We start from the raw sequence: 72,089 nt of genomic DNA, 5'->3' as shown, positions 1-72,089 counted from the left end.
GGGGCTTAATTACTTTATGCGAGTGTAAGGAAGTGTTTTTTGGCATTTTTTAGAAAATATATTTTTTATCGGTATATAGCAATATATCATTGGCATCTTCTTCTTTTATGTTTTTCGCTATATCTGGGAAGGAGAGTCAGTGTGAAATCGAATAAAGAGTTATATCATTGCTGAGGACACCACACCCCACCTGCAGGCTTGTCTTTTTTGCATCTTGAAGCCATACCAGTTTGGGAATTCACAGCATTTGGTGAGTGTGGATCTACAAAATGCTTTTCACAGAAGATGTGAGCAAGCTGGAACATTTATAAAGTTTGAGTAAATAATAATTTTTTCAAATTTTTTGGGACATTGGACTTTAATTTGGGACTTTTTCTTTGGACTTTCACATATAAGTGATTATTATTTGATTATTTTATTATATTATTTGCGCTATATTATTTTTATTAAAACAAACATATGCATGCAGATTCCCAGGAAATCCATACCAGTCCCTTCTGGGACTCCATGCAAAAAAATGCATGAGGCACCCCTAAAAATCCATACCAGACCCCTAATCCAAGCATGCAGCTTGGTTGGTCAGGAAAGGGGGTTGAAGGAGTGTGCACCCCTCTCCCTGAGCAGTACCAGACCATGTGCCCTCAACAAGGGGGGGGGGTAAACACTCTTGGGTTAATTTACTAAAACTGGAGAGTACAAAATCTGATTCAACTCTGCAACAAAACCAATCAGCTTCCAGGTTTTATTATCAAAGCTTAATTGAACAGGCTGAAGTTGGAAGATGATTGGCTGCCATGCAGAGCTGCACCAGGTTTTGCACTTTCCAGTTTTATTAAATCAACCCCTTTATCTCCATATTAATGAGGACAAGGGCCTTTTCCCTACAACCCTGGCTGGTGGGAGTCTGTGGACTAGAGGTTTATTAGAATATGGAATCCCCTTTTAACAATAAGTGGAATAAGGGAACAAAGGGAAAAGAGTTGTAATCTAGAAATAAAGACACCCAAACATTTGACAAATCATTTAGTAAAATAAGAATGCTAAAAGAAATCCCCTGTTGTAAACCCATCATCAAATGCAATTCTTGCTGGCCCCTGACTCGCCAATAAAAAAAGAAAACACGACTGGGCACATGACCGATCCCAGTGGTAGTCCGGCTGAAGGCAGTTCAATGAGCTGTCAACAACTAAATAAGAAAAGGGGCATTGACATCCTTGACCAAATATAGCCACGGACATACTTGGGTAGTTATGCCACTGCTGTCCCCACCCCTTTTCTTATTTGGTGCGAATGCATGCACCCTTAAGATCCCATGACAGTGGGAAGCTGTCATGTATAGAAGCAGTAGAAATACCACTTTTTATCTAATGTTTGGCTTCCACATAATGGGCAAAGTTTGGGCATTCATCCAAACATCTAAAGTTTGGTCAAAACCTAGGTTAGGACTTAGCCATCGTCTCATCCCTACTGGTGAACTAATAAGAGAATCCCTTCAATAGTTCCAACAATAGAAGACAGATTACAGATATCCACCCAGGAAAACCAATGTCAGCACTCAATCCATTTGAATCCCAAACAGAACAAATTTGCTGATATCTCCTTATCACTACCCATAGCAATAAATTGTACCATACAGCAGCTGTTTCATTTCTGCTCTATAGCCATTTTCCAAAATTTAGCATTACATAAAAAATTAATGTCAATGCTCAGAATAGTTTTTCTCCTGGATACAAAAAGTGCTCTTGAGAAGTACAGATGGGATAAAGGGCTTCCAGATAATTTACACACAGCTGTCTGTCTGCAAACAGACGGCTCTTTGAGATTCTGGAGTTCTGCAGACATTTTGTGTCTATAGAAAGATCATTTTTTAAGACACAGCAAAGAATTATGCAGCCTATTTTGGTAGCAATAAATATGCACCTGAGACTCAGTCATTTGTACTGTAAATGTTTCAGCACAGAGGAGGATATAATTACGTAGCATTTAGAAGCCAGTCAGACATTCTACAAGACAAAGATACCCAATACTTCATTACTGTATTTCAAATGCATCTGGTATTTGGAAGCAATATTATTTTGCATATTTTACAGATTCCTAGGTACACTTTGTCAAATCCATATGTTACAATCCATGTTAGCAAAGTGCTTGGTACATTTACGTTGTAGTACTTCTGGGCTTAGTTCTACCAATTAATCCTTTTTTGTACCAGTGTTAGTGTTGCTAAACCCAGGCCCCTGCATTCACTATATCTGGTCTCCCACAGTACACACAACACAGAAATGAAATTATGTTAGTAAATATAAACTGATAAATACCTTTTCTCATCAGCAGTTAGAGCAGTCTTTTGACTTCTATCAGTGTCCAGCCCAGCACATGTTAAAGCATGTAGGAGGAATTTTCATTTTGCTATAGGAGGATGCAGGACCCCTGACTTCCATCTGGATAGTGCTGATTGGCCCTGTGCTGATCACATGCACTCTCCCAAGAAAAAAAAAGCAAAACATACCAAACTGAGCACGTGCAGAGTGACTCTATATGATATGTCTTGTCAGGAGATAAGAGGGGGACCTTGGAAGAAGGGGAGGATCAGATAAGTCAGGATCAAATAGCATTTTTACATGATGCAGAGGATTAACCTCTTAGGTTCCACAGTGCATATAACAAGCATGCTTTACTGCATATACAGACTGATTTTACTGCTGTGGGTTTGGTAATAATTTAATATGGGTTTCTTCCCACATTCTAAAAGCATACTGGTAAGCCAACTGGCTTGTAGCCAGTGGTCTGTGTATTTGACATTAGATTTTAACCCCTTCCCGCCGATGCCTCCCGGCCCTTTAAGAGATTCAGACACCGGGAGGCGGGGCGTGGTTTAGGAATCCTGTGACTGCCGTGATGACGCGTCACGGCGGTCACATGATCGGGAAAGGTCCCATTCGAAAGAGCGGACCGGGACCTTTCCGTGAGTACCACACATGTGTGCTGGGAGCGCGCAGGGCGCGCGCTCTCAGCACATATGTATTTAGTTACATGGACGCAAATGTGCGGCCGCTCGGCGTCTAGGCCCAGACGCCGGGAGGCCGCACATTTGTGTGCGGCCGGTGCAAAAGGGTTAAGTTCTACAAATCAAATGTGCACTTTGCAGGGCAAAGCAACAGATTTCATTAAATGTCCCCTTTCCTAACAACACATACTCATCTTTTGTTCAATTGTTTACTGTTCTGTTCATCAAGGAAATAAAGCTATAGGATGCTGTAGCTCACCCAATAACAAAGTACTCACACTGTCACCTGAGAAGAAGGGAAGTGAGTCACATGCTTCCCCATTCATTTGCTACTCTGCTACTCTGTTCAGGGGAAAAGTACTTCCAGGTATGGGGGACCATGTGATTCACTCCTCTTCCTCTCTGGTGACAGTTCTGGAGCTTAAAGTGGAATTCCAACATACACCTAACTAGCCTTAAAATGTCCTCACACCCATGCTAACTAATCTGTGTAAGAAAGATGCATATACTTACCTATTTTCAGGCCATTACGGTCCACTCACATGATCTTCCCCATGTGAGCCGGGAGGCCTTCAGAGGAGAGGAGGGAGTGCTGACAACAAGCTGGCCATTGAAGCCTATGGATAATGTCACTGCTTCAGGCTTTACTAGCAATTGTTGAAAGTGCTCTTTCCTCTCCCCTGCATGCAGGGGAGGACTGACCATTTGGAAACTCGGGCACTGCCCGAGGGCCCGGGGTCAGTAGGGGGTCCCATGAGATGCCCCTGGTACCTTTTTCATAGTCTTTTTTGAGTTTGGGAAAGGACACAGGGGCCCCATGATCCCCTATTGCCCGGGGGCCCCAAGAGTTGTCAGTCCGCCTCTGCCTGCATCTGCTTCTGGCTGATACAGGGGAGAGAATGAGACCAGACCAGAGAGGCCTCAAAATAGGTAGACATATATATGTTTTTACATAGATTATTTATCAAAAGTGTTAGGAGGGGGGAGGAGATGGTATTAAGCCTTCCCTTTCTCTATGAAGAGAGTGTGAAGGAGTAGAAAAAAGTGAGAAAGTGCATCTGAGCAAGCACACCCATTAGCTTGATCTACAAGTTCAAAGCTCAGGTTTGCTTTAAGAGTAGGAGACTAATATGAAAAGTCTGATGTTGTAGCAGTGCAATACTCAGCCTCCATAAAAAAATGTAAAAAAGGCCAAAACCACTGTTTTGAGGCATTCTACTATATTTTAGCTCGTTTTTCAGCGTTAGAGCGTTTTTACAGCTAAAAAACTCCTCTAGAATCCTGTTTTTTTTTCAAGCCAAAAAACGTCCCAGCCAAAAGATTACAGTCTATGTGTGCATGGACACATAAGATAACATGCTGGGGGTTTACTGGCTATAGAAAAAAATGTCAAAAGCCAAAAACAGCAACTGTAAAAACATCCAGTGTGAATGAGGACTTAAACTGAGCATTCTGTATTAAAAGCCCAGGGAATCCCAAGTCATGTTGAAAGTCATGTGACTGGGACCCAGGGGTGCATCCATCATTGGATCTTAACCATTTCCATATCGGGCACTTTTACCCCTTTCTGCCCAGGCCATTTTTCAGGTTTCAGCGCTCTCACACTTTGAATGACAATTGCGCGGTCATACAACATTGTACCCAAACTAAAATTTTATAATTTTCTTCACACAACTAGAGCTTTCTTTTGGTGGTATTTAATCACCGCCGGGGTTTTTATTTTTTGCTAAATTAACAAAAAGAGACCGAAAAATTTGAAAAAAAAACACGTTTTTCTTTGTTTCTGTTATAAAGGTTTGCAAATAAATAATTTTTCTTCATAAATTTAGGTCAAGATGTATTCTGCTACATGTCTTTGGTGAAAATAACCCAAATTAGGATGTATTTTTTAGTTTGTAGGAAAGTTATAGAGTTCACAAACTATGGTATAGATCTGAATATTGATCAATCCTGAAGTACTGACAGCCAATCTAATTTCTTGAGGTCCAAGAATGTCAGATCAGTACAGATATCCCCCAAATGACCCCTTTTTGCAAAGTAGACAGTCCGACATACTTCATAAGAGGCATGGCGAGTTTTTTTGAAGTTGTATTTTTTAGTCATAATTTTTCAGAAAATGAAAAAATAAAAAAAATTATTTTCACTATTTTTTTTTACATACTGTCACCAGTGCAGTACAGCATCATCATATAACTGGCATGGCGGTGACACTGACTGGTGACAGTATGAAAAAAAAAAAAAATATATATATTTTTTTATTATTTTTAATTTTTTATTACATTTTCTTTCTTTTTTTTAAGATTTTATTTTCATATTTCACTATGACCAAAGTAGTACAATGTTACCATAGTATCATTGTGCTACTTTGGGGAAGTTATCAGTATTTTTTTTTTTTTTTTTTACACAATTTGCTTATAGCAAAGAATTACTTTTCTATAAGCAAGCATTCACCTGAATGACATTGATTCATTCAGGGTTTTTTTTTTTTGTGCTTAGCTGTGATTTGGCCACAGCTAATCACATGACATGTGCATGTGATCGCTGTGACCATTCACAGCTAGACACTAGTATACAATGGATGGCATGAATGAAGCCATCCATTGTATACAACTGTCAAGTGACCTGCTGTGATTGGTCACAGCAGGTCACATGGTACCGGCAACGGGGGCTGGTACTCAGATCTGTCATTGGCCGTGTCCGAGGTACACAGCCGGTGACAGATCGCGCTGCTGCACGGCTCTGCAAGCACGCAAACTGCGCATGGCTGGGAGTACGCCATATGGCATCCACCTGGAAATCTAGTGCATTTTTCCGGCCGCCAAATTGCTATTGGCCGGGCGGCTAATGGTTAACACCAGTAGAAGAACTGCTGTTCCCACTGTGGCAATTACTTATGCTGATAATAAAACATGTCAGCACATGTGCAGTTAAAATATTTCTATTTGCACTGCAGTGACATAAAACATTGCACTGCTTTGCTATAGAAAAAAACTAATTAAAGAATATGTTATCTCAACATTTCATATTTCTGATACATGTCTGTTGTATCATGCACTTGTGTTAAAAAGTATCCTGTCCTCTTTGTATTGCTTCCTTTGTGTGAAATACCTGCTAATCCTGCCAGTCCCCCTGTGTTCCTATTGCAAACTTACCATGTTAAGCATTTGTGCACATCCTTCCCAGCATGGTCAGTTTTCTGGCTGTGTTGAGAGCTTCCAGTCCTCCATTGGTCAGACTTGTGCTGACACCCCCCGCACAGCCATTCAGTGGGAAGATCAGCACACTGTTGTTTCTCCACCCCTACCTTTCTAAATCCCATAGGTGTGTACAGCCCAAAGCTCATATACACCCACACAGACACACACACACTCTTATGAATAAATGTGAACAAACATTTTAAAATGAAGGAAATGTATTTTTAAATTAAATATACACTTACTGCGCATGCACATTGAGCCTGGGTTCACCTATATGCGGTGCGGTATATCGCATGTAATTCGCACAGGAACCGCACCACATTCCTGTGCAGGTTCTGGTCTCCTGACAGCAGTGTGGGTGCTGCTCGTACAGCTGATGCTATGCTGCAACAGACATTCACATCTCGCTCTAGCAGGATTCACATCTCTCTAGCAGGCCTATGGTGAACAGGAACCAGGGAACACAGGTTCTCTCCCTTCCAGATTATGGGTGCAAAAAGCCCTGAGCTTGGTAGTTTAAAGGCTAAGTTCACCTTTCTGAACATGTTACACCTGTATTTAGGGTACAACATGTAATATGTTTAGCATGCACCCTCTCTCTGCGACTGCGAGCAGAATATCCTCTCCCTGCTGTCACAATTGGAAAACAGCCCAACCATGCGAGGCTCCACACACATGGCCCCTAATTCATTCACAGTTTCAGACTTGTGGCATTCCTGGCCGCAGGATTGCGGACAGCCTAGCGCTTGTCCGAGACACGGTCCAATACATCAAGGACCGCCGTGTGCACGCGGCCCTGGTCAGTCTTGATCAGGAAAAGGCCTTTGACCGTGTCTCCCATGGGTTTATGTGCAGAGCCCTGCGCAGGTTTGGTCTCGGGGAAATGTTTTGTTCATATGTTGACATCATGTATAATGACATTTGTAGTTCCGTGCAGGTGAACGGCTGGAAGACTGACCCCTTCCCGGGTCAGACAAGGCTGTCCTCTCTCACCTCTGCTTTTTGTTTGCTGTATAGAGCTCTTCGCCGAATGCATCAGACGGAATCCAGAGATCGGGGGAATCACCGCACCGGGACCAGACAGACGGGAAGTGAAGTGCTCGCTCTACATGGACGACGTGACGGTGTTCTGTGCCAACCAGCGCTCCATCGACCTGCTCGTCCAGACCTGCGAGGACTTCGGCCAAGCTTCGGGGGCAAAGGTCAACTGCGGGAAGTCGGAAGTCATGCTCTTCGGAAAGTGGTTCCTGCCTTCTTCTGCATCCATGCCCTTTGGCATCAAGACAGACTTCATGAAGGTTTTGGGAGTTTGGTTTGGTGCCGAGGGCGCAGCCCTGAAGTCTTGGGAGGAGAGACTGGCCAAGATGCGCCAAAAGTTTGGACTCTGCAGCCTCAGAGACCTCACCATCGAAGGGAAGACACTGGTACTCCGCAGCGAGATTCTCCCTGTGTTGCAGTACCTCGCCCAGGCCTGGCCCCCTCGGGTCAACACCTGCAAGGCCATCACCAGGGCGGTGTTTCACTTCATCTGGGGCTCCAAGATGGACAGAGTGAAGTGGGCAGTCATGTTCAAGGAACCCCTCAAGGGCGGTAAGGGCGTGCCCAACATCGCCACCCAGCTGAGGGTGTTCTTTGCTTGCAACTGCATCCGTAGAACTTTGCCAAGACGGACTATGGACTCTGGCGGGAACGCAATGTCTCGCTTCTTCCTGTTGCCTCTCTGGAGGTCCCTGGGGTGGGACACCTGGGATAGTTCCATCCCCTACAACTGGGACACTCCTTGGTACTACTTGGACACCTTCAAGTTCATCAGGGAGCAAGGGCTGCAGGGAGTCAAGCCTGACTTGTGGAAGCCAAAGACAATCTACAAGCTCATCCGAGCCAGCGACATTTTGGAGTCGGTTCCAGGCCTGCCTTCAGACACCTGCAAGGTGGTCTGGAGGAATGTTTCTTCCAACATTCTTACCAACAGGCACAAAGACCTGGCATGGATGGCAATCCAAGGGGGGTTGCCTCTCAGGACATTTATGCATGCCAGGAACCTGAGCAGATACAGACACTGCCCCTTCTGCATCATCCACGAGGAAACGTCTTACCACGTTTTCTGGGAGTGCTCATTTGCTCAGGCCCTGTTGGGGGCCCTGGAACCTGAACTCAAGGACTTTGTGCCACAGACAGCCATCACTCACTTTGGGGTGTTGAATGGACTGTTCTGTGGAACTTTCTCTCTGGAGGACATTGACAGCGCCTGGAGGGTGCTGTGTTGCTTTAAGGACGCTTTATGGTGCGCCAGGAAGCGCCTCATCCACCAGCGGGAGAGGATGTCCATTGAGGACTGCCTGTCAGGGCAGGAGCTGAGGAACGGACAGGCAGACCTAACAATGTAACGCACTGGCTGACGACAACCACCACCCACAGACCGAAGTCCCTCAGGGCGCGGAGTCTAAGTCCCAGGCTGCCCTTCACCAGGGCCCCTGATGGTGGGGATGGACTTGACGCAGCCAGGAACCAGGTCGCGGCCCCCGAGACACCTCAGCTGCGGTAATGGCCGCCGCCAATGGCGTGTAGCTGGTGGAAGAGACAAAAGAGTAGTCAGACAAGCCGGGGTCAACAACAACAGAACAGAACAGTACAGGACAGCAGACGAGAATCACAGGTCACGAGCCGGGTTCAGCAACAGAGGGTCAGATCAAAGGAGAATACAAAGAATAGTCAAGACAAGCCGAATCAGATACCAGGAGAGTCACGAGAGTCAGAACAGAGTAACAGCAACACAAAGACACAAGACACAAGTGCAAAGAGCATGTGCGGGCCACAGGCTTATATGTCATCAGCCACACCCCTCTGGAGGATGGACCACAGAAACCTGAAGGCATAAAAGGGCTCCCATCATGCACAGCAGAATCCAAGATGGACACCAGCACATGAAGTAACATAACCACAGGGAAAAGGTAGGACCTTGACAGTACCTCCCCCTCAAGGGCCCCTCCCCCTCCGCGGCTCAACAAAAGGTTTCTGAGGAAAGCGGGTATGAAAAGCGCGGAGGAGGGCAGGAGCATGGACATCCGCGGAAGGAACCCAGGAACGCTCCTCGGGACCATAACCGCGCCAATGAACCAGGAACTGTAATTGACCGCGCACCAATCGAGAGTCCAGGATCCGGCTCACCTCATACTCCTCATGACCGTCAACCCGGACAGGACGGGGCCGAGGAAGAGAGGTAGTGAAGCGATTGCAGACCAGAGGTTTCAACAGGGAAACATGAAAGATATTGGAGATCCGCATCCCAGACGGAAGGGCAAGTGCATAGGCCACCGGATTCACTTTGCGGAGAATGCGGAAAGGACCGACAAAACGGGGAGCCAGTTTGGGTGTGGGCACCCGAAGATTGAGGTTGCGAGTAGACAACCACACCCGATCGCCGACCTGGTATGAAGGAGCGGGCAACCGTCTGCGATCAGCCTGGAACTTCTGGCGCTGAGCTGAGTCCCTCAAGGCCCTCTGGATCTGCCCCCAAGAAGAACGCAGGGCAGCAAGATGGTTCTCCACAGCCGGAATGTCCTGTGGTGAGAACCTCTCAGGTAATACCGCGGGTTGAAACCCATAGTTGGCCATGAAGGGAGACATCCCGGTGGAGGAGTTGACCGCCGAGTTCCTGGCAAACTCTGCCCACGGCAGGAGATCGGCCCAATCATCCTGATGGTCTGAAATATAACACCGAAGGAATTGTTCTAAGGCCTGATTGGAACGCTCCGCAGCCCCATTGGACTGCGGGTGGTAGGCTGATGAAAAGGAGAGACTAATACCCAACTGGGAGCAGAAGGCACGCCAGAATCTGGACACGAACTGACTCCCGCGGTCTGAGACAATCACCTTAGGTAACCCATGCAGGCGAAAAATCTCCCTGGAAAAGACCGTGGCCAGTTCCTGCGCTGTGGGTAATTTCCTGAGTGGAATGCAATGGCACATCTTGGAAAACCGATCGACGATCATGAGGATGACCGTATGACCCCGAGACACCGGGAGGTCTACAATAAAGTCCATCCCTAGATGTGACCAAGGACGCTCCCCATTGGGAATGGGTTGCAGAAGACCCAAAGGGAGATGCCGTGGAGACTTATTCTGGGCACAGATCGAACATGCCGCTACATAAGAGGCAATGTCGGCACGGAGGGTTGGCCACCAGAATAAGCGAGAGACGACCCAACACAGCTGGTTCTTCCCTGGATGCCCGGCAGTTTTGGCGTTATGGTAGGTATGCAGCAGGCGGGTGCGCAATCCCTCGGGTACGAAACATCTACCCTCCGGCCTCCCGGGAGGAGCATCAGTTTGAGCCGCCAAAATCTGCTCCCCAAGGGGAGAGGTCAGACTGGTGCGAATGGCAGCCAGGATCTGATCTGGAGGTATAAGTGAGATTGGCTCAGAGTCCTCCCTGGACAACTCAGAGTATTGCCGTGATAACGCATCAGCCCTGACATTCTTGGAACCAGGCAAATATGAAACCACATAGTTGAAGCGTGACAAGAACAGAGCCCATCTGGCCTGGCGGGGTGTCAATCTCTTGGCCTCTGAAAGATAAGTCAGGTTCTTGTGATCGGTAAGAATGAGGACCGGAACCGCGGAACCCTCGAGCAGGTGCCTCCATTCCTTGAGAGCCAGAATGATGACCAACAACTCCCGATCTCCAATCTGGTAGTTGCACTCAGCCGAGGAAAGCTTCCTGGAGTAGAACCCGCAGGGAAGTAGGGGTCCATCGGGTGACCGACGCTGAGACAGGAGAGCCCCTACTCCCGTCTCGGAAGCATCAACTTCGAGGACGAAGGGCAACCCAGGATTGGGATGCGAAAGAATCGGAGCCGAAGCAAAGGCAGCTTTCAGAGCCTCGAAAGCTCTGATGGCCTCGGATGGCCACTCGTGAGGGTTACTCCCCTTCTTGGTTAGGTCAGAGAGAGGCTTTGCCAATGTGGAGAAGTTCCTGATGAACTTCCGATAGTAGTTGGCAAAACCCAGAAAGCGCTGAATGGGCCGAAGACCATTGGGACGAGGCCACTGCAGAACTGCCGCAACCTTCTGAGGGTCCATGGAAAATCCCTCCGCGGAAATTATGTAGCCCAAAAAGGCAACCTGGGATCGATGGAACTCGCACTTCTCGAGTTTACAAAAGAGTCCGTTCTCACGCAATCGTTGCAGCACCTGCTTAACATCCTGGACATGGGACTCCATGGAGATAGAGTAAACCAAGATGTCATCCAGGTAAACCACTACGCATTGCTGCAACAAATCACGAAGGACATCGTTTATGAATTCCTGAAAGACCGCGGGCGCGTTACACAATCCGAAGGGCATCACCAGGTATTCGTAGTGCCCAGTTCTGGTGTTAAACGCGGTCTTCCACTCATCCCCCTGTCTGATCCGTACGAGGTTGTACGCCGCCCTAAGGTCGAGTTTGGTAAAGACCGTTGCTCCCTTAAGGCGGTCGAATAACTCAGAAATCAAAGGAATTGGATATGCATTTTTAATGGTAATCCGATTGAGACCCCTATAATCGATGCAGGGCCTCAATTACCCACCTTTCTTCTTTACGAAAAAAAACCCCGCTCCTGCTGGGGAAGTAGACTTAAGAATGTGCCCCCGGGAAAGCGCATCCACCACGTACTCCTCCATGGCCTTATTCTCCGCAACCGAGAGAGGGTACACCCTGCCACGTGGAGGAGTGGCCCCGGGTTGCAGGGATATGGCGCAGTCGTAAGGACGATGCGGTGGTAAGGTACCAGCGCGTACCTTATCGAACACGTCCCGGTATTCCCCATAGTCGGTGGGCAACGCAGAGTCCGAGGAGGCACACAATACCTTAACCGGCCCCCGGATGCACCCGGCCCCACACTGTGGAGACCATGAGAGAATCTCGGCTGTTTGCCAATTGAAGGTTGGATTGTGCCTCTGGAGCCAGGGATACCCCAAAACCACCGAATAGTGTGGGGAAGAAATCACCTGAAAACAGGCCAACTCCCTGTGAACAGCCCCAATGGCCACCTCTATTGGCAGGGTCTCGTGGGTAACCTGCGGCGGCTGCAGGGGCCTGCCATCTATTGCTTCGAGAACCAATGGGGCAGCACGAGCCTGCAGGGGAATGGAGTGCTGCGCAGCAAACGAGCTGTCCAAGAACAACCCACCGGCCCCAGAGTCTACCAACGCCTGGGCCGTCACCGAGCCCCCTGTCCAAGAAAGGACCACGGTGATCAGTGGCTTATCCTTGCGGAACGCCGGGGACGAGGAAACTCCACCCAAGATCTGTCCCCGACATGATCTCAGGTGCGAGCGTTTCCCGGATGGACCGGACAAGACTGCCGAAAGTGCCCACCGAGGCCACAGTACAGGCAGCGACCCTCCCGACGCCGAGCGGCCCGCTCCCCCTCGGAAAGGCGAGCAAACCCCAGCTGCATGGGTTCCCCACCAGACAAGCTATCCCCAGGAGGCGTGGGAGGAGAGGGAGGAACGGGTGGGACAGAAAACGCAGGTGCCAGTCGATTGGAAGGCCTCCGCAGGCGTTCCTTGAGTGAAGGCCTCTCCCTGAGCCTGGTGTCAATCAGGATCAGGAAAGAGATGAGCTCCTCCAACACCACAGGCAGTTCCTTAGCTGCAATCTCGTCCTTCAATGAGTCAGAAAGACCATGGGAAAACGCAGCCACCAGAGCCTCATTGTTCCAACCGACCTCTGCCGCCAGGGTACGAAACTCTATAGCGTACTCGGCCACGGTCCGTGAACCCTGATGCATGGTCATGAGCAGCTTGGCCGCCGAGGCGGAACGAGCCGGTACGTCGAATACCCTACGGAAGGCATCGACAAAACCAGAAAAATCTTGAATCACCGGGTCGTTCCTCTCCCATAAGGGATTTGCCCAGGCCAAGGCCTTGTCTGAGAGTAGTGAGATGAGGAACCCCACCTTTGACCTCTCAGACGGAAAGGCGTGGGGTATTAATTCAAAATAAATACCCACCTGGTTGAGGAACCCACGACACTGACTCGGCTCACCCCCAAAGCGCTGTGGAAGAGGGGCTGAACCGGTCATACCTCTGGACACCGCGGGTGCCGCATCAGCCGCGGCGGTAGGCACAGCAAGCGGAACAGCAGCGGAAGCGACCACCGGAGCGACAACCGGCCTAATAACACCAGGAGTAAGGTGCGCGGTGCGTGCAAGCAGAGTTTGCAACGCCTGAGCGAACTGATCCAACAGGTGATCCTGTTGATCGAGTCTGGCGACTAGCATTGGGAGCGAAGGCGTGCCTGCACCGTCAGGGTTCATGGCACTTGTGTAATGTCAGGGCAGGAGCTGAGGAACGGACAGGCAGACCTAACAATGTAACGCACTGGCTGACGACAACCACCACCCACAGACCGAAGTCCCTCAGGGCGTGGAGTCTAAGTCCCAGGCTGCCCTTCACCAGGGCCCCTGATGGTGGGGATGGACTTGACGCAGCCAGGAACCAGGTCGCGGCCCCCGAGACACCTCAGCTGCGGTAATGGCCGCCGCCAATGGCGTGTAGCTGGTGGAAGAGACAAAAGAGTAGTCAGACAAGCCGGGGTCAACAACAACAGAACAGAACAGTACAGGACAGCAGACGAGAATCACAGGTCACGAGCCGGGTTCAGCAACAGAGGGTCAGATCAAAGGAGAATACAAAGAATAGTCAAGACAAGCCGAATCAGATACCAGGAGAGTCACGAGAGTCAGAACAGAGTAACAGCAACACAAAGACACAAGACACAAGTGCAAAGAGCATGTGCGGGCCACAGGCTTATATGTCATCAGCCACACCCCTCTGGAGGATGGACCACAGAAACCTGAAGGCATAAAAGGGCTCCCATCATGCACAGCAGAATCCAAGATGGACACCAGCACATGAAGTAACATAACCACAGGGAAAAGGTAGGACCTTGACACTGCCGCAGACTGATCCTCAGTCTGCTCAGAGACTATTCCTTGATGGACTTTAAGGAGGAAGAGGACGTCTGAAGATTTCCCCCTTCCCCCTACTCCCCCTTGCGTGTCTTTGTCTTTTCAATAAAGCTTCGGGCCTGTGGTTTTCCCCCCCCCCCTCCCCCTTCCCACACATACCTGATGCCTATTGATTGATTGCAATATCCAGTTCTTCGTTTTTGTGCATGCACTAGTATTGTTAGGTAACGTAACGTGTAGTAGAATGTTACAGTTTTTGGGGTAAGCGGCGTTATGCATGACGTGGTGGTCTGGGGATTCATCCTCGGCACATCACGTCAGGCATCATACCGCTGAGCGAATGTATTTATTTCTGAATGTATTTATTGTATGCTTGGAACTGTATTGCCATGTGGTGCGCTGCGTCGCAGTACAGGGTGAGATGTACCCCGATTACACGTATCATGTTGTTTTTGATGCTTCTGCAATAAAAGTTTCCTGTGAATGAAATGACCCTTGTAGTTCTCAATGAACTGCAAGGGTGCTGGTGAGCACTCTCTTAGTTCATTGACCTTCCTACTCTCAAGAAACTGCCTGTCTGTACGGAAGGTACGGGCAGACAGTTAGATTGTGAAACTCCAGGAGCCTGGCATTGCACCTACAATCTACTGATTGTAGGTGCAATGCTCTGCAGGTTCCATAGGAAAAAATAATAAATGCACATTTTTTTTACCTGCAAAAAATGTGCATTTTTTTCATGAGAAAAAAGAGAACTTATCCTTTAACAAATATCCTCCCTTGCTTCTCCTGAGTCCTATAGTTTTCTGGTGCTTGTAGTTTTTCAGCTATCCTTGTGCAATGCAGCAGTTCTATCCCTGAACTACACCTCCCAGTGTCCCTTGCTGCAGTCTCATGTCTTCCTCCTGCTGCTGATTGGCTGACTGGCTGGAGGGAGTGCGTGATCCCTCACACAGACACACTGTCCCCTGCTGCTGCACTCTGTCCCTCTCTGCAGCAGTGGTGGTGGGGTGGGGTGGGGTGGGAGGAAGTGCAGCTGAGAACAGAGGTTTTATGATCACTTAAAAAAAACATTAAAAAGGTATTTCTAAAATGTGTATATATATATATATATATATATATATATATACTGTATATTTATATACTTGTATTTTTCTATTTTAAAAGGAATGGATTGTCTTACAAGGTAATCATTTAACCAGTAGGTAGGATGTAGTTATAACGTTATGCTTTCAGTGGACATGCAGAATTTCTTTAGACTTCATCTCAGCATTCCAGCTTGTTAGAGAAATTTCTGTTTTGACAGTTTTTGTCATATTCAGAATGCTTTTTGATAATGAAGTTTGAAAGTGCTGTAACACACTGCACTGTTGCTGTTGCATTATGTTTATTGACCACAAGATGGCGATGTTTTGCAGTTTAGCTATTACAGACTTGAGTATAGGAAAGCATTGTTGAACTGGTATGCTGAAAGCAGACTACATTTTCCAGAAGAGCTGACAAAGGGGTGGGAGCCTATATAATAAAAAGCTCTGGAATTTCCTGGAGGGAGGAGAGAGACTTGTGAGGGCGAGAGCGGGTGCTGGATACTGGAGTGGGATGCAGAAGACCCAGGCCAGACCAGGTCACTTCGGAGAGCTGGAAAGAAGGACTACAGACCGTTGGTATTGCTGATGAGCAGGAGAGTCGAGCCTGCAGGCAGGTGGATCATGGAATCATGACCAGAGGTATCGAGAGGACAAGGGACCCCCCAACCTGAGAGACCATTCTTCACTCTGCTAAGGCTACAGATTGAGAGGGCTCCACAACCCAAATTGTCTTCAGTTGTCAGAGAACCTGCTGTTTTCTCAGTTATTTCAGTTCAGTACACTTGCATCCGAGTCTACAACTTGAAACACAGACCTCCTAGCCCAATTCAGTACTGCAGCCTACAGCTTTATAGTTCCCTCCCCATTGCTCTGAACACAGGACTCCTCCTGCAGCGCATGTGTCTTTGTGTCTCAGTACCTCATCTCCAATATATTATAGCTGTAAAGGAACTTTCTTCTTCAAGCTGATTCCCTACTTATTGGAATACAAATTCTACTGCAGTCTACTCCCACCCAGGGGCGGACTGATCATTTGTAAACTTGGTCACTGTCGAGGGCCCGGGGTCAGTAGGGGGCCCCATGAGATGTCCCTGGTATCTTTTTCATAGGCTTTTTTGAGTTTGGGCAAGGACACAGGGGCCCCATGATCCCCTATTGCCAGGGGACCCCATGAGTTGTCAGTCCGCCCCTGCTCCCACCCCATCCTCTACTATATCAATCTTTGTCTTCACCTGCATCCACAAAAGGGTCCCTTCTAGTTCTGCTACTTCTGTGGGATCTCGTGGGCCCGGACCTGCTCGAGCTGTACGAGGAGATGGTGGTGGAGGGCAAGATGCCTCCTTCGTTGAGGGAGGGGATGATCACGATCCTGTACAAGCGTAAGGGGGAGAGATGTGACTTGAAAAATTGGCGTCCCATCTCTCTCTTGAACGTGGACTACAAGATCCTCGCCAAAGTTATGGCGAACAGGTTGAAGGCTGTCATCGGACAGATAATCCACCCGGATCAGACTTGTGGCATTCCTGGCCGCAGGATTGCGGACAGCCTAGCGCTTGTCCGGGACACGGTCCAGTACATCAAAGACCGCCGTGTGCACGCGGCCCTGGTCAGTCTTGACCAGGAAAAGGCCTTTGACCGTGTCTCCCATGGGTTTATGTGCAGAGCCCTGCGCAGGTTTGGTCTTGGGGAAATGTTCTGTTCGGTTGTGGATATGATGTACAACGGCATATGTAGTTCCGTGCAGGTGAACGGCTGGAAGACTGACCCCTTCCCGGTCCTCTCCGGGGTCAGACAAGGCTGTCCTCTCTCACCTCTGCTTTTTGTTTGCTGTATAGAGCTCTTCGCCGAATGCATCAGACGGAATCCAGAGATCGGGGGAATCACCGCACCGGGACCAGACAGACGGGAAGTGAAGTGCTCGCTCTACATGGACGACGTGACGGTGTTCTGTGCCAACCAGCACTCCATCGACCTGCTCGTCCAGACCTGCGAGGACTTCGGCCAAGCTTCGGGGGCAAAGGTCAACTGCGGGAAGTCGGAAGTCATGCTCTTCGGAAAGTGGTTCCTGCCTTCTTCTGCATCCATGCCCTTTGGCATCAAGACAGACTTCATGAAGATTTTGGGAGTTTGGTTTGGTGCCGAGGGCGCAGCCCTGAAGTCTTGGGAGAAGAGACTGGCCAAGATGCATCAAAAGTTTGGACTCTGGAGCCTCAGAGACCTCACCATCGAAGGGAAGACACTGGTACTCCGCAGCGAGATTCTCCCTGTGTTGCAGTACCTCGCCCAGGCCTGGCCCCCTCAGGTCAACACCTGTAAGGCCATCACCAGGGCGGTGTTTCACTTCATCTGGGGCTCCAAGATGGACAGAGTGAAGCGGGCAGTCATGTTCAAGGAACCCCTCAAGGGCGGTAAGGGCGTGCCCGACATCGCCACCCAGCTGAGGGTGTTCTTTGCTTGCAACTGCGTCCGCAGAACTTTGCCCAGACGGATTATGGACTCTGGCGGGAACGCAATGTCTCGCTTCTTCCTGTTGCCTCTCTGGAGGTCCCTGGGGTGGGACACTTGGGATAGTTCCATCCCCTACAACTGGGACACTCCTTGGTACTACTTGGATACCTTCAAGTTCATCAGGGAGCAAGGGCTGCAGGGAGTCAAGCCTGACTTGTGGAAGCCAAAGACTATCTACAAGCTCATCCGAGCCAGCGACATTTTGGAGTCGGTTCCAGGCCTGCCTTCAGACACCTGCAAGGTGGTCTGGAGGAATGTTTCTTCCAACATTCTTACCAACAGGCACAAAGACCTGGCATGGATGGCAATCCAAGGGGGGTTGCCTCTCAGGACATTTATGCATGCCAGGAACCTGAGCAGATACAGACACTGCCCCTTCTGCATCATCCACGAGGAAACGTCTTACCACGTTTTCTGGGAGTGCTCATTTGCTCAGGCCCTGTTGGGGGCCCTGGAACCTGAACTCAAGGACTTTGTACCACAGACAGCCATCACTCACTTTGGGGTGTTGAATGGACTGTTCTGTGGAACCTTTTCTCTGGAAGACATTGATGGCGCCTGGCGGGTGCTGTGTTGTTTTAAGGACGCTTTATGGTGCGCCAGAAAGCGCCTCATCCACCAGCGGGAGAGGATGTCCATTGAGGACTGCCGCAGACTGATCCTCAGTCTGCTCAGAGACTATTCCTTGATGGACTTTAAGGAGGAAGAGGACGTCTGAAGATTTCCCCCTTCCCCCTACTCCCCCTTGCGTGTCTTTTGTCTTTCAATAAAGCTTCGGGCCTGTGTTTCTTTCCCCCCCCCCTTTTTTTCCCCTTCCCACACTCACCCAATGCCTATTGTTGATCGTAATATCCGGTTTTCGTCTTTGCATGCACTAGTATTATTAGGAAACGTAATGTGTATTAGAATGTTACAGTTTTTGGGGTAAGCGGCGTTATGCATGATGTGGCGGTCGGGGGATTCGTCCTCTGCACATCACGTCAGGCACATCACGTCAGGCTGAGCGAATGTATTTATTTCTGAATGTATTTATTGTATGCTTGGAACTATATTGCTATGTGGTGCGCTGCGTCGCAGTATAGGGTGAGATGTACCCCGATTACACGTATCATATTGTTTTTGATGCTTCTGTAATAAAAGTATCTTTTCAATCAAAAAATCAGTCGGGGAAGGGGGGGGGGAGTTTTTCTACTGCTGTTTTTTTCTTCTTAAGGAAATCTTGCTTTTACATAAAAAGGGACCTCAACTGATTAGATGTGCACCATCTAGGACCCCATCAAGCATGCAGAAGAGTTGTTTCTATACTTTGGAGTTATATTAAAGGAGATATTACTATTATAAATTCATCTGTAGAGTTAAACCCTATTCCCAGACATTGAGAATCGAAAAGTGAGTTAGTCCAATTTTTTGATAGCCTAATTCAGCTCATTTTGGGAAAGCTGTCTCAGTGCAGGAATTAACGTTTAAACTCAGGTCCTGCAGACCATTTGGGCTTGTGTAAGGTGGTACTGTGCATGATTATTTGGCTTTTCAGAGTGTCTAACTTTTATACATGCTTACTATCATTTCTTTTGTGCTTGTACTATTCACAGCTTTACCCAGGGGCGGACTGGCAACTCATGGGACCCCTGGGCAATAGGGGATCATGGGGCCCCTGTGTCCTTGCCCACACTCAAAAAAGCCTATAAAAAAGGTATCAGGGGCATTTCATGGGGCCCCATATTGACCCTGGGCCCTCGGGCGGTGCCCGAGTGCTCGAATGGTCAGTCCACCCCTGGCTTTACCTCAATACAATCAAAGTATTGGTTCACCATAAACTGTGTGATTATTTTGGGTTTGAAAACCAGGGGGTTCTCCTGGTCATGGTGGTGTCAGCAGAGGCTGTGATTCAATACCAGGCTTGGAACAGACAGGGAACCCACAATACTCAGTGGCTCTTTAGGGGGTAGTGCCACAATGCTGATTGGTGTATGTAATGGTTTATGTAGTGCCTTTTCCATAAGAACAATGCAGTATCACTCAAAAACTGGACCATGAGCTGAGTCTGTATCTGTATATCACAGAATCTTTCTAAACCCAATCAAAAAGAAAAAAAAAAGAAGTCTGCCAAGTAGTTATACAGACAAAAATAAAATGTGGAAAGAAGTTCTAGCAAAAAAATACACAAGCTTCTGGTATTTAGACAATATTTGCTTACATTGATTTTCTAAAACTTTTGACCAGTCTTGTTTTATGTAATGGTTTGTAATAATCTCAGCATAATTGAAGAACTGTGTCTTTATACTAGTGGGAAGTTTTGTAATGACTTATGTACTGTTAAATCACTGCTCCCAATTACCCTACTGAAGGCTTGTGAATACAAAATTAATTATAGATTGTCATTTCTGTCTCATTAGCACTATTATTTATAAGTGCCAAGGTGATATTTGTAACCTTATGTAATTGTATCACTTTGTGTGCTGCACCCTTAATGAATGCCTACTCTCTACATCATAATGCAGCCCTACCTCAGTACTGCCTTTCTTAGGCTAAGTCATAGTCTAGAAAATTCAGCATTTCATTTTTAGTAGTCTTCTGTTCTAACCAACTGAAAAAAGGTAAACTGGAACATCAAAATAACCTCAAATAGATAAATGCTGAATTATTTATCAAAGCTTTTTAACCATAACATGCAAGCAGCATATTAATACAGAAAGATAAAACACACTCATACAAAGAAAGGTTTATAGTGTCAGAAATAACAACGGTTGATTTATTAAAGGTAAATAGGCGATTCACTTTGCAAGGAAAGTTTCACTTTACAAGAGAAAAACAAATACAATATTGTAAAAGAGGTATAGATTCCAGAAAAAGAGCGATATCATATTACCCCTCTGCAAATCATTAGTAAGACCTCATCAGGAATATGCAGTTCTCTTTTGGGCACCAATTCACAAAAAGAACATTGGGGAACTTGAGAAAGTACAGAGAAGGGCAACTAAACTAATATGAGGCATGGAGGAGATCAGCTATGAGGAAAGATTATAGGAACTGAATTTATTCCCTCTAGGAAAGTGAAGATTAACTACCTGCCGACCGCAGATAGCCGAATGACGGCTACACTGCGGCCGGCCAGTTCTGGGTGGTCGTCATATGACGTCCTCCCAGAACGCGCTCTCCTGCGGGCCCCAGGGGGCGCGCACCCGGCGATCTCCGTGATCGCTGTGTCCTACGGACACAGCTGATCACGTGATGTGGTAAAAGGCCAATCACAGCGGCCTTTTACCACGTGATCAGCGGTGTCCAATGACACGCTGATCAGAGGAAAATGCAAGTGCCAGTTCTCGGCTGCACTTTCCTCACGCTGTCAGATCGTGAGGAAAGTACTGCCGAGAACCGGCAGTTGTCAGAGCGGGGATCGGCACCGATCATCAGGGCACTGATGATCAGTGCCCTGATGATCGGTGCCCAGCAGTGCCACCCGCAAGCTCCGCCCACCTGTGCCCAGCAGTGCGCCCACTAGCTCCGCCCACCTGTGCCCAGCAGATCACCCACCTGTGCCCAGCAGTGCACCCACCTGTGCCCAGCAGTGCACCTACCTGTGCCACTCTGCAGTGTCACACACCTGTGCCCAGAAGTGCCACCCACCTGTACCCAGCAGTGTCACCCACCTGTGCCCACCCGTGCCCACCCACCTGTGCCCACCCACCAGTGCCACTCACCAGTGCCACCCACCAGTGCCACCCACCAGTGCTGCCAGTCAGTGCCACCAGTCAGTGCCCAGGGGTTGTGCCAGTCAGTGCAGCCAGTCAGTGCCCAGCAGTGATGCCAGTCAGTGCCGTCTATCAGTACCCATCATCAGTGTCACCTATCAGTGCCGCCTATCAGTGCTGCATATTAGTGCCGCCTATCCGTGACACCTCATTAGTGCTGTCTATCAGTGCCGGCTATCCGTGCCACCTCATTAGTACTGCCTATCAGTGCCCTTTAGTGCTGCCTATCAGTGCCCATCAGTGCCGCCTATCAGTGCCCATCAGTGCTGCCTCATCAACGCACATCAGTGAAGGAGAAAAATTACCTGTTTGAAAAATTTTATAATAGAAACAAAGAAACTTTTTTTTTCAAATTTTTTGCAATTTTGTATTTATAGTGCAAAAAGTAAAGTGCCCAGTGGCGATTAAATACCACTAAAAGAAAGCTCTATTTGTGAGAAAAAAATGATCAAAATTTCATATGGGTACAATGTTGCATGACCGCGCAATTGTCAATCAAAGTGCGGCAGTGCTGAAAGCTGAAAATTGGCCTGGTAAGGAAGGGGGTATAAGTGCCTGGTAGGCAAGTGGTTAAAGGGGAATATGATCAACATGTATAAATACATCAGTGGTTCATTTAGTGAACTCGGTGTAGAGCTATTCACCCTGAGGTCATCATAGAGGACAAGGGGGCACTCTTTACGTCTGGAGGAAAAGAAATTTAATCTCCAAACACACAAAAGGTTTCTTCACAGTGAGAGCTGTGAAAATGTGAAATAGACTCCCTCAAGAGTTGGTTCTGGCCAGCTCAGTGGATTGCTTCAAAAAAGGCCTGGATTCTTTCTTGGATACAAGGAATATAACTGGTTATAACATTTATAGGTAAAGTTGATCTATGGAATATCCTATTGCCTCTCAGGGGTCAGGAAGGAATTTTTTCCCCCGCAGGAGCAAATTGGTTCATGCTTTGCTGGGTTTTTTGCCTTCCTCTGGAATAACTGTTAGTATAGGATTATAACTTTTTTTTTTTATGGTTGAACTGGATGGACTTTTGTCTTTTTTCAGCCAGACTAACTATGTAACTATGCAAAGGTCAATTCCATATAGCCAAATGTAGAAAGCTCCTAGGTAGTTAGAGGGAAATAGACTAAAATTGTTAGACAGGGGCTGAGTAGCAGCCCAGGTGCAACAGTCAGAGGTAGGTTAAAGCAGAGTTCCAGTTTTTTTTTTTTTTTTTGAAAGCATCCCCGGAATAGTGACAGCTTATGACATGCAATTTGGCAAAAACTGTACCTGTAATCGTTTGTGTTCCTTTTTTTTAAAAATAAAGTTACTTACTGGACCCTCTGATTCTGCAAGGTTCCATCTAGAGTGTGGGTATCTGAAGCCCACTTGGACATTCTTCTGGGAAATAGTGCTGCTGGTTACCCAACATGCACCTCCCAATCTTGTGCCTGCGCAGTGTGAAGAAGGCGAAGCATATTATTTGTACTGAAGGTTGCTATAGCAATGGCGGCACCGGCGGAAGTTCTTGCCCAGGGGCGGACTAACAATTCATGGGGCCCCTGGGCAATAGGGGATCATGGGGCCCCTGTGTCCTTGCCCAAACTCAAAAAAGCCTATGAAAAAGGTACCAGGGGCATCTCATGGGGCCCCCTACTGACCCCGGGCCCTCGGGCAGTGCCCGAGTTTCCAAATGGTCAGTCCGCCCCTGTTCCTGCCACATTGCTGATGGGCAGGAGCCTGGGAGGGAGCCCAGATGGAGAGAGGCTCACCTACAGGCAGAAGGGCCTGGGAAGACTGAAAGCTTGCAACTTCACTGGCCCCTGAGAGAGGACCATCTGTGTGGCAGGGAAGGAGCGGCCCAGCTAGAAGGCCTGGTAGCAGCAGCTGACTCACCAGCAACACAGGAGAAAGACTATGTGAGTAAAACTGCACCCCCTGGGCTAGTTAGGGGAAGGAGCATTCTAGTGGGAAACTGGATTAGACTGCCACCCAGGAATGTTTCACCCTTTTTATGTTGCAGATACTGGATCCCCTGTCCAGGGATTCCTTCAGGCAGCCATAAATAGAAGCATCTGGGGTGGTACTACAGGAGATGCTGGCTAGCTCTCCAGAAGAGACTGTTTGTACCACTTGTACAAAGTTCAGGAAGTTGTCGTCGGTTTCTCAATTCCATTGGGCACCCTGTACACCCCTTACCCTATCCAAGTTCCACATCTCCTAATAAAACTTCAAAACAAGCTCAAGGACTGGTTACTGACTCCTGAATGCAAGTCTTTGTTGAAATGTGTGTTGCCTGGCTGTGCAGGACTATAGGGGGACCCAAAAACTCAGCAACTCCTATGGGGGTAGTGCTACACAAAGATAAAGCCATCAACAATATGCTCAAAGTATTGACAAAGTACTTTATCTGACCCCAAGGTTGTGGGAAAGGTACTCCTTTCCAGTTGTCTGTTGTGTGATCATGAATGCAGTTTGTCAGGGGGAATCATAGGGAGGGATTAACTAAAACTGGAGCATGCAGAATCAGCTGCAGATGTCCATAGTAACCAATCAGCTTATAATATCAGCTTGTTCAAGTAAGCTTTGCCAACAGAACCTAGAAGCTGATTGGTTACTATGCAGAGCTGCACCAGTTTCTGTGTGCTCCTGTATTAGTAAATCCCCCCAAAGTGCCTAGTGCATGAGATTTAAATGGTTTAGAGGAGGGACATGGGGGATAGGAAGGGTGTGCTTAGAGTGGGGTGTAGGGGGATAGATAAGGTGGGGGAGGGAAAAAGATGGGGGAGGAGGAACAGGGAGGAAGGAGAGGAGGGCAACTCTCTTCTGTCCAGACTCCACAATCTGCGTGTGGCCTACCTGCCATGCAAATGTTTCTACCTGATTTGCAAAAGACTGCTTCATGCTCAGAGGAGGTGGAAATGCATTCCATTTAAACCATATTTTCTATGATTTATTATGAATTATTTATTATTACCTCTGCTGAAAGAAATAAGGTGTTCTATGCATGTGATCTCATTTATTTTGGCTATACAGAAAGCAATGAAATTAGAGTAAAAATAATTTTTATTTTAGCTTGAAAAATTAATATAGCAACTATTGTCTTCCTCCAAGCCACTGCTCTCCCAACTAGACCCAGGGAGCCAAGGTTTCCATATAGTTTTTAGAATTTCAGTTGTTAACGTTTCTAAAGATATGATTGTAGATTCCATGGTTGAGGTTGTATGGCCTGATCAATTCAGAGAGAAAGCCAGGCTGTTTTTCCAGGGCTGGGTAGGCTGACATCTGCACAGATTTACACATACCTGGGAACGTTTGAAAATGAGAGCAGAGTACAGGTGTGGAGTAGTCAGTGGGGATAATCACAGTGCATCCCACACCAAACGGTACCAAATTGTGCAAAAAGTGGAGGAGGCTTAAAGGATTGTTTCTAAATATGTCAATAACCAACCTGCCCATACATGGATTGAAATTCTGCCACTCATTGCTGAACTGACTACATTTTGATCCACTTATGGCCGGCTTAAGTGAAAGACAAAAAAAAGAATATATCTTGACTGGGATAAAAAAACAAAACAAAAAAAAAAACCCAGTGTATACAACCTTGTTCAACAGGGAAAACAACTGTTGAACAAAGTGTGACTTAGAGTTTGCAGTAAAGAAATTAGAGTGATATTATACCCACAGTGTTTTAAGTACTTTCAGTAGCAGACTTAAATAAGTTACTGAATATGCAGCTTTTTTTTATCTTCTTATCCTTATCCATGTTCCAGTTTAAGTTGGTGTCATGACTGCTGGCCTAGGTTTCCTTTTTCAGGCTCCTTATTCTTGCAGTGTCCTATGGAACCATCATTGGAGCACATAGCCCAGTAGCCTAGGATGACAGGGCACTCTCCTGCTAATCCCCCCCCCTTTCTCTGAACTAAGAGACTGGCTCAAGGCTGCATTGTCTATTGTTAACTTTCTCCTGTAAAGACCTGAAGTTTAGGAAAGCAGCACCGAGAGAGCAGGAGCCAGCAGAATTGAAAGTTGTAAACTGCAAGGGCTGGGGTAAAAATGTTAAATTGCTTACTGGGGAATGTTAATTATATTGTGCTAAATGTGCTAAGAGGGTTTATAATCTTCTTTAACAGATCTAGGATCACTGGGTCAGCAAAAACAGTGATAGACCTTTGTGTAGCAAGTTTAAATAGCTAAAAGAGTGCTAGAATAGTGATGGAGAAGGACCGAAAGCCAAGCCAAAGGTTAATTCTGATGGGTGAGCACTGATGGAGAAAGTGGAATGAATGAAAAAAACAAGGTTAGTATGAAGAGGGGTTAAATTTGAATGACAGGTAATGGAAAAATAGGATCAAGTGACTATAATAAGACAGATCTAAGGGGACCAAGTGCTATGTGCAGTACTGGTGCCATTGTGATTGAGCCAAACACTAAGATGGCACTATGAAAAGGGACAGAGAAAGAAACACACATACATACATACAGAGATCGAGGTGTTCTTTCTGGGAACAGAAAAAACAGGAGAGGGTAAGTCAGGAATGACAGAAGCAAGAGGTTATACAGGGAAGGTGTGTGACTGTTTAGTCCTATACTATGCAGCTGGACAATGCAGAGGCAGTGCAGGTTCCCACCTCAGCTGTGCCCCCTCCAGCATGCATCTTCTGTCTTACCTACAACCCCGCAATCTAGCATCACTGGTTGTTAGGTTACAGGCAGCTGGTCCACACAACATCATGCATTTCTATTGTGCGGGTGGCAGCCTGCACCACAACAACCAATAACACCATGCATAGCCTGGATAAGGCAGGGACAGAGCATGCAGGATCACTGTGGGCAGATACAAAAGCAATGGAGCAGCAATTTGACAAATCTGGTAACAACCCAGCTAGGGAAATGGAATTCTGGCATTGCCGGGTCAGTTCTAGCAAGTTCCCAGGTACAAGTATACATGCTTCAGGGATATGACTAGGCATGTTTAAACAATTGTCTTTAAAATAGAAAAGAGTTTGTTGGTTGGAAGGTGCCTACACATCTAACCGCCAAAGTCTGTAGCCAATGGTTTAAAGACAGAACTGCTTCAGAAACTTGTTCTCTGGTATCCAAGATAGATAGTTCCTTCTAAGGAGGGCTAAGGTTGGATAGGCCACATATTTATTCTAATCAGCAATTAAAGGCGGCCATGGCCTGTACTCCTCAATAGGCCTTTTGGCAGGCCTCTGTCTGCCATCTTGTAGTGTTATAGGTCCAACATGGCTTCCTAGCCTCATTCTATCTCCTCCTCCTCAGTTTGGATTCCCATAACGTTTTCCCATCCTCCTCTGCTCTGAATCCAGGGGGAGTAGTTCTCTTTGAGATATCGGGTGCCAAAACCAAGGATCTTGTTCATTGGTTGATTTTCTAGTGTGGTGAGGGCAGTGGTGGCATGGAGGCACATCGCAATCTTACTAGTTTGCTGCTCTTCTTCTGCATCATAGGTGGGGACGATCTCCAAAAGAAAACAGTCTGTCACTTTCTTGTAAAAGTTGTATGACCACAGCCCTCTAATTCTTTCCATGAGAGTTCTTTCCTCCTTTATCTGGTCATTCAGTCTGTCTCCTGTTGCTCTCAGAATCTGGACGATGTTGGCAATTAATTCATCTTCATCATCACCATTCTGCTGGACACTGGAAACGCGTCTATACATCCGGAAGCCATTTTCTTTTTCTTGCTTTTTAATCTTCTCTACAATGTGCTGCACCCCTTTCTTATTTATGTAGGATTTATTTATTGTATTTCCTTTTGCAAAACCACAAAATTACCTTTTGTTTAGGTAAATAAATCACATGTATACATTTATTTATTTAAGTATATTGTCAAGTATATGTTGGAAAGAAAGTAGAAAGCAGCCAATGGGTTTATGGACTAAATTTGACTGAATTTGACTGAATTTTATGGACTGAATTTGACCAAGATCAGTTTCTCAGTGATTTTTACTTAGCTTACTAATTTTGTGGTGAAAAAGTGAATAATGATTTTTCAAATAATAACCAAAGCTTTTACCTAAAAACTTAATAAGCTTAAATATTGCCACCACATTACTGGATATCTCAAGTCAGCATAATTTCTGCTTATTCTCTACACTGCTATAAATTTGCCTTAGCTTAGTGCAGAGATCTGCAAACTTTCAATACAAAGGACCAGTTTACTGCCCTTCAAACTTTAGGAGGGTCAGACTGTGGCCAGGGGAAGTAGAAAATGACCTGGCATCAGTGGGACTAAACAATGCCATAGGTTTGGGGATCAGTAGGAGTAAAAAAATTACATTATTGGTGTCAGTGGGAGGAATAATGCCACGTCTTCGGGGTCAGTGGAAGGAATAATGCCTCGTATCAGTGGAAGGAATAGTGCTCCAAGGGCTAGATAAAGGCAAGCAATCATCTGGCCCGTGGGCTGCAGTCTGGAGACCACTGGATTAGTGAATGAACAGAATTTGTGCTGACTATAGACATCATCTTACACATTTAATTTTTGTAAAGTTGCTGTGAACTATTTCAAACACATAATTTCACAAAACATAAAAAATAATTGACAAAGTAAATTTAATATACTCCAATAGTACATTTCTACCAGCAAGAGTGTATAGTACATTTCTACTAGCAACAGTGTAACTACAATTCCTGGTGCCACAGAACAGAAGTTGTGTAGGGCACTACAGTTGCATAGCTATGTGACACCTTGTAGTTTCAATTGAGACAATATTGTAAAATTATAATAGATCTGTGTATGTCCACTTGAAGTCTTTTTTTTTTTGTTTTGGATTATATTTTCACTAAGATTTAGAACCACTCTCTGTTTGTAACTGCTGTTTGGTGCTCCATCTAAGAGATGTCACATCAATTCCTGTCCTGGCAACATCATTTTAACAGACAGAAAGTGACATGAGCTCTCAAACAACAAACACAGACTGAAATACAAATGGTTTGCTCTAGGATAATAGACGTAAGATAAAAGCACCGTGTGATCGTTTTATGTAGGTTTTTGGTATGTGTGTTCCTATGGCATATTTTTCCTTCATTACTGTTTTTAAAACATTATCATCAAAAAAAGGAAGTGAGGGAGATCTTAATAAAGTAGACCCAGAAGGCAGTAGAAGACAGACTGGAGTTTAAATTCTTCATTCTTTCCAATACTACCAAGATAAAATATTGGCTTGGCTTATATGTTAATCTAAAGTCAGTTTAAAGCAAGGATAGGTAGGAGAACTTTCCACATAGTCTAAACAATATCAGTAACAGAGGAGGGTACATAATGGCGCAAAAAAGCAGTGATACCTTCAAAATACACATAAAAACAGACAGTAAATATTACACTCGTGAATGTGGGTACATAGGGTGCACATGTAAGAACATTCAGCCTTAGGGGCCTGTGATGTGTCCTGTATAAAACCTGTGCAGCCACCGCTACGAGCAGGAAGATGGGTCGTGCTGCAGACACTCCAGAAACACCAATATGAGGATCAGACACCACAACTGAGGGATAAAAGCAGGCCACTCTCACTCCTATCAGCTTGCAAGGCACTGTGGGAATGAATTTTCCAAGAAATGTTCTCTTCATAAGACTCAGGATTTATCCTTCAGGAGGAATTACCTGAATAGAAAATAATATCAAAATACAAGAGTAATTTTGGCTGCTATGACTGTAGTTATGTCACTGGGGTGGATATGGACCAACAAAAAATTTATTTTTTTAATAGGTGTTAATTTAAGTTTTTTTGGTTATATAAAAAAAATAAAGTACAGCCATTGACATTGCATCTTGGCCAATGGCAAAAAGACTACACAAAACCCAATTAGTCATAAACAACATTTACATGGCAGTGTACAACAGGCTATTTATTAGCTACAAATATATGTTGCGCTCCTAAATACTTCTCAATGAATACTAATTAAATTATTACCATTAAATTAATTCAATTATGATACAAATAACTAATAAAAGTGTATAAATACCAAAAAATATTTAAATAGATAATTTCAACTAATCAATCTCCTCCAAATAAATATCAAAATAATTCCACATGAAATACTCCTCTAAAAAAATATTTTACCAAGTGCTTTATTAGCACTGCAAAAGTTTTGCAGGAGAAATACTACTGTAGTAGTGCATGGTCATTTTAGACTGAGCAGCCCCAAGTCCAGGGACAATTTCCTTGGAGCCTGATGGGGAAACGCCAGCAAGAGCAACCTTTGCGACCCTGATAGTTCCGCCACTAGTGTCAGTATACCCACATGGAAGAAAAATATATTTTAAATATATTTTTTAAATATTCTTCCCAAATATATTGCCATATATTTGAAATACAAAAATTTTGGCCATATTCAATATATTTCAAAAATATATTTCAATAAATATGTATATATACAGGGCTTTCTTTCTGCCGGAACGCGGCGGTACTGCGTTCCGCCACCTTTTTCTTCTTGTCCCCGCTCACCGACTGCCTCTGCAGAGCTGACAAGCTATGCAGAGCAGCGAAAGTGACAGGTGCCGGACGCGGCTTGTTTATGTCATGCTTGCGCGTGCCCGGCACCTGTCACTGCCGCTGCTCACAGCCGGTGAGCGGGGACATGCACGCTTCACCCCCCCCCCCTCTACCGCCAGCGTGTAAACATCGGGGGCGCGGACGATGGGCGAGGACACTATGCACGCTTCACCGCCCCCCCCCGCCGGCGTGTAAACATCGGGGGCGGCGCGGCGACATCAACGGCAGTGACAGCGTGGACGCAGGGGCCGTACAGCTTGGAGTAGGTAAGCTGCGCTCGGCTCCCTGTCACTGACTGCAGTATCATGTATTGCTCTAAATTTTTACTCTCTCCCCAGCCTGTGCCCACCTAAACTATCCCAACCACCTGTGCCCACCTAAACTATCTGAGCCCACCTAAACTATCCTCACCCACCTGAGCCCACCTAAACTATTTCAGAACGCAATTGCTCAGCGCTCAGCGGCGCCGATCGAGAGCGCCCCTCCTGTGCATGAGGAACAGGAAAGATAAATTCAGTGATGGACGGTATTTTTTGGAGGAAAAGGTGGCAACCCTAGGGGAGCCTGTAGGAGCAGGCACATCTACCAGACAGGGTACACATGCATGCTAGACTGATTTTATATCTATGCTGGACGTTTACAAACGGCCTGCCATGATTTTATATCTATGCATGTGTTCCTGGTGTCAGTACGGTACTGATTTTATATCTATGCGTGTGTTTCTGGTGTCAGTACGGTACTGATTTTATATCTATGCATGTGTTTCTGGTGTCAGTACGGTACTGATTTTATATCTATGCGTGTGTTTCTGGTGTCAGTACGGTACTGATTTTATATCTATGCATGTGTTTCTGGTGTCAGTACATTAGTCATTTTATATCTATGCATGTGTTTCTGGTGTCAGTACGGTACTGATTTTATATCTATGCGTGTGTTTCTGGTGTCAGTACGGTATTCATTTTATATCTATGCATGTGTTTCTGGTGTCAGTACATTAGTCATTTTATATCTATGCATGTGTTTCTGGTGTCAGTACATTAGTCATTTTATATCTATGCATGTGTTTCATGCAGATCATGCAAGAGGCAGCCGGGGGTCCGATGACATCATTTCCCTTATATGGTATGTACGGGAAATGATGTCATCGGAAGCCCCTCCCAAATTTTACTTGCATTCCTGTTCTCTAAAGGGGTGGTCCTAGGGTTTGATGGGGGCGTGGCCAGGTTTGGGTGGGGGAGTTCCACCACCTTTCCTCTGAGAAAAAAAGCCCTGTATATATATATATACAGGCTATTTATTAGCACTACAATATATATATACACACACACACTGCATGTTGAAATGCGTTTTTATTACAAAATATAAGAATAATATTTTTAAAAATACCGTATTTTTTGCTCCATAAGACGCACTTTTTTCCCCCCAAAAAGGGGGGGGGGAAATGTCAGTGCGTCTTATGGAGCGAATGCAAAGCGGCCAGTCCGGTATTTCTGCCGCCACCATGTCAGAATACCGGGCCGGCCGCTCAGCTCTTCTCTCCTGCAGGACCTTACCTGTTCCTCGCTCCAGCGCTGCAGTCTTCCCGCGGCGGCTTCTGTGACAGCCGGGTGCCCACTGCGCATGCGCGAGAAGTGCCACACTTTGTGAATGGTCCAGTGTCTTCTGGGACACATGACAGTTCCCAGATGGCTCCAGGCCATTCACAAAGCGCAGCGCTTCTCGCGCATGCGCAGTGGACACCCGGCTGTCACAGAAGCTGCCGCGGGAAGAAGAAGGAAGGACAACTCCGCGGAAGTGGGAGCGGGTACCTGTGAAATTCAGGTACCCGCTCCCCCTCCCTCCCCAAAGGTCCACAGTCTCTGGTAATCTCCTTTACTGTCTGCAATCTCTGGTCATCCCCTGCACTGTTTGCAGTCTCTGGTCTTCTGTACTATGTCCACAGTCTCTGGTCATTCCCTGTACTATGTCCGCAGTCTCTGGTCATCTCCTGTACTGTGTCCGCAGTCTCTGGTCATCTCCTGTACTGTCCGCAGTCTCTGGTCATCCCCTGTACTGTGTCCGCAGTCTCTGGTCATCTCCTGTACTATGTCCGCAGTCTCTGGTCATCTCCTGTAGTATGTCCGCAGTCTCTGGTCATTCCCTGTACTGTGTCCGCAGTCTCTGGTCATCTCCTGTACTGTGTCCGCAGTCTCTGGTCATCTCCTGTACTGTGTCCGCAGTCTCTGGTCATCCCCTGTACTGTGTCCGCAGTCTCTGGTCATCTCCTGTACTGTGTCCGCAGTCTCTGGTCATCTCCTGTACTGTGTCCGCAGTCTCTGGTCATTCCCTGTACTGTGTCCGCAGTCTCTGGTCATCTCCTGTATTGTGTCCGCAGTCTCTGGTCATCCCCTGTACTGTGTCCGCAGTCTCTGGTCATCTCCTGTACTGTGTCCGCAGTCTCTAGTCATCCCCTGTACTGTGTCTGCAGTCTCTGGTCATCTCCTGTACTGTGTCCGCAGTCTCTGGTCATCCCCTGTACTGTGTCCGCAGTCTCTGGTCATCTCCTGTACTGTGTCCGCAGTCTCTTGTCATCTCCTGTACTATGTCCGCAGTCTCTGGTCATCCCCTGTACTGTGTCCGCAGTCTCTTGTCATCTCCTGTACTATGTCTGCAGTCTCTGGTCATCCCCTGTACTGTGTCCGCAGTCTCTGGTCATCCCCTGTACTATGTCCGCAGTCTCTGGTCTTCCCCTGTACTATGTCTGCAGTCTCTAACCATCTCCTGTACTATGTCCGCAGTCTCTGGTCATCCCCTGTACTGTGTCAGCAGTCTCTGGTCATCCCCTGTACTGTGTCCGCAGTCTCTGGTCATCCCCTGTACTGTGTCCGCAGTCTCTGGTCATCCCCTGTACTGTGTCCGCAGTCTCTGGTCATCCCCTGTACTGTGTCCGCAGTCTCTGGTCATCTCCTGTACTGTGTCTGCAGTCTCTGGTCATCCCCTGTACTATGTCTGCAGTCCATTGGTTCAGAATATTTTTTTTCTTGTTTTTCTCCTCTAAAACCTAGGTGCGTCTTATGGTCAGGTGCGTCTTATGGAGCGAAAAATATGGTACATTTCAAATATACTGTTTGTCTTTAAAAGTACAAATCTACATTTTTGGAATACATTTACAAATATATGTAAAAATATATGTAGAAAGAAAGAAAGAAAGAAAGAAAGAAAGAAAGAAAGAAAGAAAGAGAAAAAAAGAGAAAGGAAGGAAAGAGAAAAAGAATGAAAAAAGAGGGAGGGAGAGAAAGAAAGAAAAAAGAAAGAAGGAAAGAGAGAAAAAAGAGAGAAAGGAAGGAAAGAAGGAAGGACAGAAGGAAGGAAGGGGGGACAGAGAGAGAGAGAAATAAAGAAAGAAGAAGAAAGATAGAAAGAAAGAAAAAGAAGGAAAGAAAGAGGGACAGAAAGAGAGAAGGAAAGAAAGAGGGATAGAAAGAGAGAAGGAAACAAAGAGAGAGAAAGAGAGAAGGAAAGAAAAAAGAAGAGGGGAGAGAAGAAACAAAACTGCTGAGAGGGGCAGACACAGGTGGAGAGGGTGGGAGGCGGAAAGGCAGAATCAGCTTTCTCTCTCCTCTCTCATCTGTGGTGGGGTAACTGTCAGCACTGGACAGTCTATCCTGACAGATCCCCCAAAGCAGCTGAAGGGAGGGGGGGACCCGGTGCCAGCGCTGCAGGAGATGAAGAGGCGGTAATGGAGAAGCCCACGGCAGCAGGAGATGATAGGAGGGGTGACCCGGAGGCACATAGAGGAACTGGACTGTGCATTTCTCTCCTGCTGCCAGCAGCTGAGAAGAAGGCATTCAGTGGCGGCAGGAGCGAAATGCACGGCCCGATTCCTCTATCTAGAAGTTCATGACCAGCAGGTCTATGCGGGATAACTTTGATTGGAGACAAAATGGTAGGCTCTGTAAATCTGCTATAGGCACATTTCCTGGAATAAATGATCATCCACTCTTTGCATTAAGGTTAGGTTTCTCAATATTGGTATAATGCTTACCCACAGGGGAGCCGCTGTGTTGATTGGGTTTTCTGTCCTGCTCCAGTAATAACCTGGCTAAAACTGACCAGGCTCACTGGCACACCTTAAGGTTTAAACTGGGCTTGATTAAAAGAGATAGTGATTATGCAGATACCAATAATATGATAGGACAAAACAATAAATGCAATACAAAAACTTAGTAACACAAAAGTATGTGCATAACAGTTACAAAAAATGCCACATAAAGTGATACTAAAGCTTAAATTTTTTTTTACCTTAATGCATTCCTTGAATTAAAGTGATACTAAACCCAGGACCCTGCCTCCCACAGTACACACAACATGGAAATGCAATTATTTTAGTAAATATAACTACTAAATACCTTTTTTCATCAGCAGTTAGAGCAGTCTTGTGACTTCAGCAGAGCACTGGTTAAAGCTTGTAGGAAAAGTTTTCTTTCTGCTGTAGGAGAATGCGAAACCTCTGACCTTCTGTCTGGACAGTGCTGATTGGCCCTGTGCTGATCACATGCACCCTCCCAAGGAAGCGCATGCACACCAAACTGAGCATATGCATGTGACCATGGGTTCAGTCTGTAGCAGGTGGTCATTTCAACAAGAGGAGGGGCAGAGAAGAAAGGATCAAACAGCATTTTTAAACAGTTTAGAGGATTAACCCCTTAGGTTCCACAGTGAGTATAACAAGCATGCTTTACTGCATCTACAGACTGATTTTACTGTTGTGGGTTTAGTATCACTTTAAGGTAAAAAATGTTTTATTTTTCTCTGTCCTGCCCCTTCCCTGTGTGAAAAAGAAGAGAGGGGAGAATAGATCTAGCTCTGTGCATGGCTGCATCTCTTCTCCCCTCTCTTCCTCTTCACACAGGGACTCAAACAGTAGCAGGAGCCATTGGCTCCTGCTGCTGTCAATCAAAGGCAATGAAGAGGAAGTGGGAGGCAAGGCTAAGTCCTGCTGTGTGTGCTTATTCTCCATAGACACACAGCTTGGGAGCAAGCAGACACTGTGTGCCCCCATAGCATACAGCTTGCTATAGGGACACATGAAGAAGGAGGAGCCAAGATCAATGGCGGGGGACTTGAGAAGAAGAGGATCAGGGCCGCTCTGTGCAATACCACTGCACAGAGCAGGTGAGTATAACATGTTTGTTATTTTAATTTTAAAAAATTAGTAACTCTTTTATCATGTTACATGCATGCCTAAATACAGTTGTTTTAAATAACTGAAATAAATACCTTTTTGTAATGGCTTCCTGTATTTTCTTTTATAACAAGCCTCATTCTGGAACCAGGTGCTATTGGTTAAATATTTGGAACTGCTGACAAGATAAGATAGCGGAGTGAAGAGAGTGGTGACCTACATTAATCTTTAATTGTCCATTCAGCAGGCTGGATGTGGGTTTCTAACCAAGCCCTACTGTTTAATTGCAGTGGAGATAAATAGGCATTTAACGTGACTGTGCTGTCCATTCAAGAGTGCCTAGATCACAAAACTGGCTTAACAGAAAACGTTTGGCAGGTGAAACAGTTGACATGCAGTATACGTATCTTTATTGTGTATGTAGCTGTTTTCCTGGATTTTATTTTTGAGCTGAATTGTCAAGGGTTCTGTCAGAGATGTTTCATGGGAAATATTGCACTTTGTCATGGCTAATAAATGCATTAGACCCTTTTTAACTCAATGGTGTGGAAATATTTTGAATTGCAGTAATTTTGTTATCAGGCTTTATTCCCTCTGAAGTTATGATGTGCACCATGTATTTTACCTGTTTCACAAAATCCTTTCTGAAACTGATGCTGAGTTTTTGGCTTTTCCATAACTTTGAACAGCCTGGCATCATGTTTTCACTTGTTCAAGACTAATATGACCAATATAACCTAATGTGTGCATCCTGTCAATATCTCCCTGCTCCTTCATGTTTTATTTTCCTGTGGAAACACTTTCAAAAGTCAATGTCAAAAGTGATTCCAAATGGTTATCCAATCTTGAGCAAAAATATATCAAAAGTACACAGTAGTGATAACTGTTGATTTCATCTGACCCAGAAGTAGCCTTCTTTCTCACCAATAATGTTAAAGAATGGAGTTGAGCAGTTTAAGAATCTCAGCAAGATTGTTTACATATAGGTTTAGGACTACCCCCCTAGGATATAGGAATATAGGAATAGTATAGGACCCCTGTGCCTACTCCAACCTTCAGAACACCTTCTGACATTCTAGGTTTAATACTAAGTCTTGCAACCACACCAGGGAGTTTGCCACAAATAGCTTTCAGCATACAATAAAAAACAATTAGAGTAATAAACAGTAATAAAACAGAATTCTGCTGTATTGACACAACTCAAAATAGTGGCAATGCCAACAATCAGAATTATCAACAGCTGAAAACAGGTAGATAAACAGCTATAAATGGTAAATGTAATATAGCTGGCATAAAATGAACTAGCTAACTGGACTCAGCATAGCTTTAGCAATAGCCCTGAAGTGCAACTATGGCAGCTGGAATAGGAAAATATGGGATTAGGAGGCTATGCTTCCACAGAGCACCCAGGGATATGCTAGGCCTAGGCTTTAGTTAAATAAGAGGAGGAGAAGGGGAATAGCAATTCTGGGGAAAGACAATATACTGATGTTCTTATGAATGTTCTACAGGGAATTGTAGATCTTCTGCCTGCAACGTTGGGGCTCTATTGTTGTCTTGGAGGCACTTAATGATAGTGCTGACGGTTCTGCTAACAGAGAGGTGTTTATGGAGAATGTATAGTATTCCACTGGGTGGAGTTCTTTTCTCAGAATAGTAATAGTATAGTTAGGCTTGCTCTCAGAGCATGTGATATAACTAGGCTCACAGCCCTCTCACCAATCCTCAGATGTGACTGTAGCCTTGCTAGACTCCTGTGCTGGTGATGATGGCTGCTATGTAACTGAAAACATGCACTGGTGTGATAACCTCTGCACCTATGAAGGCATTTACTGGTGTAATGACTGCTGCACCACTGAATACATTCACTGGTGTGATGACTGTTGCTCCAGTGAATGCATCAATCGGTGTGATGACCACTGCACTGCTGAAGGCATTCAGTCACTGATGTGGTGACTAGAGTGTCATGGGAAAATGTCTGCTGAGAAGGTACAGTCGCTGTGTAACTGAGGGCCTTTTTCTCCTGAAGATGCTGGTACACCCTGATGTGCACACTACATTTCTGCACTGCTATGAGAGAGAACCCACCCACAGCAATTTTGTTAAAAGGCCTCCTTACATGTTTTCTGCCACAGGGCTTCCTGAGAGTTGCAGATAGATCAGGGCATAATACAATGTTACAAGGTGGTTTCATTGCTAAAAGCCTTATAATTTTCTGCTTTTTATTCAGTGGTAATACCTCCTCTAGCGATCAAGAAGGGGCACTAGAGCATTATAGCACTGACATTACAGTAAAGTGAAAGTCATTGGACACAATAATGTCTCCTCCCCCAATACTAATATATACTGAATATATATATATCCTGATACCACTGCAGTCAGTGTTGATGGGGGAATCCCTCTCGCAGCACTATTGTGTCCTGACAGTTGGGAGCCTTCCCTGCCTACAGGACATGATAATCATTGATCACTGCTAGCAGCTATAGCTGCCAGCAGTGTTTGAAAGAAAAAAAAAATAACGAGCTGGTTGTACTGAAGTTGATCGATAGATTAACTTCAGTACAACTAGCCTACCCATAGATGGATCTCGAATGGTCCTTGCTGAACTGGCCGAAATTCAATCCATCTATGGCCAATTTAAAGCGAAGCTCCATCCAAAAGGGGAAGTTCTGCTTCAAGGACTGCTTCCTATTAAGGATTGGCACCTGTGAGGGTCAGTGGGGGGTGCGGGTACCCCAATTTGACAGGTACCGGCTCCCAATTCCGGTCGGATCGCCTAGGCGATTGGAAATGGAAGGTGACAGGTCCCGGAAGACTACAGGACCATTTATGAAGAGCAGTGCTACTCGCGCATGTGCAGTGGGTACCTGGCTGTGAAGCCACAAGCAGTCACAGACGGGTGCCTGCACTGAAGATGCCGGCCTCCAGGAATCCAGGACGGCCAGTGAAACAGGCTGCGAGGGACACACCACGGGACCAAGGGACAGGTAAGTGGCTGTTTTTTTAAAAGTCAGCAACTACAGTTTTTGTAGCTGCTGACTTTTATTTTTTGACAGGATGAGTGGAACTCCGCTTTAAGTCATAGAAGAGACTCATATTTCCCTACCTTCTATATAGGACTCCATGCAGTTAAAATGAGAGAGAGAGAGATTTGCAAAGGGAGAAGGCTCTTTAGAAAAGAGAGTGCTCTGAAAATCAATTGTCACAGGGATCTAGTAAACCAGACAGTTGCTTGCAGATGATGTAGAGCTGGGATTTTTACCAGTCAAGAAGCTTGTGCTTTCCAATGTCTGATCCAGTAAGCTGCCAAAAGCTAAATCAACAGGCAGTTGGGACTCGATCCCAAACATGAGCATGTATGGATACAAACCTGTTGCATCTTACTTGGAGATGTTGTATGCATGCACAACTGCTGAGATGTAGATGTGTCTACCAGTGTTGCTTCTTTTCTGCATTCAGGATCCCAAGAATGTTAAGAAGGGTGAGGTTAGACCTCTCAGACTGCGGGTCCCCTTGTGGGAGATGGGGGGGGGGTCTTTCTGGACACCCAAGAGATCCAGCAGTTTCTTGATGAGTTGGCTGTCAAAGACTCTTCCCTGGTAAGAGTACATTCAATGTGGCAATCCATAGTGAATGATGAACTTCTCCATTTTCGCTACTGTGGATGTTCATAGGTCTTTTGTTGGATGTAAAGGGTGAAATAGTCTTTCACTACTAGGACATTTCCATGTCCACTTGAATCTGGTTCTAAGCACAAGAAATCAATGCTCACCATCTCTATGGGTGTTTGACTTTGGAGGTGGTCCATTGGGGAGGCTGTGGAGGGCAAAATCTTTCTCTGTATGAAGAGTATGCAGGAGGGACAGTTATGCAGGCCATAGATGGGTCGAAAATCGGCCGATTTTTCGGCCGAAAATAAAATCGGCCGATTTTCGGATTGTTAGTGGGCTATTTGTTCGGCCGTTTTTCTGTATTTTGGCAGATTTTTTTTATCGGTAAAGTTGGAAAAAAAATTGGCCGATTTTGCCGATCGGCCGATTTTCGCGGCAATGATGGGCAAATCGGCCGATTTTTTACCGATAAAAAATCTGCGCATGAGCAGTGACCTGCAAGAGGAAGACAAAAAGAAGAAAAAGAAAAAGAGGAAGAAGAAGAGGATGAAGAAGAAGAAGTAGAAGAAGAAAAAGAAGAGGATGAAGAAGAAGAAAAGGATGATGATGAAGAAGAAGAAGAAGAAGAGGATGATGATGAAGAAGAAGAAGAAGAGGATGATGAAGAAGAAGAAGAAGAGGATGATGATGATGATGATGATGATGAAGAAGAGGATGATGATGATGATGATGATGATGATGATGATGATGGTGATGATGATGATGATGATGAAGAGGATGATGATGATGATGATGAAGAGGATGATGATGATGAAGAAGAAGAGGATGATGATGATGATGAAGAAGAAGAAGAGGATGATGATGATGAAGAAGAAGAAGAAGAGGATGATGATGAAGAAGAAGAAGAGGATGATGATGATGATGAAGAAGAGGATGATGAAGAAGAAGAAGAGGATGATGAAGAAGAAGAAGAAGAGGATGATGAAGAAGAAGAAGAAGAAGAAGAAGAAGAATAAGAAGAGGATGATGATGAATAAGAAGAAAAATAAGAAGAGGATGATGATGAAGAAGAAGAAGAAGAAGAGGATGATGATGATGAAGAAGAAGAGGATGATGAAGAAGAAGAAGAAGAAGAAGGAGAAGAGGATGAAGAAGAAGAAGAAGAAGAAGAGGATGATGATGATGATGAAGAAGAAGAGGATGATGATGAAGAAGAAGAAGAAGAAAAAGAAGAGGATGATGATGAAGAAGAAGAAGAAGAAGAGGATGATGATGAAGAAGAGGATGATGATGAAGAAGAAGAACAGGATGATGATGATGATGATGAAGAAGAAGAAGAGGATGATGATGATGAAGAAGAAGAAGAAGAAGAGGATGATGATGATGAAGAAGAAGAAGAGGATGATGATGAAGAAGAAGAAGAAGCAGAAGGATGAAAAATAAGAGGAATTCCAGTCCTGCAAAAAGTGTCCCTGCAGAGAGCTCCGCTATTTCTTTGACAGTTCCATGACATTTACAGCGGTTGCAACATTGTATCTATTTGTTTCCGCATAAAAACATCTGTATCCAAAATGGATACAAATAGATAAATTGTTGCAACCGCTATAAATGTCAAAGAACTGTCAAAGAAATAGCAGAGCTCTCTGCAGGGACACTTTTTGCCGGCTGTAGATGGGATGAAAATCGGCCGATTTTTTTTTTACCATTGCTGGTAACGTCGGCCGCTTGAACGACCGATTTTTCATTTTTTAAAAGAAAAATCGGCCGTTTTTCTCCACGTCTATGGCCTGCATAATGCAGGCCATAGATAGGGAGAAAACGGCCGATTTTTCTTTTAAAAAATGAAAAATCGGTCGTTCAAGTGGCCGACGTTACCAGCAATGGTAAAAAAAATCGGCCGATTTTCATCCCGTCTACAGCCGGCAAAAAGTGTCCCTGCAGAGAGCTCTGCTATTTCTTTGACAGTTCTTTGACAGTTCTTTGACAGTTCCTTGACATTTACAGCGGTTGCAACAATGTATCTATTTGTATCCATTTAGGATACAGATGTTTTTATTCGGAAACAAATAGATACAATGTTGCAACCGCTGTAAATGTCAAGGAACTGTCAAAGAAATAGCAGAGCTCTCTGCAGGGACACTTTTTGCCGTATTGGAATTCCTCTTATTTTTCATCCTTCTTCTTCTTCTTCATCATCCTCTTCTTCTTCTTCTTCTTTTTCTTCATCATCATCCTCTTCTTCTTCTTCATCATCACCCTCTTCTTCTTCTTCTTCATCATCATCCTCTTCTTCTTCTTCATCATCATCCTCTTCTTCATCATCATCATCCTCTTCTTCATAATCATCCTCTTCTTCTTCTTCATCATCATCCTCTTCTTCATCATCATCATCATCCTCTTCTTCTTCTTCATCATCATCATCATCATCATCCTCTTCTTCATCATCATCATCCTCTTCTTCTTCTTCTTCTTCATCATCATCCTCTTCTTCTTCTTCTTCATCCTCTTCTTCTTCTTCATCATCATCCTCTTCTTCTTCTTCTTCATCATCATCATCATCCTCTTCTTCTTCTTCATCATCACCCTCTTCTTCTTTATCATCATCATCCTCTTCTTCTTCTTCTTCATCATCATCCTCTTCTTCATCATCATCTTCTTCTTCTTTTTCTTCTTCTTCTTCTTCTTCTTCATCATCCTCTTCTTCATCATCATCATCCTCTTCTTCTTCTTCATCATCATCATCCTCTTCTTCATCATCATCATCATCCTCTTCTTCTTCTTCTTCTTCATCATCATCATCATCATCCTCTTCTTCTTCTTCTTTTTCTTCTTCTTCTCCACCATCCTCTTCTTCATCCTCATCCTCATCCTCATCTTCTTCATCATCATCATCCTCTTCTTCGTCGTCATCATCATCCTCTTCTTCTTCATCATCATCCTCTTCTTCTTCTTCTTCTTCATCATCACCCTCTTCTTCTGCTTCTTCATCATCATCCTCTTCTTCTTCTTCATCATCATCATCCTCCTCTTCTTCATCATCATCATCTTCTTCTTCTTTTTCTTCTTCATCATCATCCTCTTCTTCTTCTTCTTCATCATCATTCTCTTCTTCTTCTTCTTCATCATCATCATCATCCTCTTCTTCTTTTTCTTCATCATCATCCTCTTCTTCATCCTCTTCTTCTTCCTCTTCTTCTTTTTCTTCTTTTTGTCTTCCTCTTGCACGTCACTGCTCATGCGCAGATTTTTTTATCGGTAAAAAATCGTCCGATTTGCCCATCATTGCCACGAAAATCGGCCGATCGGCAAAATCGGCTGATCTTTTTCCAACTTTACCGATAAAAAAAATCTGCCAAAATACCGAAAAACGGCTGAACAAATAGTCCACTAACGATCTGAAAATCGGCCGATTTTATTTTCGGTCGAAAAATCGGCCGATTTTCGACCCATCTATGGCCTGCATAACTTGAAAGTCCTCTCCAGCCCTAAGTGACCATGGTCAACATGCAAGGCAGCTAAAGCAGTTTCTCTATGCTTTTCTGGTAGAAACAATTGCCACATGTCTTTGGGAGTGTCCGAAGGGCTCCTTCAGTAGACCACCCTGTCACATAACTAGTTGATCCCACTCCTTGTGAACCAGACATGCTTCCTTAAGAGAGTTTACTAGCAACAGCTCTGAGCCACTAATCTCCAGGAATTTCAGGGACAGACTACATAGAGGGTCTTCTGCCTGATCCTTTTTTAGGTCTTTCTTTGATAGAATAGGCAGGTCTTCACTTCTTACTTGAATTAAGTTACAGTAAAGCTTGGGAACACCTATGGCAGTGACTCCAATGGCTTTAGATCTGGTGACTCCCTTGTCTTGATTCTCACCCCTTGACATTAAGCTAGGACCCCTTCTGATGTCAGTCAGGTTCACTCAAGGAAAGTCTCAAGGTAATAGGGTCTCCTTGATAGGACATCAGTTCCCCTGTTTCTGACCCCTGGATTATAAGTTAGGCTGAAGAGAAAGCCACACAGGCCACAGCCAACCATTAATGTCACGTGGTGTCCAGCTTGGCTGTGGTGAGTATGTACATAAGTGGATTAATATGTGCCTTGACCTCAAAGTGTGCGCCATACAGATAATCTTTCAATTTGTCCACCACTGCTCACTGAAAGACAAGGAATTATAGCTTATGTGTGGGATAGTTCTTTTAAGCAGGGGTATGCCTCCAGCTCAAATAGGAAACAGGTCATAGGTGTCCATAGTGTTCTTCATACTACACTCCATCTACTCCCTCTCAGCTGGTGTCAGCATGTAGTTTATAAAGTCAAGCTGGGTCAGCGTAGGCCAGAATAGGGACATTGGTCAGACTCCTCTTCAACTGGTGAAAAGCCTGCTCAGGTAGCTCAGTCTATTTGTCCTATATTGATTCTCTAGACTTTCTGGGCCCTTTGGCTTGACAGGCCTGTCTTGGCAATTACAAGTCATCTTCTTTGTCCTCACTCTTCAACAACTCATTGAGGGGTCAAGCTATCTTGGCAAATCACTCCACGAATCATTGATAATAGGAGCAGAACCCCAGTAATGACCTCAGTTCAGTCAGGTTTCATGGTCTTGAGCAGGATCTGATAGATTTCAATTTCTTAGGCTCATTTTCCACTTCTTCAGCTGAGACGATGTGTCTGAGATAAGTGACAGAAGGCTGATAGAACTGGCAACTCCCAAGGGATGACTTCAACTCCTCATTGTGGAGTCTCTTCAAGACCTTTGTTAAGTGCTCCTCATGCTCTCTGGGAGTTCTATTGTAGACAATGATGCCGTCCAAGTACACCAGCATCTCAATCAGGTTCATATCTTCCACTGTCTGTTCGATGGAAGATTGCTGGAGCTCCTGACAAACCTTGGAGCATCCTATCAAATTTGTAGAACTCCAGTGGGGAGATAAAGGCCATCTTCTCTTGATCTTCTGGGTTCATAGGGATCTGATAATATCGACTTCTTAGGTCCAACATACTGAATCACTTCACCTACAATAGACTTTGTAGAACATCTTTTATCTATAGAGTAGTGTAGTAGTGTATTGGTCAGGAATAGTTCTCAGACCTCCTTCCTCCTGCTGTTTACCTCTCTAGTGATACATCATAGAATTCTATTCTGTGCATCATCTGAAATAGGTACTCACAACTGTTTTTCTTCTGTGGTGCTGGCCAACACTGTACCTCCAATGTTATACTCTGTCAAGCGATTATTTTTCCCTAGGTCATTATTTTACATTTAGAAACATTGAACTGCAGTTTCCACTGCTTTGACCAAGGTTCCATCAATGCCAAATCATATTCCATGTTACAGACACCTGTAGGGATATCAACCCTATTGCACACCTTTGTGTTATCAGCAAAAAGACATACCTTACCCACCAACCCTTTAGTTATAAAAGAAGGGTTGGTTGGTAAGGTAGGCAGGACAGAACACACAGAGTAGATGGCAAATGCACAAATCTTTATTGAGGCAAACAGATGACAGCTACTGAATAGGGGAGTTCGCAGGGAGGGTGAATACGCCAGTAAAGAGAGGCAAGGAGGGGCCAACACACTTAAAGTCCAACACCAAGAGCCAAGGAAGAGTCTCTGTAGCTATTGTAATCCAACAGGGGGGTGGTGTGAGTCTCTGTAGCAATTGTAACCCAACAGGGGAGGGTGGGGGGTCAGCACAGGAACAGTTCAAGTGAAGCAGGGAGAGAGCATGTACTCATGGATCCGACAGGGTGCCTGGTCTCCCACTGGGGGTCTCTGGATCCCTGGCAGCTAGTAGGCAGTCCCGCACTCTCTCCCCTATGCTTGTGGTCTCTGGATCCCTTGTGGCTAGCAGGCAGTCTTCCCTGCTCTGGGGGTCTCTGGATCCCTGGTGGCTAGCAGGCAGTCTTCCCCTGCTCTGGGGGTCTCTGGATCCCTGGTGGCTAGCAGGCAGTCTTCCCCTGCTCGGGGGGGGTCTTAGGCAGGCTTGGGTCCCTGCAGAGTCTGGCCACTAAGGTCCCGCCGCAGCTGGGGCTCCTTCAGTGGCTGCACAGCGGTGAATACCCTGGAAGCGCCCGGCATCAGCTTCTTAAGCTGATGTTGAATGCCCCCTAGTCGCCTAGGCAACCGGGGCGGGCCAGAGCTGGCGTGCCTCGTTGCCTGGCAACGAGGCACGCCCCCTGGGCAGGGGCCACGCCTCTGTGAATGCGGCCTTTGTCCAGGGACATCCACAAGCGTGGGAGCTTCCCATGCCTGCGCTGCGGATGTCGGGGCTCACGCGGCTCCAGCCTGTCACAGGGATGCCTTTCATCTCTGCAGGAGGTGAGAGGGGCCGCACCTCTCGTCCTGAGGCTCGGCTTCAAAGAGCCGCGCCGGGACAGCAGGGGGGCCTGACTGGAAGGACGAGGGATGGCAGGGACAGCAGGGGGGCCTGAGGGGAAGGATGAGGGATGGCAGGGACAGCAGCTGTGACAGGTATGTCTTATTGCACAAAGGTATGCAATAGGGTTGATATCCCTAAAGGTGTCTGCAACATGAAATATGATTTGGCATTGCTGGAACATTGGTTCATGTTCATGTTTTTCAGACTGGTTGGCATTCATGTAAAAGTAATCCTATCGGCTAACTAGCCCCCCTTCCATGGCTTTCTTGGGTTCTCCTGTCCCACCGGAGAACCACAGAATGCATCCAGCGGTTCTGCCTGCTGACCATAGAGATGATCAGAGACAATCATCTCTATGTTCTAAGAAATCGCAAGCAACGTTTTACCACTTCAGTCTTGCCGGATATAAACAGCGCCATTTTTAAATTGGGGAAGCATCTGATTACACTGATCTTGGTGTGATCAGATGCTTTAAGGGAAGAGGACAGATCTAGAGTTTAATAGACCCAAGATTTCTTTAAAAAGAGTACCTGTCACTGCCTCTTGCTATCACAGGGGATATTTACATTCCCTGTGATAGCAATAAAACTGATAAAACAAATTAAAGGGACAGTGTAACAATTAAAAAAGCATAATAAATACTTAAAAAAAAACTAAAGCACCCCTGTCCCCCCCTGTACTTGTGCAAAAAGGCGAAATCACGCATCAGTCCCGTGGTGGTATGTAAACAGTGATTACACCATGCATGTGAGGTATCAGCATGAAGGTCAGATTGAATGCAACAATTCTAGCACTATGAAGAGAACTGGAAAAAAAGGCGCTGTGGAAAATGCTCTCAGACAAGAACCTTAGTGAAGGTGCATCTTTATTGGGTGAGACAAAGTAGCAAATATAATAAAATTGACAAAGTTCAACTGCGCGAAACATGTCGTCTTGGTAACCCTACATATGCTCCCAGCTGAAGCCAACGCCGGACACTGCCTTCGCTTGCCATGGTGATACCACCCAGGACGCTGGTACGCTGACACCACGTGATTTGAAGCCGACAGGAGCATTCTCTGATCTCAGCTCCCTTCAGAGCGCACGGGCCGTCCATTGGAGTCACACTGTCCACTTCAGGCTGGTCAATTTTATTATATTTGCTACTTTGTCTCACCCAATAAAGATGCACCTTCACTAAGGTGCTTGTCTGAGAGCATTTTCCACAGCGCCTTTTATTTCAGTAATGCAACTTAAAAGGTGAAACTAATATATGAGATAGACTCATTATATGCAAAGCAAGATAGTTAAAGCCGTGAGTTGATGATTATGGCTTACAGCTCATGAAAACCCCAAATCCACAATCTCAGAAAATTAGAATATTGTGAAAAGGTGCAATATTCTCGGCTCAAAGTGTCCCACTCTAATCAGCTAATTAAGCCATAACACCTGCAAAGGGTTCCTGATCCTTTAAATGGTCTCTCAGTCTGGTTCAGTAGGAATCACAATCATGGGAAAGACTGCTGACCTGACAGTTGTGCAGAAAACCATCATTGACACCCTCCATAAGGAGGGAAAGCCTCAAAACGTAATTGCAAAAGAAGTTGGATGTTCCCAAAGTGCTGTATCAAAGCACATTAATAGAAAGTTATGTGGAAGGGAAAAGTGTGGAAGAAAAAGGTGCACAAGCAGCAGGGATGACCGCAGCCTGGAGAGGATTATCAGGAAAAGGCCATTTAAAAGTGTTGGGGACTTTCACAAGGAGTGGACTGAGGCTGGAGTCAGTGCATCAAGAGCCACCACACACAGACGGATCCTGGACATGGGCTTCAAATGTCGTATTCCTCTTGTCAAGCCGCTCCTGAACAACAAACAACGTCAGAAGTGTCTTACTTGAGCTAAAGAAAAACAGACCTGGTCTGTTGCTCAGTGGTCCAAAGTCCTATTTTCTGATGAGAGCAACTTTTGCATCTCATTTGGAAACCAAGGACCCAGAGTATGGAGGAAGAATGGAGAGGCACACACTGCAAGATGCTTGAAGTCTAGTGTGAAGTTTCCACAGTCTGTGTTGATTTGGGGAACCATGTCATCTGCTGGTGTTGGTCCACTGCGCTTCATTAAGTCCAGGGTCAATGCAGCCGTCTACCAGGAGATTTTGGAGCACTTCATGCTTCCTTCCGCAGACGAGCTTTATGGGGATGCTGACTTCATTTTCCAGCAGGACTTGGCACCTGCCCACACTGCCAAAAGCACCAAAACCTGGTTCAATGACCATGGGATTACTGTGCTTGATTGGCCAGCAAACTTTCCTGACCTGAACCCCATAGAGAATCTATGGGGCATTGCAAAGAGAAAGATTTGAGACATGAGACTGAACAATGCAGAAGAGCTGAAGGCCGCTATTGAAGCATCCTGGCCTTCCATAACACCTCAGAAGTGCCACAGGCTGATAGCTTCCATGCCACGCCACATTGAGGCAGTAATTGCTCCAAAAGGGGCCCAAACCAAGTACTGAGTACATATGCATGCTTATACTTTTCAGAGGTCCGATATTGTTCTATGTACAATCCTTGTTTTATTGATTGCATGTAATATTCTAATTTTCTGAGATTGTGATTTGGGGTTTTCATGAGCTGTAAGCCATAACCATCACAATTATGACAAATCACGGCTTGAACTATCTTGCGTTGCATGTAATGAGTCTATCTCATATATTAGTTTTGCCTTTTAAGTTGCATTACTGAAATAAATGAACTCTTGCACGATATTCTAATTTTTCGAGTTTCACCTGTAAGTCACAACTTTGTGTAAAAAATATGTTTTTGTCATTTTCCAAAAACTTATGGCAAAAAATAAAATCTTCCATGGACTCAACATGCCTCTCAGCAATTAGCTTGGCATATCTACTTTCCAAAAAAAGGTCATTTGGAGGGGGAGGATGGGCTATCCTAGCATTTCAGGGCCTCTGAAACTGTGATAGGTAGTGAGAAAAGGAAATGAGGAAATTTCGCCCTTTCGCTCTTTGAAAGCCTGAAGGTGGTAATTGCTTTTTTTGAAATTTGAGTTTACTAGATTTTTTTTTATAACAGAAAGTAACAAAAATAAAAAGCATTGTGGTCCTAAAATACCATCAACAGAAAGCTAAATTTGTGTAAAAAAATATATATATTTTGTTTGGGTACAGCACTGCATGACCACGCAATTACCAGTTGAAATAGCGCAGTGCCAAATAGCAAAAAATGCCCTGGTCAGGAAGGGGGTAAAACTTTCCAGAGCTGAAGTGGTTAACAGTGCCCACTGATAACTGACTCCTGTTGTTTCACTCAAACCTGTAAGGGAAACTAAATTCCTAGCACCAGAAAACCAGTACGGACTTATGCTCATATTCATATGCATTGCTCACGTACTCACTGAGCAAAGAAGCAAAAGATGTGCTGTTCCAGTTCATTACATGCATATGCGAACGGTCTCACGCGCAATCCGATAAGCATGCACACTTGGTGTCCAATGGCCTATTTAAACTGGTCTGTCATTATGAGCAGTTGCTGAATACTCTTCAGCTTTTTCCTGTGTTCCTGTGACCTGATCCACTGTACCTGCTTACCTGTGTATGACCCGGCTTACCCTTGGAATTTGCTTCTGCTCCTGCTTAAATTCTGGTCACCTGATTACTCTGACTTCGGCCTGTTTACTGGACTTGCCTTTGCCTACTGTTTCTGTACTGCTTTGCCCGGCTGTTACTGACCTTGGCCTGCCTCCTGGACTTGCTCTGCCTGCCAATTTGGTCCCTCGCTGCCTGGTCACTGTTGACTGCTGTATGCTGCCTGTCTCTTGGTCCTGCTTCATCTGCTCTGATGCCAAGCTCCTCCTGCGTCCCATTCTGAGGACTGCGACTACCAGCTCTACCCACCTACAGAGTGGACACCACCAGCCAGTTACTCGTGCCACTCCTTGCCCTCACACTCTGTCTCCACCTTCAGGAGTGTTGGGCAGGGGATACAAGAGAGGTCTCCACAACATTCCAGTCTTCACCAGGTACGTGATAAAACCTTTTAATTCATTTTGTAGAAATCTCCCCATGTTAGCACAATAGATACACATACTAAACTATTAGTTTTTTTTTTTGTTTTCTGAGTGCTCTACTTGAGTTTGGGTTTATCTGACATTGCCATTTTGTATTTAATGGTGTGCTAGCTTCTGGTTTAGGGATTTTTCACTTTAGCGCATTTTTTTTAATTTGAAAGGAGATTGCTTGTCTGATGTTGAGGTGGGAGAAAATTTGGGTTCTAGTGATCACTAATGTCTTTGGTTTAATATTAAAACAAAAACTGGAAAATCATATAAAAAAACAAAAATCATTTACGGAGGGCAGTGGGGGTTATATTTAACTATTAGGTGGAGAGTAACAGTAGGATCTTTATTATTAATTATTATTGTAGGGCATTCGTGACAACATCATGGATTATGAAGCCTGGAAGCGATCTGCTTGTTCCCCTTGGTTGTTTGATTTGTACAACAATGCTTATGTTTTTATATATATATGCATAGCATTGCTTTTAATATATATTGGATACCATTGATTTTAAGAGGAACTTTATTACTTTTTCCATGCACATTCCCCTGAGTAGCTGCCAATATATACAGTATGGTGGAGTGAAGTGGAGACATATTTGCAGGATTGGAGCCAATCACTTTCAAGCATTATATTACTTCTCACTCTGAAGGTCATATCATTCTGGTAAGCTGCTAACCTGGGCAGTAGTGTGAGAGCATGGAGTATGTTGTTTTTTACCTGGAGGTAGTTTTTTTACACTATATGAAGATTATTTAATTTACAGTTCACAGTACAGCTCCTTTGTTTGCATGGACATTCATGGATTACTATAGACATACATACTGGACTGTTATAAGTTTTGTTTTTGTTTTAAGAGTGTTGCACTTGAGTATGGGTTTAAGTGATCACCATTTGTCAAAACTAGGTTTAGAATATGATCACCTTGGATTGGGCTTCTTACCAACTCAGAGAAACCCAATTCATTGCCTCCTTTACATCCCTGCTCCTCCTTGCAATAGCAGTTTGAGAATTCCAGTAAATGTCAGGCGTGTCAAAATCAAATTAAAACCTCTCCCTTTATTGCCATTTGAGTTATCTCGTCAATTACCAGTACTAATACTACATCAGTTCTAAGGGAAGTTCCCTCTGTGGTTGGAAAGTAGACTCAGAGGGTTTTGAGTACTCATTTGTCTTTTTAAATAAATGTTAGACTTATGCTATTTTTGAGATATATGGCAACTCCGTTTCCTCTCCTTCCTACTTTGTCGTTCCTGTATAGTGTGTACCCTTGTATAGTTATTTCCCAGTCATTTGAATCCTTGAACCATGCCTCTGTAATTGCAACAAGGTCCAAGTTGTCCTTAGACATAAGATCTGTCAGCTCACAAAGCTTGTTGCCTAAACTACCAGTACTAGTGCGCGTGATGTGACAAACACTGCTATCTACTGTTTTACTTTTAGCACCAGTAATTTTAACTGAAGTAACTACCCCATAAACCCAGTCCCAACACAAACCCTGACATTTGCTTCAACCTGCTGGGGATAGAAATGCTCCTCATCAAATAAATCTCCCTGCGCCAATTCTCAGTTTAAATGCATGTCCAAAAAAACTCCTGAATTCCATACTGAGTAGCTCAGTGCCCTTGTCTGAGGGAATAAGACCATGTCTTTAGTACAGTATCAGACAAGCTAATAGCATCATGACTAACATAACCAAAACCTACAGCTTTCCACTAATCCTTTAACCAAACATTGAACTCTGCTATATGAAGTGCTTTCCTTTGTTGTATGTTATGGACAGGTAAGACCTCTGAAATGTAAGGGTACATCCTAGCTGGTGAAGATCCTGGTCCAAATTCTGAAAAAACTTCTGTACAAAACAAACACCATTCTGGGACAAATCATTGTGACAAGGTGCAGAACAACACTGTACACAAATATTCACTAGCTTTCTTAACAAATACTGTATTTAAAATGCATCTGGTAGCTCGCTCAACAGTAGACGCAGGTAAACACCTAACTTCCTTTGACACTTTCACATGATTTCCTAAAGAAACACATCTCTTAAATAAATCACCAACATGAAGATGATTTCTCATTTTAGGAGCCGTATCCACAACACTTGCATAGTTTGCAATAGATACAACAGTTACTTTTTGCAAAGAAATGTTTTCTCAGGGACCTTCTTCCTATGCAAACAAGACTTGCCATTCTCACAAGCAGCTACAGTATGTTTGCAACCTTTGTACAGTATATGCTTCTAGCTCAAAAAGAGCATTTTAAGGGTTATGCAGTGTCACACTCTTCCAGCTCCACAGTTGTCTACACTGCCCTTCACCTGCACAGTCTTTTAGAAAGAAGTGGCTTTTTGCAAGGCAGCTCAAAAGAACAAATTAGCTTAGACAGCCTCCTGATCTCAGACTTAATGGCACAAACCAAGGAATTTAGACAAGCCATGTCACCATGTAGACTAGAAATCTGCATACAAATGAGACAACAATCCAGCTTTAAAAAAGGACCATGAAAATAAATGCCAAGCAATTATTGCACTGAACTAAACCACCCATTTTAAAAATATTTATTTAACTCTAACACAGGTGCTAACCAAAGACAGTTGTCTCCAAACTACTGCTGTGTACTTTTGTCCCGCTGCACTCCCAGAGAGTAAACTCCACAGGGTAAACTCTGCAAAGTTGCTACTCCTATTAAATACCACATTAATTGGCCACCAATTAGGATAATTGCTCACCTCTCTTACATCTGCTAATTGATAACACCCAGTACTCAACACTTAGTCAGCAATGCACAATGCACAATTAGTTTAGTACCCAGTAAGCAATCACCTAATAGCAACACAGCCACAGTACCAAATTTAAAAAAGTAAAAAATAAGGAAAAGCAAATGAAATACTGTAAATTTACATTATCCAGCTACTGTTATTCTAACTATGCACTTTTGTCCTGCAGCACGTCTGTACTGATGCAACCCTAAAGTGCAAAATCCACAGAGCTGTCAGCTTAGAACTATGGGATGAATAAAAACATAAGGACTCCATGACTCTTGGATGATTCCTGTCTTTTTCAGCACTTCCAACTGCTCTCAGTGATCTTCCAAATCACCCAGAGGAATCCTTTGAGACCTTTCCCTAAAGGACTTGTCTTCCTGTAGGTGAATCTGGTGCTGGGCACTCTTTGCACACCGCACATCGAAATAATTCTTGGAGAACATCTCCTGACAGAGTTGGGCTTTGGTGCTCTCCATTCACTCAGGTGTAATCAGAGTATTCTTTGGGTAAAACCTTTTTATTGGAATCTCTTCTTCTGCTCCCCTCACCAAATCAGATAATGAGATTCAGTAACTGCACTCACCTGCCCTATTAGCAGGAGAGTCAGTAACACTGATAGGAATTCTTCTATGGTTTCATTGTAAGGCCTTGATTAACACTACTTCAGGGATTAGTTCCACCCCAGAGTCCTTTTGCTGTGGGTCATCTTCAAGGACAATGCAGGGCCCTGTCTGTTCCCAGCTCAGCTGGACTGAAGCACATAGACATGCCACTTCTCCTGGATGCAGTATCTTGCCACTCTTGTCCAGCTTTCATGGGCTTACTGTTCTTCCACCAGGCATTCATACACCTGCTGTAGCATGCTGTAGCATGGGGTGTACACCTTTGGTTGCTGGGTCATGCTGCAAGATGAGGGAAATGAGTAATCTCCTGACGAGAGAACTCCTGGTGGCTCTAAGGGGACGAGGGCACATAATTGCTAAGATGTTGACTGTTTCTGAATGCCCAACCACAGAGGGGTGAAATGCAAACTTTCCAACTTTTTCAGGGGTAAAAGCTTTAGATGTTTATCATAGAAGTCCCTGTACAACAGAGTCACCTGTCCCCCTGCATCAAGAAGTGCCTCTTTACCTGTTCTACCTGAACTGGCACAATGGAAGAAGAGACTATTAGCTTTTCAGGGATCTTGCTGGAAGAAACTGGGGCTGTAGATACAGCAGTCTGTACTTAAGCTTCCTTCTTGGCTTGCTGATGCCTTTGTCGATGTTTTGGCTCAGTTTTAGGAGGTTGGTGAGCTTTTTTTTGATGGGTAGAGAACCCAAGGTCAAAGGATGTGAGTTAGATGGTTTCTCAGTAACAGTAGGTGGGGCCCTATAGAAAGTTTTAGATCTCAGCTGCCACTTCTTCTTTCTTTTGGGATTGGAGCTAACTGTTGAAAGTGGGCACCCAGCTGGCTTCTTCACCAGAGCCCACTGAATTTTCCCTGTCAGGAAACTAGTGCAGCTAATGCTAATTCTTCTGCAGCTCATGCAAATTCTTCTTCAGCTAATGTCAATTCTTGTGCAACTCCTGCTCATTTCCTTGCAGCTAATGCTCGTGTACATGAACCAGCACACAGGCGAACCCAGGCTAATATCCAGCAGCACTGACACATAGGTACATTTCTATGCACCATCCCGAATCGTCGTGCATGTCTTCCATCGCTGGCGCCAAGCTGCCTATTTAAAGGTGACTCTGTTGTGTACTAATCGCTGGATGTCCTTCAGCTTCGACTTGGCTCACCTTCCCTGGACTCATTCTTTCCTATGGACAAAGAAGCCACTGCCTATTGCACATCATTGAAGGAATTCTGCATATTCACATGAGTCTCCACCACTTCCCTGTCTTATGTATCTCAGAATGAGCCAGTAGATCCTACACTAGTGTTCTGGCACTTTGGATGTGGTTTCTCTTGGCTACTTGACTCATTGTCATCATCCTAAGACAGCTAGTCTCCCACTTGAGCAGGACACATTCGAACCTTCTCTTTTTGGGCGTTTACTTCACCATGGTGTTTAATTCTGATTCTTCTCCTCCAACAAAGCTTCTTCCTTCATGGCTTCCTTTGCCAATTCTAGTTAAGTGTGAGTGTTTCTTGAGCCCTTCAAGAGAAACCTTAGGACAGTGGGGTGGTTTGGACAGGCTCCCTGTAGGAATGAATGATCTAATGCAGAATCTTGTCCACTTGAGTTATATTGTTGAACAGCTTCATATAGATGGGTGTGTTCAAGCTTATACATTAAATCAGAAAGTATTTCAACACTCCCAAACACAGCATAGAGCATCTCAATATAGCTTAAAGCTGTAAAGTCCTGTTTTCCAAACTTAAAGTTGTGAACCACTTCTTCGGCCGCCCCTCAGACTTTCATTGATTCTTTGCTTCTTTAGGACCTCAGGGATATCCTACTCCTCAAATGCTTGAGAGACTTGATCATCCTCCTTGTCTGATGTGACAGGTACTCTTCCTAAAAAGAATCACAACTTTCTATACCCATTGTTAATGGGAGCAGAAGAGTTATTCACAAAGCTTTCCACCAGCATTCACATATCTGGGAAGAAAAAAACAGGAGGGATGCTGAGGCTGTAGCAACTAGCTTGGGCTCTGGTGCTGTCTGGCTGAGATTGTCTAGGTGACTTGTTAAAGGGTTCAGGTGGATTCACCGTGCCATGACATTACCTACAATGTACTCTAGTCCAAAAAGCAGACTGGAATTTTTTTCTTCCACTCTGTCAGTGTAGGTGTGAGAGGTGGCTCGATTCATCTTCATGTCCAGTACAATCACTTGTTGGTCAGATGCTAATGCTGTCAATGCTTGGCCGATCTGCTTTTCAGTCCAGGCATCTCTGGGAATGTCAGCCACTGTGCTCAACTCCACACGGCTATTTTGCTCTTTACGCTATTTGGTGGCAGCAACAGGGTCTATGCTGACTCTCTGGCTTATTTTCTCCACTGATCACCCACAGAAAAGGGAAATCCTGGACTCAAGCCCATATGTGTAGCTCCTACTCCCAAAGGAACTGCTGTTTCTTAGTCCTCTCCTTCTGTGTCCACAACTCTGCAAATAGCATTACACACTGACACACCTATATATAATAATTTTTAATGCAGATGTACAGGCAACACCCCAATGTAAAAGGAATATGAAGCACTGGCAATTATATATATATATATATATATATATATATATATATATATTATTTATTTATTTATTTATTTATTTTTAAACAAATAGATGAACAGTAATGAAAAAAAAGAGTGTGCAATAAATAAACACTCAATTGGTATAGTCAGCAGGTCCTATTCCTATACTGTGGGAATCCTATATAGGGAGTAGTACACCACCACAACAACAGTCCAGCAGTCTGTAATATAATGTCCTCTTCTGCTGGCCAGCTAGTTGTGGCCCAAACATTTACACTGGAGCACTCATGTTTGTGTCACTTTAGGAACTGATATAGGTGCCAACAATTTGCAGGTAAATCTATCTCTTTAACAGCTAATACAGATGCTGATGCTATGTTGCTTGTAAATACCTGTCTGTTATTGGTAAAAATGTAGTGTGATTTTGGCCAGGAGCTTCTCACCAACACCTGTATCAGCCTTCTGCTCACTGTGTGAAGCACAGCTGGTCAGTGTCCACAGCGCCCACAGTGCCCTTCCTCTTGGTTAAGCAGAAGATGCCACCAATATTCATATTTTCCTAGGTCCCAAGCTGTCTGTCGCTGTGCTTCTCTGCTTCAGCTGCAGTGGTAAGCAGCCAGCCAGCAGCTGACTGTGCATTCTGTCCTCCCCAATGGCCTCCATACTTCTTCTTATCAGTCTAGGAAACCAGCAGGAACAACAACTCTCTATTTGTTCTATAGTCTCCTGGGATCAGCAGTCCACTCTTTCCATCCTATCAATCCAGTGTAGTCTACTTGGGACTACATATTTCCAATCTTAGCAATTTTAGCAATGTAATCTCCTCCCATGCTGTCTCTGTGTTAAAGTCTCTTATGAAAACAAGCAAGAGCAGCAACAGAACAGCAGAGACAGTGAAATTACAGTTGCTCTTCTCCCTGTCAGCTGCTGGTCATGAGTACATTTAAAGGATAAGTTCACCATTGCAAAAAAAAATAATAAATGCACATCTTTTTGCAGGTAAAAAAATGTGCATTTAATATTTCTTTTACTAGGAGCCTGCAAAGCATTGCAACAGATCATGGGTGCAATGCAGGACTCCTGAAGACTGCCTGTGTAAGCTGCCTGCTTGCACCTCATATGAACAGGCAGTTACACAATGACAGGAAGAAACAACAGCACTCCGGTAGTACATAGAGAACTACAAGCTGACAGCCGCAAAGAACTCTGTGAACGAATGACATGACCGGGTGGGCGGAGCACCCATGGCTACATAGCCAAAAAAGGAAGTAAGAAGAAATCCCTCTAAAGCAGGGGTCTTTAAACTGCATCCCACTGGCTGGATGTGGTCCTTTGCTTGTCTTTATCCGGCTCTTAGGACAATATTCCTTCCACTGACACCAAAGACAGGGCATTATTCTCCCACTGACACCAGAGAAGGGAAACTAATTCTCCCACTGGCACTACTCTTCCCATTGACACTAATGATGTAACTTTTTTACTTTCACTGACCATCAAGCCTATGGCATTGTTTTCTCCCACAGATGACAGGGCATTTTCCACTGACCACAGTCTGCCCCCCCAATATTTAAACTGGTGAACTGGCCCTTTCCTTCAAAATTTTGGAGACCCCTGCTCTAAATGAGGGAATCCCAGTGTGTCATCATTTTCCCAGAACTAGTGTCTCTATTGGAAGATATCCCCTCAATTGGTGTTCTGATGCCAACAGAATCTAAGATTTGTTTTACTTTCACTTTTGATAATAATGGTAAGCAGGACAAATAAGAAGGGTGATTCTCAGTAACTGGGGTGCAGACAGCAATAAAAACTGACATGTGATCCTTCTCCACCTTATTCAAAACTAAAAAAAAATGTTGCCTTTAGTTACATTTTTACTTAAAATTTACCAAACAGGTGAAGAGTGGGATTAACAATGCAGACATTTGCAAAATGGCAAAAAAGGTGTGCATACAATACATAACAATTTTTAACCGATTATGAAGTTTTACAAACAGGACTTTCTAAGAGCAATGTTTCTGTAACTCAATAAGGATGCTAGGTGATCGTACAGCAGTTTCTATAAGGCTTTGTAGCCACAGTTGCAAGAGAACAACCACTATTCCAGTAAACAGTACATAAACAGCTACTTGCACAAAACCTCTGTGACATCAGCTCTCACAGTGAAGTCCAGAGTAGACCTGCGTACATGGTCAAACAGGTGGGATTTCTTGGCTGGCACCATAGGTGAGCAACTACAGGTGTTCCAGAGTTGGTACCACAAATGGGCAGCTAGAGACCAGGGTGACTCCATTTGAAGCAGAGTACTTTTGTAGCAATTGTATCATTGCTCCCTGCAGGGGCTGGCTCTTGCTTTATTTTCTGCTTACTATTGAGCTACTGCCCACAAACTCTTATTAACAGAGGTGGACCATATACCTGGCTGCAGATCACATGCCCATCCACCTCTGCCTCACCAGGTGTGGACTCTCTGAGATGTAGAGGGTGGAAAAAAAGGAAACCTATATTCCCTGGGCCTGTTCAAGAGCTCAGGGGCTTAAGGGAATCCAAGGGATTGTGAGAACCCAAGCGATTGTAGGAAAAGGAGGTAAAGGAACCCACACAAGCATCTGAGCGTGATGAGTCAAGGGGCACTTTGCTACACATACACTGGACAAATACTACTTTCCCAGTGCAGCTTATCCCTATTTCGAAAATTCTCTCTCTCTCTCTCTCTCTCTCTCTCTATATATATATATATATATCATAACTGTGTACTTTAAAAAGGTTAGCTAGAACAAAAGTTTTGCATTTGAGAGGAAGAGTTAACCTCTGCGCAGAGGATATTTAGGACCATCATGATGACTTGTCGTGCTTATGGAACAGACATACCACTGAAGCATGAAAGATTGCCACAGGGGGAAGACTTGCTAACCTCCAGGCAGCAGAGAAGATGCATAAACAACCATGCTATGGTTTCATTAATCATTAATTTTATTTAATTAAACCCAGACAGAGCTCTGCTGCCTGAGAAAAACATATTATCAGCAAATGTAAAGTTGACTTCAGACTAAGTATTGCTTCATGGATAACATAAAGCTGCCAGTCACAGCAAACATCTATGTGCACTGTCAAGCCATGTGTTCTTTTTAGAACATATCTAAATAAGTGATTTACTAGACTTTAAAAGAGGTTTTCTTTTATATAATTTTATTTAGTTTACAACTGTGATTACGGTATAGCTATGACAGATTGTGATTCAGAAAAAATTTTCTATCCAGCTCTACTTTATTAGATAAGCAAAACTGAAACATAATCATATTGTTAAATCTGAACTTTACTGAAAAAGTGAAGTCCCTGTTGTTCACTTCCTGCCCCCAACTTGTAATGACAGTTTTTTGGGGGGAGAATAAGTACTGATTTTTCATCAGCGCCTACTTACACTTTCCTCATCTAGGCAGCGGGGACATCCATTGCTCTCCCCCCTTCTCCTCCCGCATCCACATGTCACATGTTCCAGGAGGCTGCAGGACCATTCGCAATGGTATGCTGGCTGTGGTTCCCCAGGAAGCCACAGCCTACTCCTGTATCCAAGATGGTGGTCCCGGTGACTCACAGTGGTAAGAACCCCAGAGCTGGACCCCAGGTACTGGTAAGCACCTGATTTTTGTAGCTGCTGACTTAAAATTAAAAATCAAGCAGAAGTTCTTTTTTAAGATTACGTTTAATGTAGACCAAATCAGTTTATGGTTGGTGAGAGAATTGAGAACAGGCAATGCTTAGCTGCCAAGATTTTTAAATATGCCTGAGATAAACTGTTATGTGTTCAGGAGTTTGTATGTTTGGTATAATTTTATGTGCTGTCAGTTTTGCTGTGTTTTATATTAGAAGTAAGGATGGAAGTATTGATATGAACCAGTATTCACTCTGGATCAGGGGTGGACTGACAACTCATGGGGCCCCCGGGCAATAGGGGATCATGGGGCCCCCGTGTCCTTGCCCAAACTCAAAAAAGCCTATGAAAAAGGTACCAGGGGCATCTCATGGGGCCCATTAGTTAAAGATAGTTATTTAGAGGTTGTATAATAAATTACCATATCACCCAGTAGATGGCCTCCATTCAGTAGCCAAAAAAGACATGCAAAAAAAGGGAGGTTGTGAAAAGAAATTCACAGAGAAAGTGGCTACATTATGAACAGAGTGTGACAATCAGAAAAATTTCCAAAAATTATGCTTTATTACATATACAAGTTTGACATTTGGGCAATCGCCCTGGTTTACCATCACCTCAGTATGAGACAATACACACAGACCTAAAACCATATAAAATGACACCAAGACCGGTCCAAATAATTGTGCAACAAAGACAGTGACTACTAGAGCCTAAAGTCTTTGTAGCACTGGTTCACAGGTGAACACTTCCCACAGGAGGTGTATGCAAAAATTATACCATAGGTATACCATGTAACATGTTGTAAATATGTAGACATATGTTACTACCAAAATGGTTATATCCCAAGCAGGGAGTGTCAAAACATTACACTATAGATATAAAATATCACATGTATGCAGTGCAGCAAGCACAGTATGCGTCAAAAAGAGAAACATGCCTCTAGGCCTATAAGAGACAAGAAAAAATGAATGTCATATATAAAATGCAGTACACTCCTATGCCGGCACATGTGGTTGGGGCCCATTCATCTGTAATATAAGCGACTGTTTCCTTAGGGCTCTTAAATGAGAATAAGCCCCATCTGTTACCAGGATGGAAGGATAGATGCAAATAGCAGAGCACTGCTTGAAATGGTTTCTTCACCACTATATGTGGACTACACACCACTTTCTGTAAGGAAAACAAGACAAATCCCAATAAATCTTCTGCCTGTTGAGATACATGTAGTATATCCTGTTTCCTATGAAAAGCACCATGATGTCCCCATCCTGTAGTGAAACAAACAATATGTGGAAAGTCACTGGAAGAGCTTTACTCTATGTAAGATGTATAGGTTATATCGATCACAGAGGACCATATAACTAGTGTCCTGTAACAATCCACTCACCACCTGCGCAATGGATAGTAGGAGAGGAAAAGATGTCCTTCATAGGTACTGCCTTACAAGGCCAGAGAGGCCAGGGAACAACCGCTGACATCAGCCGATATACCGCGGGTTCCAGCCTCTTCTCGGTGCCTGTGCTGCTTAAGCCTGCCTCATGGCATGTGAAGATGGCTTCCTCCTTGTAGGTCAGCGTGCGTTCCACCTAGTGCGCATGACCGGAAGTGACGTATCTGACGTATGACGTCAACGCGTTTCGCCGATGGGCGTATCTCACTCAGCTTCGTCAGGACCAATGAGATTCCTGCATTCCAATTTTCTATTTATAGTGGGTTAGGACCCACCCATTTATGCAAAAATTAACTTGCAGTTATTCCCATTGGAAGAAAAAAAGGGGGGCTAAATACTTAGCACAGCTGCTGGTCATTATTAAATTCAATTAAAAGAACAAGCGACTGGAAATATCAGAGAGAGGAAAGGCTTGACAATTTCAACAATGCATACACAAATCAAAAAAACCATAAATGTATATACTAATCAATTGGAAAATTACCATACTTTCACCAAGAGATGGCGATGTTTCATTAAATCAACAGTTCCTAAAAGTACAGTATGAATTACCACAAAGCCACCACAAGATGGCAATGTTAATTAACGAATCTCACTGTGGATTATATTGCCAAAGATACCTAGACTTCAAATACCCATTTAATGGTATCATTATTATTAAGAGGGAAGGGCATAGTTAGCTCAGCAGTCGGTCCTTTTACATTTTTAGACCTATATTCAGGTTTATATCATCAGGTCATCAATATTTCCCAGATGCCAAAAGGTTTACCTTCATTCTTTGACATATAATTCACCCATTAGTGAAGACAGAAAAATGCCATAGATCAACTGACGCATGGCAACATAAGGATACATAACTATGTAAATCTATTTATCCAAAAATACTTGGAGATCACATTCCACATTTAACCCCTTTGGGTACATTGTATCAAGTTTATATATCCAATATTTCTCCTTTTTTAGCAGTTCTCTGTCAAAATCACCTCTCCTTTGAGGAAAGTGTAATGCATAGAAACCTTTCACTTTTGTGCCATCCAGTTTACCTCCATGATATTTAGCATAATGTTGAGCAAGATTGCTTTCAGGATCATTTGATCTAATATCTCTAAGATGTTCACCTATTCGTACTTTAAGTTGTCTTTTGGTCTTACCAATATACATCTTTTTACATGGACAGGTCAAAATATATAGCACTCTTACTGTGGAGCAATTTATAAGACTTTGAATTTTATAATGAGTGTTATTTCCTGAGTCATAAAAGGAATCCGTATGGTCCACATATTTACAAATTTGACATTTTCCACATTTAAACATCCCCTTAGTACGTGATTTTAACCATGTTGTTTGTTTTAACGGTTGATAGTCAGAATGAATAAGGAGATCACCAAGACTTGGTGCTCTTCTAGCTACCATTTGAGGGCGTTCACCTACAATCTTATTCAATTTGGGACATTGAGTTAAAATCTTCCAATGCTTTTCTAATATTTGTTTTACATCTTGCCATTGGGCTCCAAATTGGGTTATCATTCTGACAGGTTGCTCACTTAATTTAACCTTCTCATCCTTTTTGGGAGATAATAAATCCTTACGGTCAGTTTGATATGCCCGTCTCCGAGCCTTTCTAATTTGAGAGTGAGAATATCCCCTTTCCCTAAATCTTCTATAGAGGTCCTGGGCCTCCATCCTAAAGTCATTAATGTTCGAACAATTTCTCCGACATCTCAAAAACTGTCCCACTGGAATCCCTGAAATCAGTGACCGTGGGTGGTAGCTTCTGGCCTCTAATAGGGTGTTGGCAGCAGTTGGTTTCCTATACGTTTTTGTGCGGAGTCTTCCGTCTTCAAGTCTAATTTCCAAGTCCAGAAAGGAAATACACCTTTCATCAGATAAATATGTAAGTCCAATGTTAAAGGAGTTTTGATTTAACTCCTCCATGAATAGTTTTAATTCCTCAGATGTTCCTCTCCATACAAGGAACACATCATCTATATATCTTAACCAAATCTGGACATTAACAAGAAACCTTGATGATCTGAAGACAACCTGCTCCTCCCAGAAACCCAAATGTAGACATGCGTAGGCCGGGGCCCACGGTGCTCCCATACTAGTACCTTTAGTCTGTTGATAGAAGGTATTATTAAATTGAAAAAAGTTATGTCGTAATGCAAAGTCCAACAACTCACTAATAAATTCATTCTGTCCTCCTAAAGTAGGGTATGTTTTATCAAGGAAGTAAGAAGCCAATCTCACACCACATTCATGTGGGATAGAAGTGTAAAGTGATTCCACATCTATTCCCACTAGAATGGAATTTTCATTAATAATCATATTTTCAATCTTGGCCAACACATCTTTAGTATCTCTTACATAAGAGGGGAGATTAGGAACCATATCTTTGAGAAACAGATCTATATATTTCCCTGTTTTATCTAGGGGACCATTAATGGCAGAAACAATCGGTCTACCCGGAGGATTTTCTTGATTTTTATGTATTTTAGGGATAATATAAAAGGTAGGATAGTTAAATTCTTCAGTTCTCAGATATTCATACTCTTTTTTGGTTAACAGACCCACTTCTTTTCCCAATGTTAAGATGGAATTTAATTTTTTCGCCACCACATGAAAGGGATTAGTGGCTACTTTCCTATATGTAGATGGATCACTTAATAGGCGCTTCACCTCTTTAACGTAGTTTTGTTCATTTAAAATAACTACATTACCCCCTTTGTCACTTCTCTTAATTACAATATTCTTAGTCTCTTTTAATTCTTTGAGGGCTTTTCTTTCTTTTTTTGTAAGATTATCACCAATTGGCATTTTCCACTCAAGATTTTTAAGATCGTCAGCAACAAAATCTAGAAATGTCAAAATCCTCATGTTGGAACGTATTTTCGGCATTTTTGTCGATCTAATATTCAGATCGACTTTTCTAATCACATTGCTGTGATTATCCAGATCTATTTCGTTCTCATCACCATCCTCACTTTCCTCCATGAGAGATATCAACACATCGAGCATCTTGCGATCCTCCATGGATGAGTCAGAGGCCATATCCTCCAAAATAGTGGGATTACCATGTATCATTCTCAAGAAAACTTTTCTTAAAAATAAATTGACATCTTTAAATACCTCGAACTCATCCATGGGGGTCACTGGTGAAAAGGACATACCCTTATTTAATAAAGAGACATGTTCCCTTTTGAGTGGAAAATTAGCCAAATTGATTACCTTTTTATCATGAATACTTCCATCTACTACCTCCTCTGACTTCTTGTTCTGCCCTTGTCTTCCTGATATTTGTTTTTTAAGGATTCCTCTACTTTCTTTTTGGATCCTCTTCCCATCTGTAATTGATTGGTGCGAGGAGGTTCTCCATCTTGTTGGTCTAAAAAAGAAACAGATTTCCCTAGATTTTCAGACTCACTTTCACTAGACATGGTTTCCCCCATTGATCTAGAGTGTGAACGAAATACTCTTCGTTTAGATCGACTTCTACTTCTTTTTGTAGTGAGATCAAATATCTCACCTGTTTCCCAATCTTTAAGGTCGCGTCTAAATTTAGTTTGTTTAGTAGTTCTAAGATTTTTTTGTACTTTTTCAACTTCCTTTTTAAGTTGTTCATTATATCTTTCAAAGTTCTCCTGATTTTTAAAGGGATCTAATCCAGATACACTTTTACTGATAGCTTGATCTAATTCTTCAAGTTGTAATTTTTCCTCCTCAACTATAAGTTTCATACCATTAATCCCATGTTCTATGCATAGCACTTTCCATTTCTCTAGAAACCTTTCATTATGTAAATGTTCAGCTGGGACTACCTTACTTCTCAAACCACGTGGAATAATACTTTGTCTAATGTAGGCTTCCAAGAAGCATACATCCCATTTCCGATTAAGACGTTTAATGACAAGCTTTTTATGTTCCCGAAACTTAATTTTAATGTCCTCATCTTCAGTAGATAAACCTAAGCCTTCTGCTACAAAGGCTTGATGCATTTCCAACTCAACCTCTTCTCCTGGTATAAATGGCATGGATACAAGCCCTTCCAATCAATATATTCCGGCCGCCTTAAAAAATAAAAAAACTCATCAACCGAGGTGGTGGCAAACCAAATTACCAAAGTCAGATAACCTCTATAAGAAAAGGTCCATAAGAACCCAAAAGACACATTAGTTAAAGATAGTTATTTAGAGGTTGTATAATAAATTACCATATCACCCAGTAGATGGCCTCCATTCAGTAGCCAAAAAAGACATGCAAAAAAAGGGAGGTTGTGAAAAGAAATTCACAGAGAAAGTGGCTACATTATGAACAGAGTGTGACAATCAGAAAAATTTCCAAAAATTATGCTTTATTACATATACAAGTTTGACATTTGGGCAATCGCCCTGGTTTACCATCACCTCAGTATGAGACAATACACACAGACCTAAAACCATATAAAATGACACCAAGACCGGTCCAAATAATTGTGCAACAAAGACAGTGACTACTAGAGCCTAAAGTCTTTGTAGTACTGGTTCACAGGTGAACACTTCCCACAGGAGGCGTATGCAAAAATTATACCATAGGTATACCATGTAACATGTTGTAAATATGTAGACATATGCTACTACCAAAATGGTTATATCCCAAGCAGGGAGTGTCAAAACATTACACTATAGATATAAAATATCACATGTATGCAGTGCAGCAAGCACAGTATGTGTCAAAAAGAGAAACATGCCTCTAGGCCTATAAGAGACAAGAAAAAATGAATGTCATATATAAAATGCAGTACACTCCTATGCCGGCACATGTGGTTGGGGCCCATTCATCTGTAATATAAGCGACTGTTTCCTTAGGGCTGAATGTAAAAGGACCGACTGCTGAGCTAACTATGCCCTTCCCTCTTAATAATAATGATACCATTAAATGGGTATTTGAAGTCTAGGTATCTTTGGCAATATAATCCACAGTGAGATTCGTTAATTAACATTGCCATCTTGTGGTGGCTTTGTGGTAATTCATACTGTACTTTTAGGAACTGTTGATTTATTGAATAGGCCTGGTGATTCCTTCACTAAACATCGCCATCTCTTGGTGAAAGTATGGTAATTTTCCAATTGATTAGTATATACATTTATGGTTTTTTTGATTTGTGTATGCATTGTTGAAATTGTCAAGCCTTTCCTCTCTCTGATATTTCCAGTCGCTTGTTCTTTTAATTGAATTTAATAATGACCAGCAGCTGTGCTAAGTATTTAGCCCTTGTCAAACTTGTATATGTAATAAAGCATAATTTTTGGAAATTTTTCTGATTGTCACACTCTGTTCATAATGTAGCCACTTTCTCTGTGAATTTCTTTTCACAACCTCCCTTTTTTTGCATCTCATGGGGCCCCCTACTGACCCTGGGCCCTCGGGCAGTGCCCGAATTTCCAAATGGTCAGTCCGCCCCTGCTCTGGATTTCACTGATTTGTCGGCTGTGATAGTTGTGGCTGTTCAAGCTAAGATTTATGCTATAAATATTTTTTGTGGGAATCTTTGAGAGGCTCCCCAATGTTTGCTTACATGCCCTTAACCACTTGCCAACTGCTTGCAATAATTTTACTGAGGATGGGCGGCTCCTACAGGCACCGTCACGTACCGGTACGTCGACACCTTCATCCTGGCACCCACACACACACAATGTGTGTAGGCTTCAGCCAATTGTTAACAGTTGAGGCCTGCTAATCGGCTGTGTCCAATCACAGCCCAGCTCCCTGTGTTGACAAACACACAGGGCTCTATAACAGAGGGAACAATCTGTGTGTTTCTTCTCTCTGCTAAGGAGAGAAGGAACAAACAGATTTTTAGAAAAAAGCAGTCCATGTTACACACATTAATACTTGTTAGACACACTCTTAACCCCTTGATTACCCCAAGATGTTAACCCCTTCTCAGCCAGTGTCATTAGTACAGTTACAGTGTATAGTACTATCACTGAATTAGTGTCACTGGTGATGTCAGTGTCAGTCAATTAGTTTACTTCCCACCCAGTGTTAATTAGTGTCAGATTGCTCACCACACTATCACAATCCAACTATAAGTCACTGATCACCGCCATTACTAGTATATATATATATATATATATATATATATATAAATTCCAGTATACATACCATAGTTGTAAATGCTATAACGTTCACACAAACCAATCAATATACACTTATTGGGATTTTTTTTACCAAAGACATGTAGCAAAATACATTGTGGCCTAAATTTATGAAGAAATTAGATTTTTTTTATTTTATATTGGATATGTTTTATAAAAGACAGTAAAATATATTGGGGTTTTGTTTCAAAATATATGTTTTTTTCATTTATATAATAAGAAATAAAAATACCAGTGATGATCAAATACCACCAAAAGAAAGCACTATTAGTGTGAAAAAAGGATATAAATTTCATTTGGGCACAGCGTTGCTTGACTGCACAATTATCAGTTAAAGTAGCAGAATAGCAAAAAATGCCCTGGTCGTGAAGAGGGTAAAACCTCCTGGAGCTCAAGTGGTAAATCCATACCTGTGACTTTCTGATCTCTTTCATGACTAAAATCATCAGAGTCAGCTTCTTCAAAAGCATTGCAGGAACAGCCCAATGGCATACCTAGAGTGGGGTGTTGGGTTCGCTTCACCTGGGTGCAGGGTGCTGTGTGAGTACCATATCTATAATATATGCAACCATATCCATTATATACAGTATATATATATATATATATATATATATATATATATTTATATTACTTTTTCTCCAGAGACCCCTTACTTAATCTACAACCGGAACTGTACTAAACTTACATCCTCATTATGAACTTTTTTAAAATGGTAAGAAATGCTATGGTCTTTAAAACATTGTAAACATGCTCAGTAATATGCTTTTTTTAGACCTTCAGTATGTTTTGCAGGCCTGAACTCTGCAATACTTACTACTGACCTCTACACTGTGCATTACTTACTCCTAACCTCTGTACTTATTATTTACTCCTGACCCTATGCATTCTGAATTATTTACTCCTAACCTGACATGTGTTGCAAACTACTGAACTCTGAACCCTGCGTTACATTTTACTGACCTCTGCACTTTGCAATACTTACTTCTTACTCCAGCATTGTCTTGTCCAAAATGTATACTCTTCTGAAAGGCCTAACCCATCCCAGCCAGACAAGCTGACCCCAGCCAACCAGGCTTGAAATGAGCCCAGCAGGCCAACTTACTCTCCAGACAAGAAAAAGAAATTGTGAATGAAAGTGAATTCAAAGCACCTCATTAAAGCTAAAAAGGTAATCTAAGTTTATATTTTCACAGTCACATTTATATTATTGTATTTTTGTAAGTTTTCTTCAATACTTCCTTACTTTTTAAAGGGCCCTGGCTAGGTTGTCCCAATCAAAATGTTTTTCAACAGTTGCTTGTTGCTGTGTAGTTTGAAAGTAATTGAGTTCTTCTTTAAGCTAGGCTCAGGCAAAGTGTTGACTCTGTATATATTCTTTTTTTTTTGGTTTGTTTTGATCCTTTAACTTTACGTAGGACTATCACTTTTAGCACAGTAAACATGAGTGCAGTGTATACAATATGTAGGCTTACACTCTATTAACCATTCTCCTTTATGCCACACCACATATTCTGTGCAATTTACCTTTGTAAATCTTGCCATGAGTGTCAAACTAATGACCAAAACCATATTTGATGCCCTTACCTATTTTGAGGTCTCTTTTAAAAAGGGTGAATTTTGTTAGGCTAATGCTGAAGTCTGCCAGGGGGCACCCACACTGTTCAGTAGTCCTTGACTATGTCATCTGGTACACAGAAGCAACTCCTCCCAGAAAAATGTACTTTTAGTTTATAGAGAAAGAGCTGTTCCACATATTTTATTGTCCCAGTGTTCCTAAAGAAATGTTGATAAACCAAGAAATGTCTTTCATGTCAAAGGTAACCAAAGAGCTGCATCCATTGATGAAAATTATTCACCTACTCACTTCAGTGTACCACCCACAAACAGATGATCTTGTAGAACTGTTTAATAGAACCATAAAAGGGTTCCAAAAAGTGGTTGATAAGGATGGAAAAATGGGACTTCCTGGTATCACACGTAATGTTTTTCATAAAGAAAGTGCCATAATCCTTCATAGATTCCTTATTTGAAGTTTTGTATGGTAAACATCCCTGGGGACTCCTGGATATAACCCAGGAAATATGGGACCAATAGCGCACACTTTTTAATAAGTGTAATCAAACACATTGCTTAGATGGAGCATAGTGGCAGTCATGCTCACAATTTGGGAACTTATGCAGATCAAGAGGTGCTAACCAGCGATTATAACCAGTTTGATAAAATCAACACCTTTAATCTAGGAGAGCAAATCTCAGTTTTGGTGCCTAATATAAAGAGTAAATTTCAGTGATATCGATTTTGAAGTATACCAGTCTGAAAAGGGAAAGCCCTTCCAAACATACCATGTTAACATAATAAAACCCTGGAAGGATCATTAGGCTCTTTCAACAGAAAGCAACACAAAAGTATAACCAGCGATAGGTATACCTGAGCTTAGAATGTCAGATACCCTGTCTGCTACTTAGATCCAGGAACCAGAAAAGTTCTTGGAGAAAAATAAAGAGGTTTTCAGAATTACCTGGCCAAACTAATATAATTTAGCATGATGCTGCGTTTGAGTCTCAGGTCAAAGTAAAATGAAGACCTTATTAGTTACCGGAAGCCATTTCAGAAGAGGTACATACATTATTAGCCCTTGGGGTCATAAGCAATAGGGTCATAAAGAATTTAACAGTAAGTGGTCAAGTTCTATAGTGCTCATCTCTAAGCCATATGGAAGCTTGAGGTTCTGTAACAACTTCAAGAAACTAATAAAATATCCAAATGTGATGTTTATCCCATGCTCTGGGTATATGAGTTAATGGAAAGGTTGGGTCCAATAATTATAGATTTTTTTTACTACAATACATGGCTTAGAACAAAGAGAACAATGTAAGGGTCACAAGACGGCCTCTGCATTTGTTGGATGGTTTTGACTCTGCAAGGCTTTAAATTTTATCTACACCACAGGCTAGAGATTTAGCAAGGAAATGTTGAAGGTGGAACGTATGTAAAGCCTGGCTGGCAGGAATGTTGTGGATGTGAATGTGCCACCTAGCTTTCTCACATACACATAGTGAGGGGCTTCAGGGTTTATTGTTGCAGTGAACAAACAAAAACATTTGTTTTCTCATAGTTTTATTAGGTTCTGTTCTGGGTGCTGGAGCTCTGAAGCTTAGCAAAGCTTTGGGTTGGATAAATCGTTCGTTCCTAAGTCCATGCCTTGCTTGTTGGCCAGACTTTGCTAATTAGTCTGAACAATTCACAGGTCTTTATAGGTATATGCAAGCAGACTCTCTCCCAATCCTTCTGCATTGGTAGCCTGCTTTGACCTGTTAGTCAGGAGCAAACCTGAATTTACTTGGAAGCTTAGATGAGCAAGTGTTTTTATCTGTTTATGCTATGGACCATTAGAACTGTGTTGGATTGTGCCTTGCTGAATACAAGTGCAGGACAAGCCTGCATAGAACAGTTCACCGCTGCCAATACCAGCTGTGTATGTTCCCCTTACACTATACAAATTTATGTACAGCAAAAAGCATCACCTTCTATGCTGGGGTGGACAACTGCAGGAGTCCAGCTGTTGTGGAACTAAATATCCCATGAGGCATTGAAAGACTGACAGTTTTAAGCATGACTCCCAGAGGCATAAGCATGATGGGAAGACTTGCAGTTTCCCCCAGAGTCAAGGGCATGATGGGACTTGTAGTTCCATAACAGCTAGAGGGCCACAGTTGCCCACCCCATTCTATTCTATCTATCTACTGCTGGTTTTATATTTAAGATTCAGTACTACTGAATATTACTTCAGTGGTGAAGCTAGCATAAAGCTAGCCTTTCTAGTTGATCATTTAACAGATCGAATGTCGATCGTTGGATGTGAAATCCAAGGAAACTTGTCTGCACATACTGTATTGGATAGCTTTTAATGATAAAAGTCAGTTGAAAGTCTCTGGCTATCCCCATATGAACAATTGTTTTATGTTTCACTGATTTGTTTTTTAGACCAGAAAGGACACAACTATCAGTGCTTTTGAAGTCAAAATAGATTGAAATTGTGCAGGAACAAATAATCTCTTGAGCAATCATTCACAAATACATTTGGATATTTCAAATTCATTTGTTAATTTTTAATCTAATTTAACAAAATCGTGGCAATAGATTTAATCTATAACATTTTCATCTAGGCACCATTCTAGATGTATTAAGTGAAAAAAATAAAAAAAATGCATATAGGAAATCAACTTAGAATATTGATTATTTATTCCTGAAAAGGAAAAAAAAGTATCTAAAAGTCTATAGTGGAAAAATTGGCTAACCTTTGGGTTTTAGATCCAACAAAGTGGTCCAACCAAGTGTGTGTGGGCCATGCAGGGCCAGTGCTACCACTAGGTGAAAAAGGAATCCACCTAGGGCGTACTGCTGCCTAGGGTGCAGCCACAGGTCCAACCCCTCCCCCCCAGAGCACCTTTCCCAATTATCCAGTCAGCATACCCGCTGCCACAGCCGTGCTGCTCAGCAACAGCGCAGACTGTGCAGCAATCAGAGCTGTCCCTGAATGTATGGCAGCTGCCATCATCCACCGCTGCCGCCGCCGCTGTTTTTGGTGCTGGGGTTTGGTTGCTAGGACTGCTCATGTCCTATCATCCAATCACGTGCTTGCCCCTCCTCCACGCCCTGGCATTCAGAGGTGGAGAAGGGGGAAGTTCCTTCTCCAAACCTATCCGGTCCTAGTGTACAACCTTCCAGCCTCCACCTATCCTGTAGCTGACTGCTGCAATGAGAAAGAACAGATTCTGATGTAAGCTGGGGTCTTCACAATACTCCCTCCTCCACTTCCACTTCTCCAACTATTCTCTTAAACCTCTTCACTCTCTTTACCACACTCTGCTCTTCCCTTCTAGCTTTGCAGACCCTATTGAAAGGGAATGGGCTCTAGGGACCATGATGTAAAGGGGTTTTGGGGACCCTGATCTAAGATTGCTTTGGGACCCTGATATAAGGGGGCCTTAGCGACCCTGATGTTAGGTTGCTTTAGGGACCCTGATGTAAGTGGGCTCTGGAGACTCCGATGTAAGGGGGGCTTTGGGGATCCCAATGTAAGGGGGGCTTTGGGGACCCTGATGTAAGGGGTACTCTGGGGACCCTGATGTAAGTGGGGACTTTGGGATCCTAATGTAAGGGGAGACTTTGGGGATTCTAATAAAAGTGAAATCTCTGGTGTAAGGGTGAAGTCTGGGGACCCTAATTTAAGGAGGGGGAACTCTGTGGACCCTGATTTAAGGTAAGGGGACTCTTGGAACCTGATGTAAGGGGGGGATGACTCTGGAGACACTGATGAAAGGAGGGGGGACTCTAGGGATCCTGATGTAAGGGCAGGAACTTTGAGAATTCTAATGAAAGGGGTAAACGCTGATGTAAGTGGGTCAGGCCCGGGGAGCCCAGGCCTAAAGCTGTGTAAAGGGCCCCAAAATTTCTGATGGCTGCTCTGTTCCCCACACATTGTGATGATGTTTCGCATACTGTTGCAGGATTGGATGATGTTAGTTACTGACGAAGCCGTCTCCTGCAGACTTCAGCTAATCCGTGAAGAAGAGGTATCCAGCCAATGAGGTGCAGCACAAGCCATGCTGCACATAATATCAGCTCCTTCCAGCTCCTTAGTCAGCCTGCATATGGAGCTAATGTTGGCAAAAAGGTCAGAAAGCATCCCT

At 43.8% G+C, this 72,089-nt stretch overlaps 1 protein-coding gene across 1 annotated transcript; it reads right to left on the bottom strand.

The window, feature by feature from the left end:
* Positions 1–26,448: 26,448 nt before the first annotated feature.
* On the bottom strand, positions 26,449–64,290 carry LOC149442502 (apoptosis facilitator Bcl-2-like protein 14). Its single transcript, XM_089656049.1, has 2 exons — positions 64,083–64,290; positions 26,449–27,261 (listed from the first exon to the last, which is right to left on the bottom strand). Exons 1-2 carry the CDS (start codon positions 64,288–64,290, stop codon positions 26,750–26,752), a joined length of 720 nt encoding a protein of 239 aa, XP_089512175.1. The 3' UTR covers positions 26,449–26,749.
* Positions 64,291–72,089: the final 7,799 nt, after the last annotated feature.

This window comes from Staurois parvus, unplaced genomic scaffold (genome assembly GCF_062004578.1).
Source record: "Staurois parvus isolate SC_StPar_1 unplaced genomic scaffold, SC_StPar_1.0 ptg000884l, whole genome shotgun sequence".
Lineage (NCBI taxonomy): Eukaryota > Metazoa > Chordata > Amphibia > Anura > Ranidae > Staurois > Staurois parvus.
Note: the sequence above shows the minus strand (reverse complement) of the source record. Positions and strands in the feature narration are given on the sequence as shown.

Bases quoted from the DNA above. Each gene is read 5' to 3' on its own strand.
- LOC149442502 (XM_089656049.1), bottom strand. From the start codon at position 64,290: ATGCCATTTATACCAGGAGAAGAGGTTGAGTTGGAAATGCATCAAGCC. The intron at 27,262-64,082 runs GTAAGGTAGTCC...GTTTTGCAAAAG, and splicing joins TATTCCACGTGGTTTGAGAA to GAAATACAATAAATAAATCC.